Source organism: Pelophylax lessonae, assembly GCF_965119305.1.
Source record: "Pelophylax lessonae genome assembly, chromosome: 11".
Classification (NCBI taxonomy): Eukaryota; Metazoa; Chordata; class Amphibia; order Anura; family Ranidae; genus Pelophylax; species Pelophylax lessonae.
The window spans coordinates 235,605,314-235,676,825 of record NC_138778.1 but is presented as its reverse complement, the minus strand read 5'-3'; the positions used below and the strand labels follow the sequence as shown (position 1 = coordinate 235,676,825).

Below are 71,512 nucleotides of genomic sequence, written 5' to 3'. Positions count from 1 at the left end.
TGTAGGTAAACTGGGCATCTGAGACCTAACCTATTTATAACCATTTTGAAGAGAATAATATGCATGTTAGCCAACTGTAAATGGTGGGTATTCAGAGATATGAATACCTATAGAAAACGGTTTCTTTGACTTGGTCATAACATAGTGACATCCCAGCAACCCTTCTCAGACGCTTAATTGGTCAGATGGCCTCTGTCAATGCCCCTTTGATACTAAAGAAAAGGGGAAGGCCAACACTATTTGAGAGCTCTCATTAACATCAAACAACTGAAGACTGTCCAGTTATGAGAGCCAATTTGCCACCATACTTATTGACTGACTGAAATCTGATGAAACCAAAAGATTGCAAGTATTGTTCATTTTCAACTCCTTTTTGTTTCTTCTCTGTTGCTTCATCTACTTGTGAAACTTCCTTTTTTCCCGTAAATATTTTATTTGCACCATTCTGACCTTTTCATTATTAACCATTTGCCGCCTGGGCCATAGCCAAATGATGGCTACAGTGCGGTCGGCTCATTCTGGGAGGGCGTACAATGACGTACTCCCAGAATCGCACATGGAAGTGTTCCTTCTGGACCCGACACATCACTGATCGTGGTAAAGGGCCAATGACAGTGGCCCTTTACCATGTAATCGCCCCGCCCATTGACGGAGCAATTAGTTGTCAACAAACTGGCACATTTCCAGTTCAGTTCTCTCCTACACAGCGATCGGCTCAGTGTGTGAGGAGAGGAGGGAGGCTGCAGCACCGCTTATCCCCTGCCTCCTCCATCCATGTCTCAGTCATGCCTCATCTGTGCCCACCCATGCCACCTCAGTGTTCATCCATGGCTCATCCATGCCATGTCAGTGCTCATCCATGCCACTACAGTGCCTCACAAAATTGTAATGGGTAGTCAGGAAATGACGGTGCTCCTTGTATGTTGGGCCTCTGTATGTGGACAGGCTGTGTAAAGGTCTCACACATGTGGTATCACCATAATCAGGAGTAGTAGTAGAATGTATTTTGGGGTGTCATTTTTACTATGCACATGCTTTGTGTTAGAAATATCTCATAAATGGACAACTTTGTGTACAAAAAAGTGCGTTTTAATTTTCTTTCCACATTTTCCAAAAACTTGTGGAAAAAATGACATGTTGAAAAGACTCATAATGCCTAATAGATTATGTGTTGGGGTGTTTGCTTTCCAAAAAGGGGTAATTTTGTGGGTATTTCCATTGTTCTGGTGCTCCAGGGCCTTCAAAAGTGTGATAGGTTGTCAGGAAATGTGTAATTAATGCTCCTAGAACACCTGGAGGTGCTCCTTGGATGTTGGGCCGCTGGAGGTGGCCAGGCTGTGTAAAAGTCTTGCACGTGGTATCGCCATACTCAGGAGTAGCAGAATGTGTTTGGGGTGGAGTTGCAAGTATGCATATACTGTGTGTGAAAAATAACTTGGAGACCCGGGCAACCAGCCTGCATGGCCACTAAAGCCCCGATCAAAGCCGCATTCGGCTCTGATCGGGCCTCCATGTAAAAAACCCGGAAGTGATTTCATAACACCACTTCCGGGTACTTGGCGCCAGATAAAAAAAAGACAGCATTCAAAACAGCCAAACTTGGCGTTTTGAATGCTTTTAGGTGCAGAGGAGGGGTTTGGGGTCTTTTAGACCCCCCAGATCCCTCCACAAGAGTACCTTTCAATTAAATAAAAAAAAAAAATTTAAATGTAGGAAAATATCGGCTGATACCGATACACATTGACCAAAATAATCGGCGACGAAAAACCGATATCAGTCAATCACTAATATATAGACGTGATCTGGCGCATAGCTGCCGCCCTGTAGCAGTATATCTGCTATAGGGTGGCCGGCGATCAGTTAACATTGCTTATTATGTTATTTGTCAGCTACTATATTCTACATTGAAGACAAGAAGGTGGATCCTGAAGAAGCTCTTTCTAAGCAAAACGTGTTGATCACCTGTCTTCCATTCATTACGTTGTAAATGTACCTCTCTGATTGGAAGCTAGCTGATAAGTGGTTTTTATGTTGATTTTAATGTAATAAAATTGTATTTCTATTGTTCTTTTCCTTGTCTTGATATTTCGGCACCTATAAACCCCCATTTCCCACTGTTCCTGTTGTGGGGGATCTATTTTCTGACATTTTTATTATACTTTTTTTTTTTTTTTAATTTCTGTTTATTAAAGGTTTTCAATAAAAGACAACATATAACACATCACAGTGCCACACAGGGCAAACACATAAAAAGAAACAAGTCACCCACCCCAGGCTCCACCCAGTGGTCTCCTTATGCAGAAACAAAGCCCCCTAAGGAGGCAGGACAACCCCTTGAGGTCAGTTCAACACATCATCAAAAGGCCCTCAGTGCATATAAACATCGCATAACAAGCGAGCAGCAATTAGCAACAGCAGTCCTCAATTATAAAAGGAGAAGCAATTAAAAAGGTGGACAAGAAACGGACAATATCAGTGCATCAACAGGTGGCACAGGCATTCAATAACGCATCCCCCAGCCCTCTCATCTTATAAGTACTATAGGCCCCCTAAGACAGTCCAGCAGAGGTCGAGGCCTGGGAATCAATCCCCAGCTTCCATACCTTATCAAACTTGCGAGGGCACCCCCTGCTGAGATACGTGGCCTTATAGAGCGGAGTCACCTTATTCACCAGACTTTTCCAAAAGAGGACGGTGGGGGCCAACGGGCTCTTCCAGTGTAGGAGCAAGGCCTTACGGGCATAAAAGAGGAGCAAGCTGACTAGAGTCCAAAGGGCCATTGCAGGGGCCAAGCCATCAACCAATCTCAACAGAATTTTAACCACCTCTGTAATGCAGGCCAGCACAGCAGTCCAGTAATCCTGGACCACCGGGCAACGCCAGAAAATATGGTCAAAATACGCCAGAGAGTGGGAACAACGCCAGCACTCCGCAGAGGATGTTGGATAGATACGGGCCAGCCTTGCCGGCGTATAATAGATCCTATGCAGCAGCTTAAATGTATCAGGCGGTCCCTAGCAGAGACCAGGTAAGCGAAGGGAGCACACCACATATCATCCCAATCATCACCATCCAAGTCCAGTACCTCCTCCACCCATCGTGCACTACACCTACCCACCGCCAAAGGAGTAGTGACAAACAGTTCTTTATATAATGCAGAGAGGGGCTTCCGCAAATCCTCAAGTTGCACAACAGTCTCCAACGCAGAGTTTTTGACCTCCACCCGGGAAGTACCAAATTGCGCCAGAAAAGCATGACGGAGCTGAAGATAGTGGAATAGATATTGATTCAGCAGATCAAGTCGGCACCTCAGGGCATCAAAGGGACAAAGTTCTCCACCGGAGGTAACATCCCCCAGCGTCTTGATCCCCCTAGACGCCCAGAGAGTAGGATCCGGAATCTAGGTAAAATGAGGAAACTTAGAATTCCGCCACAGTGGGGAGGCCGGGGACACACCAGTCGCTCCAGGCTCCATCATTGCCCGCATGTAATCCCAGGCCTTGATGGTGGAGCGCATCGTACCCGTCAGAGGAAAGTCAGCCCCCGAACCGCGATGCAGAAGAAGGCGAAGGCTCTCATAGGAACCCAAAACAGCCGCCTACAGTACTGTGGCAGAATCCCCATCATCCCCACAAAGCCATCTCCTCGCAAATACTCCCTGCCCAGCCAGAAAATATTTAAAAAGATCCGGTAATGCAAGTCCTCCCTGACCCCAGGGCTCCTGGAGCACCTGCAGGCCAATCCTAGGAGGGGAGTTACCCCAGACAAAGGACCCAATTAGGCCATGGACTCGAGGGAAAAACGAGCGGGGGACCCATACCGGGGTGTTCCTAAGAAAGTACAGAAAGACAGGGAGGAGTTTCATCTTTACCAAATTGATGCGTCCCAGAACGGATAACGGCAAGTCCCTCCACACCTCCGCCCTGCGTTTAAAGACATCTAACAGAGGTAGCAAATTAAGAGGAAGATAATCTGCCACCCTAGCCAACACCCTGACCCTCAAATAGGTGAATTCAGTAACCCATTTCAGTGGCAACGTACCATCGGCCGCAGCAAGAGCACCCGGATCTATTGGCAGCATGGTAGATTTATCCCAATTAACCCTGAGGCCCGAGCACTTGGCAAAGGTGTCCAAAATATTGAAAACCGCACGCAGGGAGCCATTAGGGTCCCTCAAAAATAGCAGCATGTCGTCCGCATAGAGAGCAAGACATTCCTTAATCGAGCCAACCTCCAACGCACCAACCTCCGGGGACGCACGCAGCGCTATGGCCAAAGGTTCTATCAGGGAGAACAGAAAGGGCGAAAGAGGACAATCCTGCCTGGTCCCCCGACCCACCGCAAAAAAGGGGGACAGAGACAACCCAATTTTCAATGCCATGCAAGGGTTAGAATACAACATGCGACACCTGCAGATGGGTAAACAGGCGGCGCAAGTTGGTGTGCGTGGACTTGCCCGGCATAAAGCCCGTTTGATCTATGTCCACCAAAGAGGGCAAGACCCTAGCCAGTTTAGTAGCCAAGACCTTCGTAAGGATTTTGAGACAGACATTGAGCAGAGCAATGGGGCGGTATGAGGAGCAGAGGGTGTGGTCCTTACCCGGCTTAGGGAAGAGAACAACATAGGCCTCCAGCATGGAGCCCGGGAGAGCCCCCTCGTCAAAACAAGCAGCGTATAAAGCCTGAAAGTCTGGGGGCCAGGGAGTCTGAAAACTGTCTATACCATTCCATCCGGGCCAGGTGATTTATTAGGAGGGAAGGAAAGAATGGCTTTCTCTATCTCCTGCAAGGTGATATCATTATCCAACCAGGCACTATCATCGTCCTCTAGAACCGGTATCAGCAGAGCAGACAGGAGGCACTCCAGGTCCCCCAGGTCATAAGCAGGCAAGGGCGAGTATGTGTCAGTATAGTAGTTTACGAAGACCCGAGTAATCTCCCCAGGATCCCTAACCAGTTCCCCAGTGCCGGACCGGATGCAGGGTATACTCACCGAAGTCCTCTGATCCGCCACCAGATAAGCCAGCAGCTTGCCATTCTTGTCCCCCTTCTCAAAAAGTGACTCCGCTCTATGTCTCAAATTGGCATGGGCAAAGTCTGTATCCAGCAGAGCCAAGCGTCTCCTGGCCTCCTCCAGGGCTGCATAAGTAGCAGGCCCCGGCGTAGCCGAGTAGTCAGCCTCCAGCCTATGGACCTCTAACAGGACAGCCTCCCTATCAGCATTAGCATCCTTTTGAGATGCCTTAATTGCAAAGATATAGTGCCCCCGCATGACAGCCTTAAAAGCATCCCACAACACTACCCCAGCGGTGGAAGAGGCATTCTCCTCCCAGTATGCAGGCATATGGGGTTGCACCACCTGCTCCACCTGCAACCATTCGGGCGACAGGCGCCATGCACCCCTCCCACCCCCAGCTGCCATCCTCAACGTCAGCAGTAGAGGGTTATGATCAGATAACCCTCCCGCCAAATAGGTGGCATCATGTACAAACGAGAGACAATGTACATTGGCAAAGGCCAAATCAATCCTGGATGCCGTTCTGTGAACCCCGGACCAGCAGGAATAACCCCGCACCCCAGGATTCTTCCAGCGCCACAGTTCAGTAAGCTGAGCTGCGGAAGCCCAGGACAGCAATTTGGGGGCCGACGCCCTCCTTGGGTTAGAGGTGTCCAGTCCGCCATCCAGGATAGCATTAAAATCTCCCGCCAGCAGAAGAGGAAGGTGCATGTAAGAGGCCAAGGTCACCAGGAGGTCCACGAGGAGCTGAGAGTGAAATGGCAGAGGCAGGTAGACACTGACTAGTACTTTCGTTTGCTGATGCAAATCCAAAAGAACAATAACATATCGTCCTCCGGGATCTGTAATCACTTTCTGAACCGAACAGGGTGCGCTCTTACCAAGCAAAATATAAACCCCATGGGCATACGTGGCATTAAAGATCCCTTGGATCCAAGGCCGCTTTAGAGAGAGCACCCTGCCCCCATCCAAATGTGTCTCCTGGAGGAGGATAATATGAGGCTGAACAGTTTTAATATAGTTAAACACTGCCGTTCGCTTCACCTTATCATTAAGACCCCGTACATTCCAGGACATAATCTTAATTAACCCAGCCATGGTGCATTAGTGAGGCAAACAGAGCGGGTGAGACGGAAGACCAGGAACACCTTGAAGAACCATCCCCAGCTCCCAGCCCCACCCACACAACCTGCAAAAAAATACATGCATGCAATATAGAAAATGAACGTAGAGAGCAAATAACAGAGTCGTGTAATAAAAATATTTGACCACTAGATGAAGCCCAGAGCCTAGAAAAAAACATCCCTGCTGTAATACCCAAAACTTGAGAAACAAAAGGTGGTATTCAGCTTAATCCCAGAACCCAAAACTGTAATTAAAGGCATGGCTGTGTCATAGAACAACAGCCGGCAAAACCCATGTCCACAAAAGACTGCCCAACAAGCAGGCTGTCAGTCCAAGTTCACCTCCAAAAAAAAGGGAGGAAAATGCAGCAACACCCCACGAGAGCAGGGAAAACAAGGGAAAGCAGACAAAATTTGAAAAAATTAAGTTCAGTGATGTGCATAAAAAGGTAGAACAGAGCTCCCATGTGTAGAAGTCCATTCCATGACCCCACTTGAAGATGTCAGATGGGCACAATGTAGAGCCAAGGGCAACCAGGTAAGCAGCTGGAACATAAAGTTGAAGCAGGAGAAACCCTCCCCCCAGGAACAAAATCTGTAAGGTAAAGCAGCAGGAGTAGAAGCCAGGGGGCAGAACAGGTCACCCCACAACAGGATGGAAACTGTAGGCATCAAGAGAACAGGTACAGGAGAGCAAATTAGATGGATACCAGCCAGTCTGCAGCTTCCCCCGCTGAATTGAAAAAAAGTGCAGAGCCCTTGTAATCCACCCACAGCCGACTCGGATACATCATGCCATATTTCAGTCCTTTGGCCCGCAAACCTTTACGCACCTCGGTATATGACCTGCGCTTCTTCTGTGTCTCCACCGAAAAGTCAGGAAACAACATGATTTTGCTGTTATCAAACTGCAGCTCCTCCCGCTTACGGGCCTCAGAGAGAATTCGGTCCCTATCACAGAAGTTCAGAAACCGGACCAGAAACGGACGGGGGGGGGGGGGGTGCCCCAGGCGGGCGAGCTCCGATGGGCCCTCTCCACCACATAGGTAGGTGGGAGGGCAGGCAGGTGAAGCAGATCACAAGAATTGTTCAGCAAACTGAGTGGGATTAGATCCTTCAGCCTTCTCTGGGAGGCCCACCACTCTGACATTATTGCGACGCTGCCTATTTTCAGCATCTTCCATCTCATCAGCTATGGCACTCACTTGGGCCTGCATAGCAATAATTTGAGCTGAATGAGAAGCTGTAACATCCTCCACCTCAGAAATGCGACCCTCCGTTTCAGTCAGGCGCCCCCTTATCTTGTCCAGATCATGACGGATAAGGGTGCACTCTGAAGCCAAGTTATCAATTCTGAGCATTAAAGCAGTCTTGCACCCATCAATGGCAGCTAAGATAGGAGCTGTTATGTCCTCACCTCCAGGGGTCCCTCCGGCCGGTCATCAGTCCCTAGCAACGATCCCGAAGTGCCTGGCTCCCCCATCTGTTCTTTAGGCGGGGTCCCAGCCGAGAAGGACATCTTCCCCGCCTGTAAGGGGGCCGGAGATGAAAGGAGAGGAGAAGCAGCCTGTGCAGGCAAGATGGCGGCCGCACACGCGACTCGCGGCTGGGCCGTCCGCTGTGACCACGGGGTAGGTGCAGAAACCCCGGATTTTTTAGCTGGCATCAGTCCTCAGCAGGTCCCCGAGGTGGATGAGGGCAAAACCGCTGTGTTACGGGGTCCAGGGGCCGCAGATGGAGGCAGATAGGAGCTGTTATGTCCTCACCTCCAGGGGTCCCTCCGGCCGGTCAGCAGTCCCTAGCAACGATCCCGAAGTGCCTGGCTCCCCCATCTGTTCTTTAGGCGGGGTCCCAGCCGAGATGGACATCTTCCCCGCCTGTAAGGGGGCCGGAGATGAAAGGAGAGAAGCAGCCTGTGCAGGCAAGATGGCGGCCGCACACGCGACTCGCGGCTGGGCCGTCCGCTGTGACCACGGGGTAGGTGCAGAAACCCCAGATTTTTTAGCTGGCATCAGTCCTCAGCAGGTCCCCGAGGTGGATGAGGGCAAAACCGCTGTGTTACGGGGTCCAGGGGCCGCGGATGGAGGCAGATATTCTCAGGATGGGGCGGAGCTCTGTAGAAGCACGTCCAGCGCCGTCTACATCCCGGCCACGCCCCCATTTTTATTATACTTAAAGTGAAATTCCAGTCCAAACTAACGCTATTCCTACTCGCAGCCACATTCTAAGCCTAATTTATTTATCCTTGTAAAGTGAAAATCACTGTACTTACCTGTTCTGAAGCCTTTCTGGTCCGGTGTCCTGCAGCGGTTGCTGTGTGCAAGAGAGAACCGACAACGGCTAAGGAGTGACGTCACCCCCCCAAATGGGTTACTATGGGGCTTCCATTGGCAGCTGCGCCATTCGCACATAGGAGCCGCCACTGACAGCTCATCTTGGGAACGGAGCGGCTTCAGAAAAGGTAAATTCAGGGTTAGATAGATTAGGATTAGAGTAGGTTTAGCATTCGGTTCTGACTGGAATTACACTTAGAGAAGGTGCCTGGCTATGATCATGCCAAGGTCTCCCCCCTGTACATTCTCTGAAAAATTGTTTTTTGGGGGTTATACTTACCTGCTTTGTGTAACAATATTGCACAGAGCGGTCCCTTACCGGCTCTTCTGGAGTCCCCTGTCAGCCCTGTCCACTCCTCCCGCCGGCAGGTGCTAAGGGGCATGCACTTCCCCTGCCGGGCTGTGTATGTCCATAGCTACACAGAGCGCTGGTAAACCACACCCCAATTCCCTCCTTGCAGGAGTTTGATAGCAGGAGCCCATGGCTTTGTGGCACTCAGTGTCTCCTGTGGGACCAGGAAGGGAGAGGAGCAGTGACAGGACAGGAGTCAGGTAAGTGTTTAGGGATTGGGGCAGGGGAGAGGGTAGGGCAACATTTGATTTTTAAATCAATTTAAACAAGCAGCCTTCTGTGGCCAGAAATCCCAGTTTTCATTATTAAGAAGACATAACTGGGCAAATTCTGAATAGTCAGACTGCAAGCTGAACTCCAGGCAGATATAAAAGTATGATAAGAGATGTAGAAATGTGCAGCTATAATGTGTCCTGATGGAGGTGTTGGGTGCTGAACTTTCAGGGCCTCCTAAATTTACACGTTGACCAGCCCTGGTTTACACCATTCAACTCTCCTTCAGCTCTTCCAGGTCCAGCCCAGTACCTTCGCTCATCCAGGCCCTCTACTGCAGACACTCCAGACTTTGTGTCCGGGTTTACCCGTTTCCTCATGGATAAGAATAGCTGAGCCTTTAAGGGCACTCCAGTGCCTGACATTCCCTCCGCCTTACAACAGTCCCAACAGTTTACCTTCTGGAGAGACGTCATCTTTACAAGGAGTGATTTCCTCCCCATTGATGCCACCATGTCTAACCCTAACCCTGGAGGTTTACCCTTTGGTCCTACAGGCGCCACCCCCAAGTGTGTGTTGGAACTGTTCTCCTTACAGAGGGCATTTGTTAGAGTGCTCTATACCTCCTGTACATCCACCAGTGACACCTATCTTAGCAGGAAAATACTAGATGGGTACCAGTTCTCAGCTTTGGGGTTCTGCTGCCCTGCAGTTGGATTGCTTCTTTAAATCTGTTGGCTCCTCCAATCTGTACTGGTTGTGACCCTAATCTGTGGTAGAATAGGTCTCTCTGCTGGTGGAGTAGACCTCTTATTAATTTGGTGTGAGATAATCACTTCACTTATGAAGGCTTTTTACAAGAATCTCAACTTAAGTCCTACATCTCCATACAAACAGGCTGGGTGCTCTGGGTGAAGGGCTGGGACACTCATGTCCGATCCATGTCCTATGTCTTTCCTTTGCACCTACACTCAGTACCTCCATGGGAAGCCACAGTAAGATCCTGCCCCAGTGTAAGGTCCTTTGAATTCCTCCCGTAATCTACTTCTGCAACAAGAGCCTTCAAAGACTGACTCTCATAGGACGTGAAATCAGACCAGCTAAGTCCTGAAAAGCCTGGTGTATGAAGTTATGTCCCTAATTCTATAAGTAAGGACTGACTATGATGCCCAGAAGGTCTCTGGGTAGTTTTTCTGGGGTACGCAGGTGTAGTGCCCCTATAGGCTCAGAGGCTGTGCCTTTTCCCTCTTGCCAACCTCAGCTGCTTCTTCTTACCTTCTCTGATCTCCTGGGTTTTCTCTCAACCCTGCATCCATTGCCTCCGTTCATGCGTCAATGTGGATCTGTCCTGTGCCCCATCCAGCCACCACTCTTTCCCCTCAGGACAGTTCCTGTCAGCACTCATGTGAACCCTCCTTTCCTGCATGACATCCCCCTATCTATCAATGTGTACCTGGTACTCAGAACCCCTCCTTTCCAGAGTGACCCCCCTGTCCCCATCAGTCAGTGGTTACCAGGCACATGGTACCCCCTCCTTCCCCGAATGACCCCCTGCTCTCATCAGTTAATGGGACCCATACTTTCCAGAATGACTCCCCCCCACCCACTCTTATCAGTCAATAGGTACATCCGACCCCCCTGCACTTATCAGTCAATGGGTACCAGGTATATCAGACCCCTCCTTTCCAGAGTGACCCCTGCTCTCATCAGTCAATGGGTACAAAGGACCCCTCCTTTCCAGAGCGATCTGCCCCCTTATCAGTCAATGGGTACCAGGTACATCAGACCCCTCCTTTCCAGAGTGACCCCCTGCTCTCATCAGTCAATGGGTACAAAGGACCCCTCCTTTCCAGAGCGATCTGCCCCCTTATCAGTCAATGGGTAGCAGGTACATCTGACCCCTCCTTTCCAGAGTGACCCCCTGCTCTCATCAGTCAATGGGTACAAAGGACCCCTCCTTTCCAGAGCGATCTGCCCCCTTATCAGTCAATGGGTAGCAGGTACATCAGACCCCTCCTTTCCAGAGTGACTCCCCTGCTATCATCAGTCAATGGGTACAAAGGGCTCCTCCTTTCCAGAGTGATCTGCCCCCCTTATCAGTCAATGGGTACCAGCTACATCAGACCCCTCCTTTCCAGAGAAACCCCCCCCCCCCCCTGCTCTCATCAGTCAATGGGTACAAAGGACCCCTCCTTTCCAGAGCGCCCCCCCCCCTGCTCTCATCAGTCAATGGGTACAAACGACCCCTCCTTTCCAGAGCGACCCCCCCCCCCCTGCTCTCATCAGTCAATGGGTACAAAGTACTCCGCATTTCCAGAGTGATCTGCCCCCTTATCAGTCAATATCAAATAAAATGGCCCCTGCCCCCACCTGTAACTGGCCTTCACAGCAAGGAGCACATGGAAGGGCAACTCATGCAATACAAAACCAAAAAAATTTCCGGGTCAACTCACCATCCGAATTAACTTGTCTAACAGTATGCGTTAAAAACGGGTTTAGTTAGCACACATTTACAAACGCTGCAGGGGCACTTCACTGCACCCTGTATTACCTGCAGTCCTAACTCCTGTAAAACTATGAGAGTCTCCACAGTGGAAGCACATGCATTCTAATGGATAGATATGGGGCAGGTGGGCCTGGAGGTGGCCCAACCCTCCTTAAAGGCACAGGGGCACAATGGCATCCAGTGTTTCTCCTCACCAGTATACATCAATAAACAAAATGGGTGGGGGCAGGGGCCATTTTGTTTTTGTTATTGATGTCTGGTGAGGGGACACACTGGATGCCATTGTGCCCCTGTGCCTTTAAGGAGGGTTGGGCCACCTCCAGGCCCACCTACCACCTGACTCCCATAGATTTACAGGAGTTAGGAGTGCAGGTAATACAGAGTGCCGTGAAGTGGCCCTGCAGCTTACACACGCGTTTGCAAATGTGTGCTAACTAAACCGGTTTTTAATGCACATTGTTAGACAGGTGAATTTGGTTGGTGAGTTGAGCTCTTATCACTCAATGGGTATATGGGACCCCTCCCCTGCTGTTATCACTCAATGGGTATACATGGGACCCCTCCCCTGCTCTTATCAGTCAATGGGTACATGGGACCCCCTCCTGTCCAAAGTGACCCCCTCTCCTGCTCGCATCAGTCAATGGGTATATAGGACCCTTTCTTTCCAGAGTTGACCCCCTGCTCTCATCAGTCAATGGGTACATGGGACCCCTTCTTTCCAGAGTGACCCCCCTGCTCTCATCAGTCAATGGGTACATGGGACCCCTTCTTTCCAGAGTGACCCCCCTGCTCTCATCAGTCAATGGGTACAAAGGGCCCCTTCTTTCTGCAGTGTTGGCCATGTGCAAAAAAAAAAAAAAAAAAAAAAAAAGAAAGAAACTGGCACTTCAGACAGGACACAACGTGCTATAAGAAATGTTAAACTTTTTATTGAAATGAGAAATAGAAAGCCTTGGCTGTACAGTGCATGGAATGCCGGTACTCCCAACAGACAGCAATATAAAAAACACAGTATAAGGCACCAGAACAGAATTGTCCAATCAGAGTACAGCGTTACCCTGAATACGCGATAGACACGTACCTCTTATCAGCTGACATGAAATGATTGCAGCAGCGATAAAGCGATCATCTGCTTTGTATGGTCAGAGCTGACAAATATCAATCACACGAAGGGGGAGGTAAGGCCGTGTACAGAGACAGGAAATCAGGGGGACTTATGGCACAAGATGGCAAATAACACCGGTTTCAAATATATAAAAGTAATAAAATAAAGCTATCGCCTCTCTTTAAAAATAGTTATAAAAATACAATTGATATTACTCTAGTAACAGTTAGAAAACACCCCGATCTGCAGTTTGCTGACAGACCACCAGGGTGCGCCCTGAGAGCTTGTAATACTGGAGGTAAAGGTGGCCCATCGGTGCCGGTAGCACACTATGTTCACTATGGCTCTTCTATACATTGGAAGGGGTGGAGATGGACTAGAATGCCGAGAACTGCCAGGTACAATCGATGGGCTCTTTCTGGATTCAGAAAAGGGGTAAAAGATCGGCCCAAAATACCCATCCAGAAGCATGAAGAGAGGAGGCCCCTGCCAGGTCCGTTCTGCTCTTCACCAGGAGTCCAGTGTGGAGTCTGAGAGCCTCCCGTCTTCCTGCAGCTTGTCCAATACACAGAATACAGAGAGACTGTCTTATGTCCGTACTCTGCTAAGATCACACCAATCCAGAGAAATCTCCCCCCTCCGATCGACCGCCCCGAGCCAGGGAAATCTCCCCCCCTCCAATCGACCGCCCCGAGCCAGGGAAGTCTCCCCTGTGACTGCCCAAGTCAGGGAAATGTCCCCCTCCGATCGGCCGCCCCGAGTCAGGGAAATCTCCCCCCTCCGATCGGCCGCCCTGACCCAGGGAAATCTACCCCCTACGATCGGCTGCCCAGAGCCAGGGAAATGTCCCCCCCTCCGATCGGCCGCCCCAAGCCAGGGAAATCTCCCCTCTGATTGCCCGCTTTAAACCAGAGAAATCTTCCCTGGCCTTCAGCTTGTATGGGAGCAATGTGTACTGGAAGTTGAGGCTTTTGACGAACCCTTCAGTTCCAGTGCAGGGAGAGTAAACACAGATCATGAGAGTGCCACCTTTCACTGTAAACATGCTGCCTGCTCCATCCAGCAAGCTTCTCCTTTCATTTACTAGCATCTGATTTTGGGGCGGAGTCAGTGGACTAAGGATGGGGTCTGGGATCAGACCAAGTAGGACCTGACCTTCTGAAGACATACATGGAGGTATAACACCCATCTGACCCCAACTAAAGCCTATCCATACAAGTCCTTAAAGTGACAGCACTCCCATTACCCCCCCCCCCCCCCCCCGCCCCAGCTATTTGCATACATATGGCAGCAGAACCGCAGGCATTATTCTGTGCTGCCGGATCTTTGCATGTGGTCAATCGGTGTCCTCAGCACTGTCACAATTGGGTGCTGGTAGGAAGGGCTCCCAATCACATGATCAGATCCCCTCCTACCAGCATTAAGATTCCCTTAAAGGGCGTCTCCTGGTGGAAGAAAGGGGGGGGGGGTGATCTGTGTTTACCTTCACTAAAATAGAGCTGAATAGTACATCTCCCTGACAGGCGTCTGCACTGCTCTGATAGAAGCTGCCAGGCGTGGGTACCAAGCCATGGAACCATGTTCTGGGAGGGGCATATCTTGTATATTTGGACATAGAACAGGGGGGGTATTTTGTGTAGTGGAACAAGGAATGGCTTCTTGGGGGGGGGTAATTTTGCATTGTCACGCGTACTGTGCTTCTGGTCTACAGACCACATCGCTGGGCTCTTCTGCTTTTCAGCCAATCATTGATCATCATGACTGGGGAGATCAGACTCAGCAGAATGGGGGTGGGGTCATGGAGTGTTTAAGAAAAGCATTAAAGGGTTAATTCACAGTTACCCTGGGGGAGTCCGGATCTATGACCCATTGAGAGCCCAGGCTGAATACACCCCCACCTAAGTCTGAGTTCTCACGGTCAGGTAGACCTGTGCTTTCAGGAGGTGGGAAATGCGGATCACAGTGAATGCTACAGAACATTCTAGAAAACCTTTCTATGCAGAAGAGCCAGGACTGAACGAACCGTTTATCTATCCAGCTTGGAAGTTTAAAAAAAATACAGCCAGGAGTGTCTCCACCAAAAAAGCGCAAATACATCGGATATGTCTCCTCCCACCATTTCTTTCATCATTACACCCACAATTCTCAGGATAGGACCCCAACATCAGCCGGCTAAAACACCAGAACCTTCCAGCTGGGCTGTACAAAGGAACATCCAAAATACAGAGCGTCACATGACTGCTCCAGCAGCCAATCAAACACCACTTCCCGGTTTCCAGAGCTTATAGTCACCCTGCGCCGGTGGTGCGGGCCCTCGTTGATGTTGTTGGGCCCCAAACTCACAATCTGCATGTCGAAAGTGATGGTGGAACCGGGGGAGACTGGAGGCAGCTGATTGGTCATCTCTTTCCCATTCACGTACACAGCACCTAGAGGAGACACAAGGATAGGTCAGACCCCTTTAAGGGAGAGAGGGAACACGGCGCTATGTCAGGCCCTCATTGGGGGTGGTTACACAGTGCTATGTCAGGCCTTTAAAAGAGAGGGACATGTGGCACTATATCAGGTTCTCATAGGGAAGGGGGGCTCTATATCAGGCCCTCGTTGTAGGAGGGGGGGTAGGCAGCACTTTGTCAGGGAAGATGTGGGGGTGACATGGTGCTGTCAGGGGGAAATGGCTCGATGTCAGGCCCTCGTTGTAGGGGGGGGGGGGTAGGCAGCGCTTTGTCAGGGAAGATGGGGGGGGGGTGACATGGTGCTGTCAGGGGGAAATGGCTCGATGTCAGGCCCTCGTTGTAGGGGGGGTAGGCAGCACTTTGTCAGGGAAGATGGGGGGGGGGGGTGACATGGTGCTGTCAGGGGAATATGGATCGATGTCAGGCCCTCGTTTGGGGCAATTTTTACATGGCGTTATGTCAGACCTCCATTTGGAGGGTGTGGGGTGGGGGGGGGGGGGGGGGGGATTGTTACACGGCGTTATGTCAGGCCGTCATTGGGGAGGGGGGGGTGATGTGGCACTGTCAGAGGAGACCCAGCCATGTCAGACCCTCGTTTGGGGGGGAATTGTTACACGGCGCTATGTCAGGCCTCCAGTTGGGAGAGTGGGGTGGGGGGATTGTTACTTGGTGCTATGTCAGCCCCTCATTGGGGGTGACTGTGGCACCCTGTAAGGCCCTCCGTGAGGATTGTGGCAGGGGAGCTTGTGCGGGTTGAATACAGTGCTATGTCAGGTCACGACTTAGGAGTTGTGCAATAAGGGGATAAAGGCAGTAAAATTCGGATAAGAGATGAAGAATTGGACTTACCGCTTGGACTGACACACACAGCCTTGTCTCCCTGCAGCGAGTCACATCCGCCGTCCTTCTCCACACAAACTCCAATACTGTCCCTCTTATCTGGCTGTCCAGTGGTCTCCACCCTGCAGGACACACACACAATGCTGAAGGAGTAGTCCAGACACTCCACCCTGAGAGCCGGCAAAGGGGCCCCATTCACAACCCACTCCAGATTACTACCCCACTCACACCAAGGCGGGGTCCTTCTCCAATCCATGGGAGTACCAGCACTTATGTAGTCTTTAACCCGTTGGCGTCAATGGCATGTAAACATTCAGCCTCTCAGCAGGTGGGCCTTGGCGTTGAGTAGGCGCATATTTGAGTGCAACATTGCAAAACAAGGGGCGGAAAGCTTTCTGATCACGTGCCAGCCAATCACGGAGGTCACATGATCAGGGACCCCGCCCCCCAGCATCTGAAAACCCTAAAGGACCGGGAGGCGCTGGCACCAAAGGGTTCGTAATTTGGGAATTGGCCCCATCCTACATAAAAGGAACACCAATTTTTTAACCAGCCCTGGGAGCATTTCACTACCAGTACACGGGACAAAGAGCGGGCATTCAGCCCATTCACACAACCCAACACACCATACAGAACTCAGAAATCCTCCCTCATCACCGGGGGCAGAATGTGCAGCGCCTCCCTCTGGTAATGCCGGGAACTGAAGACAATGGTCCCGACTTGCTCTCACCTGAAGGTCAGGGTCTGTCCCGGGAAGTAGGTGGCACTTTTGGAGTAAAGGACGGACTGACAGGGACTATCATTGCGGAGGGCGATGTTCCTGCGGCTGCTGAGGCTGTAACCTTCCAATCCCGGACTCCACTCTGCCGAGAGATGACAGACAAAAGCAAATCAGCCAAATCTGTGATTAAAAAAAAAAAAAAAAACCACAAGCAGCGCCACCCCCCAAATCCCAGACACCGCAAGCTGCGCGACACTAATGCCTTGTCCTTGTGCCACCAATATGGCTGCCATGCCAAGACCAGAATATCTCTCCTTGGAAGTGTCAGTCCATAACAGAAGGGACGAGGCTTACCGTGAGGGATGAGACAAGTGTGGCCAATCTGTGCAACGCTCCAAGGACTCCACTCCTGGCGCCCATCCCCCCGGGCACACACACGGAACTGATAATCCACATTGGGGTCAATCTGCAGGACTATGAATTCACACTCAGGACCCACGTACACATCTTCAAAATGGCCGGAGTTTTGACGGCGGTACTGCAGCCGGTAATCCTGAACTGCAAAATCGTCGTCTACCTGAGAGAGAGAGAGAGAGAGAAAAAAAGAAGAGTGATTTCCCTATGAAAGGTGAATAATATACAAATCATCAGGGAGAAGGAGATACACAGCGCCACCCTTATCCCGCCATCAGGGAGGAGGATGGGACGCACGGCTCCACCCTTATCCCACCATCAGGGAGGAGGAGATACACAGCTCCACCCTTATCCTGCCATCAGGGAGGAGGAGATACACGGCTCAACCCTTATCCCGCCATCAGGGAGGAGGAGGAGATACACAGCTCCACCCTTATCCTGCCATCAGGGAGGAGGAGATACACGGCTCAACCCTTATCCCGCCATCAGGGAGGAAGAGATACACGGCTCCGCCTTTATCCCGCCATCAGGGAGGAAGAGATACACGGCTCTGCCCTTATCCCGCCATCAGGGAGGAGGAGATACACGGCTCTGCCCTTATCCAGCCATCAGGGAGGAGGAGATACACGGCTCCACCCTTATCCCGTCATCAGGGAGGATGAGATACACGGCTCCGCCCCTTATCCCGTCATCAGAGATGATGGGACGCACAGCTCCGCCCTTATGCCGCCATCAGGGAGGATTGGACGCACGGCTCCAACCTTATCCCGCAATAAGGGAGGAGGAGATAGATGGCTCCGCCCTTATCCCATCATCAGGGAGGATGGGACGCACGGCTCCGCCCTTATGCCACCATCAGGGAGGATGGGACACAGGGCTCCACCCTTATCCTGCCATCAGGGAGGAGGAGATATACGGCTCCACCCTTATCTCACCATCAGGGAGGGGGAGATATACAGCTCCACCCTTATCCTGCCATCAGGGAGGAGGAGATGCACAGCTCTCCCTTATCCCGCATGTTAGGAGTCGGATTCTGTGAGTTTTTTTGATATATAGTTAGTATGAAGGTTTTAGCACCGGGAATGTCAGAACCAGTCCCTGGTGGGGTGGTGCAGTGCAGTATGTATTCTCTCATCTTACTGACCTTACACCATTTCACCAGGATCCCTCCGGGCCGCTCAATCAGATCCTCGATTTGTACCGGAGGCCTGGAGGCCACTGTGCCGTGACTGAAGATCTGATCTCTGGCCACAGACAAGAGAGAGTCATCCAGCTGAGCTGACAGACAAGGAACTTCCACCAGTGACGGCACCTCCGGCAAGCTGAACACAGAGAGGACACAGTGATGTCATCATCCTGACCAACCAATCTCTACACACTACACCTATCATATAACCCAACTCTATGCCCACCTCTATCCTGCTTCCAGATCACTTCCATTGCCCATATGTCCCACTATCTCGCTGTCCACCATCTGTCCCACCTTCTCACTTTCCTCCATGGCCCGTCTGTCCCACCTTCTCACTCTCCGTCATAACCCGTCTGTCCCACCTTCTCGCTCTCCATCGTAGCCCATCTGTCCCACCTTCTCACTCTCCGTCCTAGCCTGTCTGTCCCACCTTCTCCCTTTCTGTCATAGCCCGTCTGTCCCACCTTCTCTCAATCTCCGTCATGGCCCATCTGTTCCCCCTTCTCAAACACTCTCTGTTATACCCCATCTGTCCCACCATCCTGAACATGGATACTCCACCCATCCCACTGATCCCCATACTCCACAATCCTGAATCTGTCCCACTCTTCTCACTCTCTGTCATAGCCCGTCTGCCCCTCCTTCTCACTCTTCATTGTGGACAACTGTCCCAGCTTCTCACTCTCCGTCACAGCCCGTGTGTCCCACCTTCTCACTTTCATTCATAACCCATATGTCCCACCATCCTGAACATGGATACTCCACCCATCCCACTGACCCTACCATACTCCTCCCGTCCCAATGATCCCCCCCATACTCCTCCCATCCCACTGATCCCCCCCCTACTCCTCCCATCCCACTGATCCCCCCCTATACTCCTCCCATCCAACTGATTCCCCCCATACTCCTCCCATCCCACTGATCCCCCCTATATTCAAACCATCCCACTGATCCCCCCTTATACTCTCCATCATAGTCCATGTGTTGCACTGCTGCCATCCTGGACTGCTCATCCACAGTGCCAACAGGCTTCAACCCACCGCCAGTCTATTCTGTGAGAACCTCGGCTTCAGTGCTGCAGATTCCAACCCAACATCTTCAGCATCTCACCTGTCCAGCTGGATGTGAAGAGCCTTGTTGGTGAAATTACACAAGTTCTGATGGTCCTTCCCAGTTTTGTCCGACACGACCACCTGACCTGAAAAGTGAGAATTTCAAAACAGCATTGTACAGAGGGGCACACAAGTTACATGTACCTTTATACGGGCCTCAACTAAGCAATGCGACCCATAATAATGGCCCCTACTAAACACTGCACCCCACTTATATTGTCCCTGTGGACAGTGCACCCCATGATAGCCTCCCTGGACAATGCACCCCTTATGTTGTCCCTATGCACAATGCTCCCCATGATATTCTCCCCTCGACAATGCTCTTCTTATGTTGTCCCTGTGCACAATGCTCCCCATGATAGTGTCCCCTGGACAATGCACCCCTTATATTGTCCCTGCATACAATGCCCCCCCCCCATGATAGTCTCCTCTGCACAATGCACCCTTTATATTGTCCCTGTGCACAATGCTTCCCATCATAGTCTCATCTGAACAATACACCCCCCCTTATATTGTCCCTGTGCACATCGCACCCCATAATTTAGCCTCCCCCGGACAATGCACCCCTTAGATCAGCCACCTTCTCGGAGTAGGTCCTCGGCTGTGCTGACCCCGTGTTCCAGCAGCTTCTGACAGTCATCCAGCGGTTTAATGTTCTCGTGTTCCACGGCATCCACTTGTTGCAGGAGAATGGCCAGCCTTTCATCCAGCATCTTGGAGACGGCGTTCTTCATGTCCTGGAAATGTTGGCGCAGCGTCTCCCGGGTCAGAGCCGCGCTCTCCTTGATCTAGATAAAGACAAGAATAGACATTGGTAGATGGCGCCCACCAATCCCCATCAGATCCCATAGACCAGCGAACAGTCACCTTCCTCTGTATACGAGGATCACACCTTCTGTAGACACCGGGTATATACAGCGCCTTGAAAAAGTATTCATACCCCTTACAATTTTCCACATTTCGTCATGTTACAACCAAAAACATAAAAGTATTTTATTGGGATTTTATGTGATAGACCGACACAAAGTGGCCATAATTGTGAAGTGGAAGGGAAATGATAAATGATACAAATAAATCTGTGAAAAGTGTGGCTGCATTTGTATTCACCCCCCTTTACTCTGATACCCCTAACTAGAATCTAGAGGAACCAATTACCTTCAGAAGACACCTATTTAGTAAATAGAAACCCCCTGTGTGTCATTTAATCTCAGTATAAATACAGCTGTTCTGTGAAGCCCTCAGAGGTTTGTTAGAGAACCTTAGTGAACAAACAGCATCATGAAGGCCAAGGAACACAGCAGAAAGGTCAGGGATAAAGTTGTGGAGAAGTGTAAAGCAGGGTTAGGTTATAAAAAATCTCCCAAGCTTTGACCATCTCACGGAGCGCTGTTCAATCCATCATGGGAAAATGGAAAGAGTATGGCACAACTGCAACCCTACCAAGACATGGCCGTCCACCTAAACTGACCAGCCGGGCCCCTACCAAGACATGGCCGTCCACCTAAACTGACCAGCCGGGCAACCCTACCAAGACATGGCCGTCCACCTAAACTGACCAGCCGGGCAACCCTACCAAGACATGGCCGTCCACCTAAACTGACCAGCCGGGCCCCTACCAAGACATGGCCATCCACCTAAACTGACCGGCCGGGCCCCTACCAAGACATGGCCGTCCACCTAAACTGACCGGCCGGGCCCCTACCAAGGCATGGCCGTCCACCTAAACTGACCGGCTGGGCTAGGAAAGCATTCATCAGAGAAGCAGCCAAGAGGCCCATGGGAACTCTGGAGGTTCTGCAGAGATCCACAGCTCAGGTGGGAGAATCTGTCCACAGGACAACTATTAGTCGTGCGCTCCACAAATCTGCCCTTTATGGAAGAGTGAGAAGAAGAAAGCCATTGGTGGAAGAAAGCCATAAGAAGTCCTGTTTGCAGTTTGGGAGAAGCCATGTGGGGGACACAGCAAACATGTGGGGGGAGGAGCTCTGCTCAGAGGAGACCAAAATTCAACTTTTTGGCCTAAAAGCAAAACGCTATGTGTGGGGGAAAACTAACACTGCACATCACCCTGAACACACCATCCCCACTGTGAAACATGGTGGTGGCAGCCTCATGGTGTGGGGATGCTTTTCTTCAGCAGGGACAGGGAAGCTGGTCAGAGTTGATGGGAAGATGAATGGAGCCAAATACAGGACAATCTTAGAAGAAAAGCCTTGAGACCGGGGCGGAGGTTCCCCTTCCAGCAGGACAACGACCCAAAACATCCAGCCAGAGCTACAATGGAATGGTTTCATGTGTTAGAATGGCCCAGTCACAGTCCAGACCTAAATCACATTGAGAATCTGTGGCAAGACTTGAAAATTGCTGTTCACAGAGGCTCTCCATCCAATCTGACAGAGATGAGATATTCTGCAAAGAAGAATGGGCAGAAATGTCCTCTCTAGATGGGCAAAGCTGGTAGAGACATCCCCAAAAAGACTTGCAGCTGTAATTGCAGGGAAAGGCGGAGCTACAAAGTATTGACTCCGGGGGGTGAATACAAATGCAGCCACACTTTTCACAGATTTATTTGTATCATTTATCATTTTCCTTCCACTTCACAATTATGGCCACTTTGTGTCGTCTATCACATAAAATCCCAATAAAATACTTTTACGTTCTTTGGGTGTAACATGAAAAAATGTGTGAAATTTCAAGGGGTGTGAATACTTTTACAAGGTGCTGTATATGAGGGTGACACCTGTATACAGCGGGTATATATAGTGGTGGGTGAGCAGAGCGGAACGCTCGGTGCCAGGCTGCACACAGGAAATGAGGCCGGTGTTGGGGTAAGCCGTGTTTCCTGCCCGGCGGGGGAAGGGGGGGAGGGGGAGAACGTAGAAGGAGGAAGCAGATAGGACAGGCAGGTGTCATCACACAGCCATACATGGAAGGACAAAACAAACTGACACTCTTCCCCTCCCCCTCACTGCCATGTTAGAGGAGGAGCCAGCAGAGTGACGCTGTGAGCCTGTTCTCATGAAAGGAATCCCTGCAATCACAGACAGCAGGGGGCCACCCCTCTGACATATACAGGGGGGGGGGGGGGCAGGGGGCCAATCCTCTGACATATACAGGGGGGGGGGTCACATGTAGCCAGCAGATATGGGGGAAGGAGAACATGAGAGGAGGCGCTGTGACCTCACACCCAGCACTGCCTCTACCACTGTGCCTGACTGGTCTGCTGGGGGGGGGGGGGGGGACATTTGGGACACATTGATAGGTGAGGCCGGGGATGTGGTTGGTGGAATCCTGGAGGGGGCAGCACTATGACTCACCAAGGAGACCAATCACAGTGGTGAGGAGGTCAGGGGGGTGGTGCAGTCTGGTGAGGAGGTCAGTGGGGTGGTGCAGTCTCTGGTGAGGAGGTCAGGGGGGTGGTGCAGTCTCTGGTGAGGAGGTCAGTGGGGTGGTGCAGTCTCTGGTGAGGAGGTCAGGGGGGTGGTGCAGTCTCTGGTGAGGAGGTCACTGGGGTGGTGCAGTCTCTGGTGAGGAGGTCACTGGGGTGGTGCAGTCTCTGGTGAGGAGGTCACTGGGGTGGTGCAGTCTCTGGTGAGGAGGTCAGGGGGGTGGTGCAGTCTCTGGTGAGGAGGTCAGTGGGGTGGTGCAGTCTCTGGTGAGGAGGTCAGGGGGGTGGTGCAGTCTCTGGTGAGGAGGTCAGTGGGGTGGTGCAGTCTCTGGTGAGGAGGTCAGGGGGGTGGTGCAGTCTCTGGTGAGGAGGTCAGTGGGGTGGTGCAGTCTCTGGTGAGGAGGTCAGGGGGGTGGTGCAGTCTCTGGTGAGGAGGTCAGTGGGGTGGTGCAGTCTCTGGTGAAGAGGTCAGGGGGGTGGTGCAGTCTCTGGTGAGGAGGTCAGGGGGGTGGTGCAGTCTGGTCAGGAGGTCAGTGGGGTGGTGCAGTCTCCGGTGAGGAGGTCAGTGGGGTGGTGCAGTCTCTAGTGATTTCACTCTGGGGGGGGAAGCAGTCTGGTGATGTCACTCTGGGGGGGGGGCTGATAAAGTCATGGGGCGCAGTCTGGTGATGTCACTCTGTGTGGGGGGGGGGGGTACAGCCTGGTGATGTCACTCTGGGGGGGGGGGGGGGTGATGATGTCATGGGGTGCAGTCTGGTGATGTCACTGTGTGTGTGGGGGGGTGCAGTCTGGTGATGTCACTGTGTGTGGGGGGGGGTGAAGTCTGGTGATGTCACTCTGGGGGGGGGAGGTGCAGTCTGGTGATGTCACTGTGTGTGGGGGGGGTGAAGTCTGGTGATGTCACTCTGGGGGGGGGGGTGTAGTCTGGTGATGTCACTCTGGGGGGGGGGGTGCAGTCTGGTGATGTCACTCTGGGGGGGGGGGGGTGATGATGTCATGGGGTGCAGTCTGGTGATGTCACTGTGTGTGTGGGGGGTGCAGTCTGGTGATGTCACTCTGGGGGGGGGGGGGTGATGATGTCATGGGGTGCAGTCTGGTGATGTCACTGTGTGTGTGGGGGGGTGCAGTCTGGTGATGTCACTGTGTGTGGGGGGGGTGAAGTCTGGTGATGTCACTCGGGGGGGGGGGGGTGATGATGTCATGGGGTGCAGTCTGGTGATGTCACTCTGGGGGGGGGGGGGTGATGATGTCATGGGGTGCAGTCTGGTGATGTCACTGTGTGTGGGGGGGGGGGGTGCAGTCTGGTGATGTCACTCTGGGGGGGGGGGTGCAGTCTGGTGATGTCACTCTGGGGGGGGTGCAGTCTGGTGATGTCAGTGTGTGTGGGGGGTGCAGTCTGGTGATGTCACTCGGGGGGGGGGGGGGTGATGATGTCATGGGGTGCAGTCTGGTGATGTCACTCTGGGGGGGGGGGGGGTGATGATGTCATGGGGTGCAGTCTGGTGATGTCACTGTGTGTGGGGGGGGGGGGGGTGCAGTCTGGTGATGTCACTCTGGGGGGGGGGGGTGCAGTCTGGTGATGTCACTCTGGGGGGGGTGCAGTCTGGTGATGTCAGTGTGTGTGGGGGGTGCAGTCTGGTGATGTCACTCTGGGGGGGGTGCAGTCTGGTGATGTCACTCTGGGGGGGGGTGCAGTCTGGTGATGTCACTCTGGGGGGGGTGCAGTCTGGTGATGTCACTCGGGGGGGGGTGCAGTCTGGTGATGTCACTCTGGGGGGGGGGGTGCAGTCTGGTGATGTCACTCTGGGGGGGGGTGCAGTCTGGTGATGTCAGTGTGTGTGGGGGGTGCAGTCTGGTGATGTCACTCTGGGGGGGGGGGTGCAGTCTGGTGATGTCACTCTGTGGGGGGGGGGGTGCAGTCTGGTGATGTCACTCTGGGGGGGGGGGGTGCAGTCTAGTGATGTCACTCTGGGGGGGGATGCAGTCTAGTGATGTCACTCTGGGGGGGGGGTGCAGTCTGGTGATGTCACTCTGGGGGGGGGGTGCAGTCTGGTGATGTCACTCTGGGGGGGGGGTGCAGTCTGGTGATGTCACTCTGGGGGGGGGGGGGTGCAGTCTGGTGATGTCACTCTGGGGGGGGGGTGCAGTCTGGTGATGTCACTCTGGGGGGGGGTGCAGTCTAGTGATGTCACTCTGGGGGGGGGGTGCAGTCTGGTGATGTCACTCTGGGGGGGGGGTGCAGTCTGGTGATGTCACTCGGGGGGGGGGGTGCAGTCTGGTGATGTCACTCTGGGGGGGGGGGTGCAGTCTGGTGATGTCACTCTGGGGGGGGGTGCAGTCTGGTGATGTCACTGTGTGTGGGGGGGGGGTGCAGTCTGGTGATGTCACTCTGGGGGGGGTGCAGTCTGGTGATGTCACTCTGGGGGGGGGTGCATTCTGGTGATGTCACTCTGGGGGGGGGGTGCATTCTGGTGATGTCACTCTGGGGGGGGGTGCAGTCTGGTGATGTCACTCTGGGTGGGGGGGGGTGCAGTCTGGTGATGTCACTCTGGGGGGGGGGGGGGTGCAGTCTGGTGATGTCACTCTGGGGGGGGGGGGTGCAGTCTGGTGATGTCACTCTGGGGGGGGGTGCAGTCTGGTGATGTCACTCTGGGGGGGGGTGCAGTCTGGTGATGTCACTCTGGGGGGGGGGGTGCAGTCTGGTGATGTCACTCTGGGGGGGGGGGTGCAGTCTGGTGATGTCACTCTGGGGGGGGGGGGTGCAGTCTTGTGATGTCACTCTGGGGGGGGGGGTGCAGTCTTGCGATGTCACTCTGGGGGGGGGGTGCAGTCTAGTGATGTCACTCTGGGGGGGGGGGGTGCAGTCTAGTGATGTCACTCTGGGGGGGGGGGTGCAGTCTAGTGATGTCACTCTGGGGGGGGGGGTGCAGTCTAGTGATGTCACTCTGGGGGGGGGTGCAGTCTGGTGATGTCACTCTGGGGGGGGGTGCAGTCTGGTGATGTCACTGTGTGTGGGGGGGGGGGTGCAGTCTGGTGATGTCACTCTGGGGGGGGGTGCAGTCTGGTGATGTCACTCTGGGGGGGGGTGCATTCTGGTGATGTCACTCTGGGGGGGGGGGGGGTGCATTCTGGTGATGTCACTCTGGGGGGGGGGTGCAGTCTGGTGATGTCACTCTGGGGGGGGGGGGTGCAGTCTGGTGATGTCACTCTGGGGGGGGGTGCAGTCTGGTGATGTCACTCTGGGGGGGGAGTGCAGTCTGGTGATGTCACTCTGGGGGGGGTGCAGTCTGGTGATGTCACTCTGGGGGGGGGGGGTGCAGTCTGGTGATGTCAGTCTGGGGGGGGGGTGCAGTCTGGTGATGTCACTCAGGGGGGGGGGTGCAGTCTGGTGATGTCACTCTGGGGGGGGGTGCAGTCTGGTGATGTCACTCTGGGGGGGGGTGCAGTCTGGTGATGTCACTCTGGGGGGGTGCAGTCTGGTGATGTCACTCTGGGGGGGGGGGTGCAGTCTGGTGATGTCACTCTGGGGGGGGTGCAGTCTGGTGAGGTCACTGTGTGTGGGGGGGGGGGTGCAGTCTGGTGATGTCACTCTGGGGGGGGGGTGCAGTCTGGTGATGTCACTCTGGGGGGGGGGTGCATTCTGGTGATGTCACTCTGGGGGGGGGGTGCAGTCTGGTGATGTCACTCTGGGGGGGGGTGCAGTCTGGTGATGTCACTCTGGGGGGGGGGGTGCAGTCTGGTGATGTCACTCTGGGGGGGGTGCAGTCTGGTGATGTCACTCTGGGGGGGGTGCAGTCTGGTGATGTCACTCTGGGGGGGGGGGTGCAGTCTGGTGATGTCAGTCTGGGGGGGGGTGCAGTCTGGTGATGTCACTCAGGGGGGGGGGTGCAGTCTGGTGATGTCAGTCTGGGGGGGGTGCAGTCTGGTGATGTCACTCTAGGGGGGGGTGCAGTCTGGTGATGTCACTGTGTGGGGGGGGGGTGCAGTCTGGTGATGTCACTCTGGGGGGGGGGTGCAGTCTAGTGATGTCACTCTGGGGGGGGATGCAGTCTAGTGATGTCACTCTGGGGGGGGGTGCAGTCTAGTGATGTCACTCTGGGGGGGGGGTGCAGTCTGGTGATGTCACTCTGGGGGGGGTGCAGTCTGGTGATGTCACTCTGGGGGGGGGTGCAGTCTGGTGATGTCACTCTGGGGGGGGGTGCAGTCTGGTGATGTCACTCTGGGGGGGGGGGGTGCAGTCTGGTGATGTCACTCTGGGGGGGGGGGTGCAGTCTGGTGATGTCACTGTGTGTGGGGGGGGTGCAGTCTGGTGATGTCACTCTGGGGGGGGGGTGCAGTCTGGTGATGTCACTCTGGGGGGGGGGTGCATTCTGGTGATGTCACTCTGGGGGGGGGGTGCATTCTGGTGATGTCACTCTGGGGGGGGGTGCAGTCTGGTGATGTCACTCTGGGGGGGGGGTGCAGTCTGGTGATGTCACTCTGGGGGGGGTGCAGTCTGGTGATGTCACTCTGGGGGGGGGGGGTGCAGTCTGGTGATGTCACTCTGGGGGGGGGGGGTGCAGTCTGGTGATGTCACTCTGGGGGGGTGCAGTCTTGTGATGTCACTCTGGGGGGGGGGTGCAGTCTTGTGATGTCACTCTGGTGGGGGGGTGCAGTCTTGTGATGTCACTCTGGGGGGGGGGTGCAGTCTAGTGATGTCACTCTGGGGGGGGGGGGGTGCAGTCTAGTGATGTCACTCTGGGGGGGGGTGCAGTCTAGTGATGTCACTCTGGGGGGGGGTGCAGTCTAGTGATGTCACTCTGGGGGGGGGTGCAGTCTAGTGATGTCACTCTGGGGGGGGGGGGTGCAGTCTAGTGATGTCACTCTGGGGGGGGGGGGGTGCAGTCTGGTGATGTCACTCTGGGGGGGGGGGTGCAGTCTGGTGATGTCACTCTGGGGGGGGGGGGTGCAGTCTGGTGATGTCACTCTGGGGGGGGGTGCAGTCTGGTGATGTCACTCTGGGGGGGGGGGTGCATTCTGGTGATGTCACTCTGGGGGGGGGGTGCATTCTGGTGATGTCAATCTGGGGGGGTGCAGTCTGGTGATGTCACTCTGGGGGGGGGTGCAGTCTGGTGATGTCACTCTGGGGGGGGGTGCAGTCTGGTGATGTCACTCTGGGGGGGGGGGTGCAGTCTGGTGATGTCACTCTGGGGGGGGGGGGGTGCAGTCTGGTGATGTCAGTCTGGGGGGGGGGAGGTGCAGTCTGGTGATGTCAGTCTGGGGGGGGGGAGGTGCAGTCTGGTGATGTCAGTCTGGGGGGGGGGGGTGCAGTCTGGTGATGTCACTCTGGGGGGGGGGTGCAGTCTAGTGATGTCACTCTGGGGGGGGGGTGCAGTCTAGTGATGTCACTCTGGGGGGGGGGTGCAGTCTGGTGATGTCACTCTGGGGGGGGTGCAGTCTGGTGATGTCACTCTGGAGGGGGTGCAGTCTGGTGATGTCACTCTGGAGGGGGGGGTGCAGTCTGGTGATGTCACTCTGGGGGGGGGGGGGTGCAGTCTGGTGATGTCACTCTGGGGGGGGGGTGCATTCTGGTGATGTCACTCTGGGGGGGGGTGCATTCTGGTGATGTCACTCTGGGGGGGGGGTGCATTCTGGTGATGTCACTCTGGGGGGGGGTGCAGTCTGGTGATGTCACTCTGGGGGGGGGGTGCAGTCTGGTGATGTCACTCTGGGGGGGGTGCAGTCTGGTGATGTCACTCTGGGGGGGGGGTGCAGTCTGGTGATGTCAGTCTGGGGGGGGGTGCAGTCTGGTGATGTCACTCAGGGGGGGGGGTGCAGTCTGGTGATGTCAGTCTGGGGGGGGGTGCAGTCTGGTGATGTCACTGTGTGGTGTGGGGGGGGGGGTGCAGTCTGGTGATGTCAGTCTGGGGGGGGGGGTGCAGTCTGGTGATGTCACTCTGGGGGGGGGGTGCAGTCTGGTGATGTCAGTCTGGGGGGGGGGAGTGCAGTCTGGTGATGTCAGTCTGGGGGGGGGGGGGAGTGCAGTCTGGTGATGTCACTGTGTGGGGGGGGGTGCAGTCTGGTGATGTCAGTCTGGGGGGGGGAGTGCAGTCTGGTGATGTCACTGTGTGGGGGGGGGGTGCAGTCTGGTGATGTCACTGTGTGGGGGGGGGGGTGCAGTCTGGTGATGTCACTCTGGGGGGGGGGGTGCAGTCTGGTGATGTCAGTCTGGGGGGGGGGAGTGCAGTCTGGTGATGTCAGTCTGGGGGGGGGGGGGAGTGCAGTCTGGTGATGTCACTGTGTGGGGGGGGGGGTGCAGTCTGGTGATGTCAGTCTGGGGGGGGGGAGTGCAGTCTGGTGATGTCACTGTGTGGGGGGGGGGGGTGCAGTCTGGTGATGTCAGTCTGGGGGGGGGGTGCAGTCTGGTGATGTCACTCTGGGGGGGGGGGTGCAGTCTGGTGATGTCACTCTGGGGGGGGGGGAGTGCAGTCTGGTGATGTCAGTCTGGGGGGGGGAGTGCAGTCTGGTGATGTCACTCTGGGGGGGGGGGGGTGCAGTCTGGTGATGTCAGTCTGGGGGGGGGGTGCAGTCTGGTGATGTCACTGTGTGGGGGGGGGGGGTGCAGTCTGGTGATGTCAGTCTGGGGGGGGGGTGCAGTCTGGTGATGTCAGTCTGGGGGGGGGGTGCAGTCTGGTGATGTCAGTCTGGGGGGGGGGGTGCAGTCTGGTGATGTCACTGTGTGGGGGGGGGGTGCAGTCTGGTGATGTCAGTCTGGGGGGGGGGTGCAGTCTGGTGATGTCACTCTAGGGGGGGGTGCAGTCTGGTGATGTCACTGTGTGGGGGGGGGGGGGTGCAGTCTGGTGATGTCACTCTGGGGGGGGGGTGCAGTCTAGTGATGTCACTCTGGGGGGGGATGCAGTCTAGTGATGTCACTCTGGGGGGGGGTGCAGTCTAGTGATGTCACTCTGGGGGGGGGGTGCAGTCTGGTGATGTCACTCTGGGGGGGGGTGCAGTCTGGTGATGTCACTCTGGGGGGGGGTGCAGTCTGGTGATGTCACTCTGGGGGGGGGGGGGGTGCAGTCTGGTGATGTCACTGTGTGTGGGGGGGGGTGCAGTCTGGTGATGTCACTCTGAGGGGGGGGTGCAGTCTGGTGATGTCACTCTGGGGGGGGGGGTGCATTCTGGTGATGTCACTCTGGGGGGGGGGGGTGCATTCTGGTGATGTCACTCTGGGGGGGGGTGCAGTCTGGTGATGTCACTCTGGGGGGGGGGGTGCAGTCTGGTGATGTCACTCTGGGGGGGGGGGGGTGCAGTCTGGTGATGTCACTCTGGGGGGGGGGGGGTGCAGTCTGGTGATGTCACTCTGGGGGGGGGTGCAGTCTGGTGATGTCACTCTGGGGGGGGGGGGTGCAGTCTGGTGATGTCACTCTGGGGGGGGGGTGCAGTCTGGTGATGTCACTCTGGGGGGGGGGGTGCAGTCTGGTGATGTCACTCTGGGGGGGGGGTGCAGTCTGGTGATGTCACTCTGGGGGGGGTGCAGTCTGGTGATGTCACTCTGGGGGGGGGGTGCAGTCTGGTGATGTCACTCTGGGGGGGGGGGGGTGCAGTCTTGTGATGTCACTCTGGGGGGGGGTGCAGTCTTGTGATGTCACTCTGGGGGGGGGGGGGGTGCAGTCTTGTGATGTCACTCTGGGGGGGGGGGGGGTGCAGTCTAGTGATGTCACTCTGGGGGGGGGGGTGCAGTCTAGTGATGTCACTCTGGGGGGGGGGTGCAGTCTAGTGATGTCACTCTGGGGGGGGGGTGCAGTCTAGTGATGTCACTCTGGGGGGGGGGGGGTGCAGTCTGGTGATGTCACTCTGGGGGGGGTGCAGTCTGGTGATGTCACTCTGGGGGGGGGTGCAGTCTGGTGATGTCACTCTGGGGGGGGGGGGGTGCATTCTGGTGATGTCACTCTGGGGGGGGGTGCATTCTGGTGATGTCAATCTGGGGGGGTGCAGTCTGGTGATGTCACTCTGGGGGGGGGGGTGCAGTCTGGTGATGTCACTCTGGGGGGGGGGGGGGTGCAGTCTGGTGATGTCACTCGGGGGGGGGGGGTGCAGTCTGGTGATGTCACTCTGGGGGGGGGGTGCAGTCTGGTGATGTCACTCTGGGGGGGGGGGTGCAGTCTGGTGATGTCAGTCTGGGGGGGGGGGTGCAGTCTGGTGATGTCACTCTGGGGGGGGGGTGCAGTCTAGTGATGTCACTCTAGGGGGGGGTGCAGTCTGGTGATGTCACTCTGGGGGGGGTGCAGTCTGGTGATGTCACTCTGGGGGGGGTGCAGTCTGGTGATGTCACTCTGGGGGGGGTGCAGTCTGGTGATGTCACTCTGGGGGGGGGGGGGTGCAGTCTGGTGATGTCACTGTGTGTGGGGGGGGGTGCAGTCTGGTGATGTCACTCTGGGGGGGGGGGTGCAGTCTGGTGATGTCACTCTGGGGGGGGGGGTGCATTCTGGTGATGTCACTCTGGGGGGGGGTGCAGTCTGGTGATGTCACTCTGGGGGGGGGGGTGCAGTCTGGTGATGTCACTCTGGGGGGGGGGTGCAGTCTGGTGATGTCAGTCTGGGGGGGGGGGTGCAGTCTGGTGATGTCACTCAGGGGGGGGGGGGGTGCAGTCTGGTGATGTCAGTCTGGGGGGGGGTGCAGTCTGGTGATGTCAGTCTGGGGGGGGGAGTGCAGTCTGGTGATGTCAGTCTGGGGGGGGGGGGAGTGCAGTCTGGTGATGTCACTGTGTGGGGGGGGGGTGCAGTCTGGTGATGTCAGTCTGGGGGGGGGAGTGCAGTCTGGTGATGTCACTGTGTGGGGGGGGGTGCAGTCTGGTGATGTCACTGTGTGGGGGGGGGGGGGTGCAGTCTGGTGATGTCACTCTGGGGGGGGGTGCAGTCTGGTGATGTCAGTCTGGGGGGGGGGGTGCAGTCTGGTGATGTCACTCAGGGGGGGGGGGTGCAGTCTGGTGATGTCAGTCTGGGGGGGGGTGCAGTCTGGTGATGTCAGTCTGGGGGGGGGAGTGCAGTCTGGTGATGTCAGTCTGGGGGGGGGGGGAGTGCAGTCTGGTGATGTCACTGTGTGGGGGGGGGGTGCAGTCTGGTGATGTCAGTCTGGGGGGGGGAGTGCAGTCTGGTGATGTCACTGTGTGGGGGGGGGTGCAGTCTGGTGATGTCACTGTGTGGGGGGGGGGGGGTGCAGTCTGGTGATGTCACTCTGGGGGGGGGGTGCAGTCTGGTGATGTCAGTCTGGGGGGGGGGAGTGCAGTCTGGTGATGTCACTCTGGAGGGGGAGGTGCAGTCTGGTGATGTCAGTCTGGGGGGGGGGGGTGCAGTCTGGTGATGTCACTGTGTGGGGGGGGGGTGCAGTCTGGTGATGTCAGTCTGGGGGGGGGGGTGCAGTCTGGTGATGTCACTCTGGGGGGGGGTGCAGTCTGGTGATGTCAGTCTGGGGGGGGGAGTGCAGTCTGGTGATGTCAGTCTGGGGGGGGGGGAGTGCAGTCTGGTGATGTCACTGTGTGGGGGGGGGGGGTGCAGTCTGGTGATGTCAGTCTGGGGGGGGGGGAGTGCAGTCTGGTGATGTCACTGTGTGGGGGGGGGGGGTGCAGTCTGGTGATGTCAGTCTGGGGGGGGGGGGGTGCAGTCTGGTGATGTCACTCTGGGGGGGGGTGCAGTCTGGTGATGTCACTCTGGGGGGGGGGAGTGCAGTCTGGTGATGTCACTCTGGGGGGGGGGTGCAGTCTGGTGATGTCAGTCTGGGGGGGGGTGCAGTCTGGTGATGTCAGTGTGTGGTGGGGGGGTGCAGTCTGGTGATGTCAGTCTGGGGGGGGGGGTGCAGTCTGGTGATGTCACTCTGGGGGGGGTGCAGTCTGGTGATGTCAGTCTGGGGGGGGGGGGGGGGAGTGCGGTCTGGTGATGTCAGTCTGGGGGGGGGAGTGCAGTCTGGTGATGTCACTCTGGGGGGGGGGGGGTTCAGTCTGGTGATGTCAGTCTGGGGGGGGGTGCAGTCTGGTGATGTCACTGTGTGGGGGGGGGGGGTGCAGTCTGGTGATGTCAGTCTGGGGGGGGGGGGTGCAGTCTGGTGATGTCACTCTGGGGGGGGTGCAGTCTGGTGATGTCAGTCTGGGGGGGGGGGGGGGGGAGTGCAGTCTGGTGATGTCAGTCTGGGGGGGGGAGTGCAGTCTGGTGATGTCACTGTGTGGGGGGGGGTGCAGTCTGGTGATGTCACTGTGTGGGGGGGGGGGGTGCAGTCTGGTGATGTCACTCTGGGGGGGGGGGCAGTCTGGTGATGTCAGTCTGGGGGGGGGGGCAGTCTGGTGATGTCAGTCTGGGGGGGGGTGCAGTCTGGTGATGTCAGTCTGGGGGGGGGAGTGCAGTCTGGTGATGTCAGTCTGGGGGGGGGGGTGCAGTCTGGTGATGTCACTCTGGGGGGGGGGTGCAGTCTGGTGATGTCAGTCTGGGGGGGGGAGTGCAGTCTGGTGATGTCAGTCTGGGGGGGGGGGAGTGCAGTCTGGTGATGTCAGTCTGGGGGGGGGAGTGCAGTCTGGTGATGTCACTGTGTGGGGGGGGGGGGGTGCAGTCTGGTGATGTCACTGTGTGGGGGGGGGGTGCAGTCTGGTGATGTCAGTCTGGGGGGGGGGGGTGCAGTCTGGTGATGTCACTCTGGGGGGGGTGCAGTCTGGTGATGTCAGTCTGGGGGGGGGGAGTGCAGTCTGGTGATGTCAGTCTGGGGGGGGGAGTGCAGTCTGGTGATGTCACTCTGGGGGGGGGTGCAGTCTGGTGATGTCAGTCTGGGGGGGGGGGGTGCAGTCTGGTGATGTCACTGTGTGGGGGGGGGGGGTGCAGTCTGGTGATGTCAGTCTGGGGGGGGGGGGTGCAGTCTGGTGATGTCACTCTGGGGGGGGGTGCAGTCTGGTGATGTCAGTCTGGGGGGGGGGGGGAGTGCAGTCTGGTGATGTCAGTCTGGGGGGGGGGGAGTGCAGTCTGGTGATGTCACTCTGGGGGGGGGTGCAGTCTGGTGATGTCACTCTGGGGGGGGGGGGGGTGCAGTCTGGTGATGTCACTGTGTGGGGGGGGGTGCAGTCTGGTGATGTCAGTCTGGGGGGGGGTGCAGTCTGGTGATGTCACTCTGGGGGGGGGTGCAGTCTGGTGATGTCAGTCTGGGGGGGGAGTGCAGTCTGGTGATGTCAGTCTGGGGGGGGGGAGTGCAGTCTGGTGATGTCACTGTGTGGGGGGGGGTGCAGTCTGGTGATGTCAGTCTGGGGGGGGGGGTGCAGTCTGGTGATGTCACTGTGTGGGGGGGGGGTGCAGTCTGCTGATGTCAGTCTGGGGGGGGGTGCAGTCTGGTGATGTCACTCTGGGGGGGAGGGGGTGCAGTCTGGTGATGTCACTCTGGGGGGGAGGGGGTGCAGTCTGGTGATGTCACTCTGGGGGGGGGGGTGCAGTCTGGTGATGTCACTCTGGGGGGGAGGGGGTGCAGTCTGGTGATGTCACTCTGGGGGGGGGGGTGCAGTCTGGTGATGTCAGTCTGGGGGGGGGGTGCAGTCTGGTGATGTCACTCTGGGGGGGGGGGTGCAGTCTGGTGATGTCACTCTGGGGGGGGGGTGCAGTCTGGTGATGTCAGTCTGGGGGGGGAGTGCAGTCTGGTGATGTCACTGTGTGGGGGGGGGGGGTGCAGTCTGGTGATGTCACTGTGTGGGGGGGGGGGGTGCAGTCTGGTGATGTCAGTCTGGGGGGGGGGGGGTGCAGTCTGGTGATGTCACTGTGTGGGGGGGGGGTGCAGTCTGGTGATGTCACTCTGGGGGGGGGTGCAGTCTGGTGATGTCACTCTGGGGGGGGGGGGGGTGCAGTCTGGTGATGTCACTCTGGGGGGGGGGTGCAGTCTGGTGATGTCAGTCTGGGGGGGGGGTGCAGTCTGGTGATGTCAGTCTGGGGGGGGGGGGGTGCAGTCTGGTGATGTCACTGTGTGGGGGGGGGTGCAGTCTGGTGATGTCACTCTGGGGGGGGGTGCAGTCTGGTGATGTCACTCTGGGGGGGGGTGCAGTCTGGTGATGTCACTCTGGGGGGGGGGGGTGCAGTCTGGTGATGTCACTCTGGGGGGGGGGTGCAGTCTGGTGATGTCACTCTGGGGGGGGGGTGCAGTCTGGTGATGTCACTCTGGGGGGGAGGGGGTGCAGTCTGGTGATGTCACTCTGGGGGGGAGGGGGTGCAGTCTGGTGATGTCACTCTGGGGGGGGGGGTGCAGTCTGGTGATGTCAGTCTGGGGGGGGGGTGCAGTCTGGTGATGTCACTCTGGGGGGGGGTGCAGTCTGGTGATGTCACTCTGGGGGGGGGGTGCAGTCTGGTGATGTCACTCTGGGGGGGGGTGCAGTCTGGTGATGTCAGTCTGGGGGGGGGAGTGCAGTCTGGTGATGTCACTGTGTGGGGGGGGGGTGCAGTCTGGTGATGTCACTCTGGGGGGGGTGCAGTCTGGTGATGTCACTCTGGGGGGGGGTGCAGTCTGGTGATGTCAGTCTGGGGGGGGAGTGCAGTCTGGTGATGTCACTGTGTGGGGGGGGGTGCAGTCTGGTGATGTCACTGTGTGGGGGGGGGGGTGCAGTCTGGTGATGTCACTCTGGGGGGGGGGGCAGTCTGGTGATGTCAGTCTGGGGGGGGGGTGCAGTCTGGTGATGTCACTCTGGGGGGGGGTGCAGTCTGGTGATGTCAGTCTGGGGGGGGGAGTGCAGTCTGGTGATGTCAGTCTGGGGGGGGGAGTGCAGTCTGGTGATGTCAGTCTGGGGGGGGGGTGCAGTCTGGTGATGTCACTCTGGGGGGGGGGGTGCAGTCTGGTGATGTCAGTCTGGGGGGGGGAGTGCAGTCTGGTGATGTCAGTCTGGGGGGGGGAGTGCAGTCTGGTGATGTCAGTCTGGGGGGGGGAGTGCAGTCTGGTGATGTCACTGTGTGGGGGGGGGGGGTGCAGTCTGGTGATGTCACTGTGTGGGGGGGGAGTGCAGTCTGGTGATGTCACTGTGTGGGGGGGGGGTGCAGTCTGGTGATGTCAGTCTGGGGGGGGGGGTGCAGTCTGGTGATGTCACTCTGGGGGGGGGGGTGCAGTCTGGTGATGTCAGTCTGGGGGGGGGAGTGCAGTCTGGTGATGTCAGTCTGGGGGGGGGGAGTGCAGTCTGGTGATGTCACTCTGGGGGGGGGTGCAGTCTGGTGATGTCAGTCTGGGGGGGGGGGTGCAGTCTGGTGATGTCACTGTGTGGGGGGGGGGGGTGCAGTCTGGTGATGTCAGTCTGGGGGGGGGGGTGCAGTCTGGTGATGTCACTCTGGGGGGGGGTGCAGTCTGGTGATGTCAGTCTGGGGGGGGGGAGTGCAGTCTGGTGATGTCAGTCTGGGGGGGGGAGTGCAGTCTGGTGATGTCACTCGGGGGGGGGGTGCAGTCTGGTGATGTCAGTCTGGGGGGGGGGGGGGTGCAGTCTGGGATGTCACTGTGTGGGGGGGGGTGCAGTCTGGTGATGTCAGTCTGGGGGGGGGGGTGCAGTCTGGTGATGTCACTCTGGGGGGGGGTGCAGTCTGGTGATGTCAGTCTGGGGGGGGGAGTGCAGTCTGGTGATGTCAGTCTGGGGGGGGAGTGCAGTCTGGTGATGTCACTGTGTGGGGGGGGGGGTGCAGTCTGGTGATGTCAGTCTGGGGGGGGGGTGCAGTCTGGTGATGTCAGTCTGGGGGGGGGGGGGTGCAGTCTGGTGATGTCACTCTGGGGGGGGGGGGGTGCAGTCTGGTGATGTCACTGTGTGGGGGGGGGGTGCAGTCTGGTGATGTCAGTCTGGGGGGGGGGGGTGCAGTCTGGTGATGTCACTCTGGGGGGGGGGTGCAGTCTGGTGATGTCACTCTGGGGGGGGAGGGGGTGCAGTCTGGTGATGTCACTCTGGGGGGGAGGGGGTGCAGTCTGGTGATGTCACTCTGGGGGGGGGGGTGCAGTCTGGTGATGTCACTCTGGGGGGGAGGGGGTGCAGTCTGGTGATGTCACTCTGGGGGGGGGGGTGCAGTCTGGTGATGTCAGTCTGGGGGGGGGGGTGCAGTCTGGTGATGTCACTCTGGGGGGGGGGGGTGCAGTCTGGTGATGTCACTCTGGGGGGGGGTGCAGTCTGGTGATGTCAGTCTGGGGGGGGGGGAGTGCAGTCTGGTGATGTCACTGTGTGGGGGGGGGGGTGCAGTCTGGTGATGTCACTGTGTGGGGGGGGGGGGTGCAGTCTGGTGATGTCAGTCTGGGGGGGGGGTGCAGTCTGGTGATGTCACTGTGTGGGGGGGGGGTGCAGTCTGGTGATGTCACTCTGGGGGGGGGGTGCAGTCTGGTGATGTCACTCTGGGGGGGGGGGGGGTGCAGTCTGGTGATGTCACTCTGGGGGGGGGGGGTGCAGTCTGGTGATGTCACTCTGGGGGGGGGTGCAGTCTGGTGATGTCACTGTGTGGGGGGGGGGGTGCAGTCTGGTGATGTCACTCTGGGGGGGGGTGCAGTCTGGTGATGTCAGTCTGGGGGGGGGGAGTGCAGTCTGGTGATGTCACTGTGTGGGGGGGGGTGCAGTCTGGTGATGTCACTCTGGGGGGGGGGGGGTGCAGTCTGGTGATGTCACTCTGGGGGGGGGGTGCAGTCTGGTGATGTCAGTCTGGGGGGGGGGTGCAGTCTGGTGATGTCACTCTGGGGGGGGGGGTGCAGTCTGGTGATGTCACTCTGGGGGGGGGGGTGCAGTCTGGTGATGTCACTCTGGGGGGGGGGTGCAGTCTGGTGATGTCACTCTGGGGGGGAGGGGGTGCAGTCTGGTGATGTCACTCTGGGGGGGGGTGCAGTCTGGTGATGTCACTCTGGGGGGGGGGGTGCAGTCTGGTGATGTCAGTCTGGGGGGGGGGGAGTGCAGTCTGGTGATGTCACTGTGTGGGGGGGGGTGCAGTCTGGTGATGTCACTGTGTGGGGGGGGGTGCAGTCTGGTGATGTCACTCTGGGGGGGGGGGGCAGTCTGGTGATGTCAGTCTGGGGGGGGGGGGTGCAGTCTGGTGATGTCACTCTGGGGGGGGGGGTGCAGTCTGGTGATGTCAGTCTGGGGGGGGGGAGTGCAGTCTGGTGATGTCAGTCTGGGGGGGGGAGTGCAGTCTGGTGATGTCAGTCTGGGGGGGGGGGGGTGCAGTCTGGTGATGTCACTCTGGGGGGGGGGGGGTGCAGTCTGGTGATGTCAGTCTGGGGGGGGGAGTGCAGTCTGGTGATGTCAGTCTGGGGGGGGGAGTGCAGTCTGGTGATGTCAGTCTGGGGGGGGGGGGGTGCAGTCTGGTGATGTCACTGTGTGGGGGGGGGGTGCAGTCTGGTGATGTCAGTCTGGGGGGGGGTGCAGTCTGGTGATGTCACTCTGGGGGGGGGGGTGCAGTCTGGTGATGTCAGTCTGGGGGGGGGGAGTGCAGTCTGGTGATGTCAGTCTGGGGGGGGGGTGCAGTCTGGTGATGTCAGTCTGGGGGGGGGGAGTGCAGTCTGGTGATGTCAGTCTGGGGGGGGAGTGCAGTCTGGTGATGTCACTGTGTGGGGGGGGGGGGGTGCAGTCTGGTGATGTCAGTCTGGGGGGGGGGTGCAGTCTGGTGATGTCAGTCTGGGGGGGGGGGGTGCAGTCTGGTGATGTCACTCTGGGGGGGGGTGCAGTCTGGTGATGTCACTCTGGGGGGGGGGTGCAGTCTGGTGATGTCACTCTGGGGGGGAGGGGGTGCAGTCTGGTGATGTCACTCTGGGGGGGAGGGGTGCAGTCTGGTGATGTCACTCTGGGGGGGGGGGGTGCAGTCTGGTGATGTCACTCTGGGGGGGAGGGGGTGCAGTCTGGTGATGTCACTCTGGGGGGGGGGGGGGTGCAGTCTGGTGATGTCAGTCTGGGGGGGGGGTGCAGTCTGGTGATGTCACTCTGGGGGGGGGGGGGTGCAGTCTGGTGATGTCACTCTGGGGGGGGGTGCAGTCTGGTGATGTCACTCTGGGGGGGGGAGTGCAGTCTGGTGATGTCACTGTGTGGGGGGGGGGGGTGCAGTCTGGTGATGTCACTGTGTGGGGGGGGGGGGGGTGCAGTCTGGTGATGTCAGTCTGGGGGGGGGGGGTGCAGTCTGGTGATGTCACTGTGTGGGGGGGGGGTGCAGTCTGGTGATGTCACTCTGGGGGGGGGGTGCAGTCTGGTGATGTCACTCTGGGGGGGGGGTGCAGTCTGGTGATGTCAGTCTGGGGGGGGGGGGTGCAGTCTGGTGATGTCACTGTGTGGGGGGGGGGTGCAGTCTGGTGATGTCACTCTGGGGGGGGTGCAGTCTGGTGATGTCACTCTGGGGGGGGGGGGTGCAGTCTGGTGATGTCACTCTGGGGGGGGGGGGTGCAGTCTGGTGATGTCACTCTGGGGGGGGGGGGTGCAGTCTGGTGATGTCACTGTGTGGGGGGGGGGTGCAGTCTGGTGATGTCACTCTGGGGGGGGGTGCAGTCTGGTGATGTCACTCTGGGGGGGGGGTGCAGTCTGGTGATGTCAGTCTGGGGGGGGGGGGTGCAGTCTGGTGATGTCACTGTGTGGGGGGGGGGGGTGCAGTCTGGTGATGTCACTCTGGGGGGGGTGCAGTCTGGTGATGTCACTCTGGGGGGGGTGCAGTCTGGTGATGTCACTCTGGGGGGGGGGGGTGCAGTCTGGTGATGTCACTCTGGGGGGGGTGCAGTCTGGTGATGTCACTCTGGGGGGGGGGGTGCAGTCTGGTGATGTCACTCTGGGGGGGGTGCAGTCTGGTGATGTCACTCTGGGGGGGGGGGTGCAGTCTGGTGATGTCACTCTGGGGGGGGGGGGTGCAGTCTGGTGATGTCACTCTGGGGGGGGGTGCAGTCTGGTGATGTCAGTCAGGGGGGGAGGGGGTGCAGTCTGGTGATGTCACTCTGGGGGGGGGGGGGGTGCAGTCTGGTGATGTCAGTCTGGGGGGGGGGGTGCAGTCTGGTGATGTCACTGTGTGGGGGGGGGGGTGCAGTCTGGTGATGTCACTCTGGGGGGGGGGTGCAGTCTGGTGATGTCACTCTGGGGGGGGGGGGGGTGCAGTCTGGTGATGTCAGTCTGGGGGGGGGGGGGGTGCAGTCTGGTGATGTCAGTCTGGGGGGGGGGGTGCAGTCTGGTGATGTCACTGTGTGGGGGGGGGGGGTGCAGTCTGGTGATGTCACTCTGGGGGGGGTGCAGTCTGGTGATGTCACTCTGGGGGGGGGGGTGCAGTCTGGTGATGTCACTCTGGGGGGGGTGCAGTCTGGTGATGTCACTCTGGGGGGGGGGGTGCAGTCTGGTGATGTCACTCTGGGGGGGGGGGTGCAGTCTGGTGATGTCACTCTGGGGGGGGGTGCAGTCTGGTGATGTCAGTCAGGGGGGGAGGGGGTGCAGTCTGGTGATGTCACTCTGGGGGGGGGGGGTGCAGTCTGGTGATGTCAGTCTGGGGGGGGGGGTGCAGTCTGGTGATGTCACTGTGTGGGGGGGGGGGTGCAGTCTGGTGATGTCACTCTGGGGGGGGGTGCAGTCTGGTGATGTCACTCTGGGGGGGGGGGGGTGCAGTCTGGTGATGTCAGTCTGGGGGGGGGGGGGTGCAGTCTGGTGATGTCAGTCTGTGGGGGGGGGTGCAGTCTGGTGATGTCACTGTGTGGAGGTGATGACGTCACTCTCACCTGGTCTCGGGCCTGGCTCAGCCCCCTCAGGCGGGTTTGTAGTTCTCTCCGGTAGGTGATGGCGGCCTCTATACTCTCTTTGGCCTCTTCTATCAGACGCTCCACCTCGGCCTCCTCCATCTCCGCTCTGCGGAAGGGACCGGCCCGACTACAACTCCCAGCATCCCTTGCGGCCCCGCCCATCCGGCCAGACTACCAATCCTGGCATTCCTTGCGGCTCCCCTCTGACTTCAACTCCCGGCATCCTTTGCGGCCCCGCCCACCAATCCCTGGGCGGCTGTGAGCGCGCGACCCTTTGACGTCACAATATAGAGACGGCGCTATGAGGCGGGGCGGAGGGAAGCCGAATGCCAATCAGGAAAGAGTGAAAGGTGGGCGGAGCTCTGAGCATTTCACTGCTGAATAGAATAGAGCGCCCTCTATAATCCGAGAGACGAACTGCATAGTGACTACAATATATACCCGGGTCCTGTCCTGTATACAGCGAGTATAATATATACCCAGGTTCTGTCCTATATACAGTGAGTACAATATATACCGGGGTCCTGTCCTGTATACAGTGAGTATAATATATACCCGGGTCCTGTCCTGTATACAGTGAGTATAATATATACCCAGGTCCTGTATACAGTGAGTATAATATATACCCGGGTCCTGTCCTATATACAGTGAGTATAATATATACCCGGGTCCTGTCCTGTATACAGTGAGTATAATATATACCCGGGTCCTGTATACAGTGAGTATAATATACAGTGGGTACGGAAAGTATTCAGACCCCCTTACATTTTTCACTCTTTTTTATATTGCAGCCATTTGCTAAAATCATTTAAGTTCATTCTTCTTCCTCATGAATGTACACATAGCACCCCATACTGACAGAAAAACACAGAATTGTTGACATTGTTGCAGATTTATTAAAAAAGAAAAACTGAAATATCACATGGTCCTAAGTATTCAGACCCTTTGCTGTGACACTCATATATTTAACTCAGGTGCTTTCCATTTCTTCTGATCATCCTTGAGATGGTTCTACACCTTCATTTGAGTCCAGCTGTGTTTGATTATACTGATTGGACTTGATTAGGAAAGCCACACACCTGTCTATATAAGACCTTCCAGATCACAATGCATGTCAGAGCAAATAAGAATCATGAGGTCAAAGGAACTGCCTGAAGAGCTCAGAGACAGAATTGTGGCAAGGCACAGATCTGGCCAAGGTTACAAAAAGATTTCTGCTGCACTTAAGGTTCCTAAGAGCACAGTGGCCTCCATAATCCTCAAATGGAAGACATTTGGGACGACCAGAACCCTTCCTAGAGCTGGCCGTCCGGCCAAACTGAGCTATCGGGGGAGAAGAGCCTTGGTGAGAGAGGTAAAGAAGAACCCAAAGATCACTGTGGCTGAGCTCCAGAGATGCAGTCAGGAGATGGGAGAAAGTTGTAGAAAGTCAACCATCACTGCAGCCCTCCACCAGTCGGGGCTTTATGGCAGAGTGGCCCGACGGAAGCCTCTCCTCAGTGTAAGACACATGAAAGCCCGCATGGAGTTTGCTAAAAAACACCTGAAGGACTCCAAGATGGTGAGAAATAAGATTCTCTGGTCTGATGAGACCAAAATAGAACTTTTTGGCCTTAATTCTAAGCGGTGTGTGTGGAGAAAACCAGGCACTGCTCATCACCTGTCCAATACAGTCCCAACAGTGAAGCATGGTGGTGGCAGCATCATGCTGTGGGGGTGTTTTTCAGCTGCAGGGACAGGACGACTGGTTGCAATTGAGGGAAAGATGAATGCGGCCAAGTACAGGGATATCCTGGACAAAAACCTTCTCCAGAGTGCTCTGGACCTCAGACTGGGCCGAAGGTTTACCTTCCAACAAGACAATGACCCTAAGCACACAGCTAAAATAACGAAGGAGTGGCTTCACAACAACTCCGTGACTGTTCTTGAATGGCCCAGCCAGAGCCCTGACTTAAACCCAATTGAGCATCTCTGGAGAGACCTAAAAATGGCTGTCCACCAACGTTTACCATCCAACCTGACAGAACTGGAGAGGATCTGCAAGGAGGAATGGCAGAGGATCCCCAAATCCAGGTGTGAAAGACTTGTTGCATCTTTCCCAAAAAGACTCCTGGCTGTATTAGATCAAAAGGGGGCTTCTACTAAATACTGAGCAAAGCGTCTGAATACTTAGGACCATGTGATATTTCAGTTTTTCTTTTTTAATAAATCTGCAACAATGTCAACAATTCTGTGTTTTTCTGTCAGTATGGGGTGCTATGTGTACATTCATGAGGAAGAAGAATCAACTTAAATGATTTTAGCAAATGGCTGCAATATAACAAAGAGTGAAAAATTTAAGGGGGTCTGAATACTTTCCGTACCCACTGTATACCCAGGTCCTGTCCTGTATACAGTGAGTATAATATATACCCGGGTCCTGTCCTGTATACAGTGAGTATAATATATACCTAGGTCCTGTCCTGTATACAGTGAGTATAATATATACCCGGGTCCTGTCCTGTATACAGTGAGTATAATATATACCCGGGTCCTGTCCTGTATACAGTGAGTATAATATATACCCGGGTCCTGTCCTGTATACAGTGAGTACAATATATACCCAGGTCCTGTCCTGTATACAGTGAGTATAATATATACCCGGGTCCTGTATACAGTGAGTATAATATATACCCGGGTCCTGTCCTGTATACAGTGAGTATAATATATACCCAGGTCCTGTCCTGTATACAGTGAGTATAATATATACCCAGGTCCTGTCCTGTATACAGTGAGTATAATATATACCCAGGTCCTGTCCTGTATACAGTGAGTATAATATATACCCGGGTCCTGTCCTGTATACAGTGAGTACAATATATACCCGGGTCCTGTCCTGTATACAGCGAGTATAATATATACCCGGGTTCTGTCCTGTATACAGCGAGTATAATATATACCCAGGTCCTGTCCTGTATACAGTGAGTATAATATATACCCGGGTCCTGTCCTGTATACAGTGAGTATAATATATACCCAGGTCCTGTCCTGTATACAGTGAGTACAATATATACCCAGGTCCTGTATACAGTGAGAATAATATATACCCAGGTCCCGTCCTGTATACAGTGAGTATAATATATACCCGGGTCCTGTCCTGTATACAGTGAGTATAATATATACCCGGGTCCTGTCCTGTATACAGTGAGTATAATATATACCCAGGTCCTGTCCTGTATACAGTGAGTATAATATATACCCGGGTCCTGTATACAGTGAGTATAATATATACCCGGGTCCTGTCCTGTATACAGTGAGTATAATATATACCCGGGTCCTGTCCTGTATACAGTGAGTATAATATATACCCGGGTCCTGTATACAGTGAGAATAATATATACCCAGGTCCCGTCCTGTATACAGTGAGTATAATATATACCCAGGTCCTGTCCTGTATACAGTGAGTATAATATATACCCGGGTCCTGTCCTGTATACAGTGAGTATAATATATACCCGGGTCCTGTCCTGTATACAGTGAGTATAATATATACCCGGGTCCTGTCCTGTATACAGTGAGTATAATATATACCCGGGTCCTGTCCTGTATACAGTGAGTATAATATATACCCGGGTCCTGTCCTGTATACAGTGAGTATAATATATACCCAGGTCCTGTCCTGTATACAGTGAGTACAATATATACCCAGGTCCTGTGCTGTATACAGTGAGTATAATATATACCCGGGTCCTGTCCTGTATACAGTGAGTACAATATATACCCAGGTCCTGTCCTGTATACAGTGAGTACAATATATACCCGGGTCCTGTATACAGTGAGTATAATATATACCCAGGTCCTGTCCTGTATACAGTGAGTATAATATATACCCAGGTCCTGTCCTGTATACAGTGAGTATAATATATACCCGGGTCCTGTCCTGTATACAGTGAGTATAATATATACCCGGGTCCTGTCCTGCATACAGAGAGTATAATATATACCCGGGTCCTGTCCTGTATACAGTGAGTACAATATATACCCAGGTCCTGTCCTGTATACAGTGAGTATAATATATACCCGGGTCCTGTATACAGTGAGTATAATATATACCCGGGTCCTGTCCTGTATACAGTGAGTACAATATATACCCAGGTCCTGTCCTGTATACAGTGAGTATAATATATACCCGGGTCCTGTATACAGTGAGTATAATATATACCCGGGTCCTGTCCTGTATACAGTGAGTATAATATATACCCAGGTCCTGTCCTGTATACAGTGAGTATAATATATACCCAGGTCCTGTCCTGTATACAGTGAGTATAATATATACCCAGGTCCTATCCTGTATACAGTGAGTATAATATATACCCAGGTCCTGTCCTGTATACAGTGAGTATAATATATACCCAGGTCCTGTCCTGTATACAGTGAGTACAATATATACCCGGGTCCTGTATACAGTGAGTATAATATATACCCAGGTCCTGTCCTGTATACAGTGAGTATAATATATACCCAGGTCCTGTCCTGTATACAGTGAGTATAATATATACCCGGGTCCTGTCCTGTATACAGTGAGTACAATATATACCCAGGTCCTGTCCTGTATACAGTGAGTATAATATATACCCGGGTCCTGTATACAGTGAGTATAATATATACCCGGGTCCTGTCCTGTATACAGTGAGTATAATATATACCCAGGTCCTGTCCTGTATACAGTGAGTATAATATATACCCAGGTCCTGTCCTGTATACAGTGAGTATAATATATACCCGGGTCCTGTCCTGTATACAGTGAGTACAATATATACCCGGGTCCTGTCCTGTATACAGCGAGTATAATATATACCCGGGTTCTGTCCTGTATACAGCGAGTATAATATATACCCAGGTCCTGTCCTGTATACAGTGAGTATAATATATACCCGGGTCCCATCCTGTATACAGTGAGTATAATATATACCCAGGTCCTGTCCTGTATACAGTGAGTATAATATATACCCAGGTCCTGTCCTGTATACAGTGAGTATAATATATACCCAGGTCCTGTCCTGTATACAGTGAGTATAATATATACCCAGGTCCTGTCCTGTATACAGTGAGTATAATATATACCCGGTCCTGTCCTGTATACAGTGAGTATAATATATACCCGGGTCCTGTATACAGTGAGTATAATATATACCCGGGTCCTGTCCTGTATACAGTGAGTATAATATATACCCGGATCCTGTCCTGTATACAGTGAGTATAATATATACCCGGGTCCTGTGCTGTATACAGTGAGTATAATATATACCCAGGTCCTGTCCTGTATACAGTGAGTATAATATATACCCGGGTCCTGTCCTGTATACAGTGAGTATAATATATACCCAGGTCCTGTCCTGTATACAGTGAGTACAATATATACCCAGGTCCTGTATACAGTGAGAATAATATATACCCAGGTCCCGTCCTGTATACAGTGAGTATAATATATACCCGGGTCCTGTCCTGTATACAGTGAGTATAATATATACCCGGGTCCTGTCCTGTATACAGTGAGTATAATATATACCCAGGTCCTGTCCTGTATACAGTGAGTATAATATATACCCGGGTCCTGTATACAGTGAGTATAATATATACCCGGGTCCTGTCCTGTATACAGTGAGTATAATATATACCCGGGTCCTGTATACAGTGAGAATAATATATACCCAGGTCCCGTCCTGTATACAGTGAGTATAATATATACCCAGGTCCTGTCCTGTATACAGTGAGTATAATATATACCCGGGTCCTGTCCTGTATACAGTGAGTATAATATATACCCGGGTCCTGTCCTGTATACAGTGAGTATAATATATACCCGGGTCCTGTCCTGTATACAGTGAGTATAATATATACCCAGGTCCTGTCCTGTATACAGTGAGTACAATATATACCCAGGTCCTGTGCTGTATACAGTGAGTATAATATATACCCAGGTCCTGTCCTGTATACAGTGAGTATAATATATACCCGGGTCCTGTCCTGTATACAGTGAGTATAATATATACCCGGGTCCTGTCCTATATACAGTGAGTATAATATATACCCGGGTCCTGTCCTGTATACAGTGAGTACAATATATACCCAGGTCCTGTCCTGTATACAGTGAGTATAATATATACCCGGGTCCTGTCCTGTATACAGTGAGTATAATATATACCCGGGTCCTGTCCTGTATACAGTGAGTATAATATATACCCAGGTCCTGTCCTGTATACAGTGAGTATAATATATACCCGGGTCCTGTATACAGTGAGTATAATATATACCCGGGTCCTGTCCTGTATACAGTGAGTATAATATATACCCAGGTCCTGTCCTGTATACAGTGAGAATAATATATACCCGGGTCCTGTCCTGTATACAGTGAGTATAATATATACCCAGGTCCCGTCCTGTATACAGTGAGTATAATATATACCCGGGTCCTGTCCTGAATACAGTGAGTATAATATATACCCAGGTCCTGTATACAGTGATTATAATATATACCCGGGTCCTGTGCTGTATACAGTGAGTATAATATATACCCGGGTCCTGTCCTGTATACAGTGAGTATAATATATACCCGGGTCCTGTCCTGAATACAGTGAGTATAATATATACCCAGGTCCTGTCCTGTATACAGTGAGTATAATATATACCCGGGTCCTGTCCTGTATACAGTGAGTACAATATATACCCAGGTCCTGTCCTGTATACAGTGAGTATACTATATACCCGGGTCCTGTCCTGTATACAGTGAGTATAATATATACCCGGGTCCTGTCCTGTATACAGCGAGTATAATATATACTCGGGTCCTGTCCTGTATACAGTGAGTATAATATATACCCGGGTTCTGTCCTGTATACAGTGAGTATAATATATACCCAGGTCCTGTCCTGTATACAGTGAGTATAATATATACCCGGGTCCTGTGCTGTATACAGTGAGTATACTATATACCCGGGTCCTGTCCTGTATACAGTGAGTATAATATATACCCAGGTCCTGTCCTGTATACAGTGAGTATAATATATACCCGGGTCCTGTCCTGTATACAGTGAGTATACTATATACCCGGGTCCTGTCCTGTATACAGTGAGTATAATATATACCCGGGTCCTGTCCTGTATACAGTGAGTATAATATATACCCGGGTCCTGTATACAGTGAGTATAATATATACCCGGGTCCTGTCCTGTATACAGTGAGTATAATATATACCCAGGTACTGTATACAGTGAGTATAATATATACCCGGGTCCTGTATACAGTGAGTATAATATATACCCAGGTCCTGTCCTGTATACAGTGAGTATAATATATACCCAGGTTCTGTCCTGTATACAGTGAGTATAATATATACCCGGATCCTGTCCTGTATACAGTGAGTATAATATATACCCAGGTCCTGTATACAGTGAGTATAATATATACCCGGATCCTGTCCTGTATACAGTGAGTATAATATATACCCAGGTCCTGTCCTGTATACAGTGAGTATAATATATACCCAGGTTCTGTCCTGTATACAGTGAGTATAATATATACCCGGGTCCTGTCCTGTATGCAGTGAGTATAATATATACCCGGGTCCTGTCCTGTATACAGTGAGTATAATATATACCCGGGTCCTGTATACAGTGAGTATAATATATACCCGGGTCCTGTCCTGTATACAGTGAGTATAATATATACCCAGGTTCTGTCCTGTATACAGTGAGTATAATATATACCCGGGTCCTGTCCTGTATACAGTGAGTATAATATATACCCGGGTCCTGTATACAGTGAGTATAATATATACCCGGGTCCTGTCCTGTATACAGTGAGTATAATATATACCCAGGTCCTGTCCTGTATACAGTGAGTATAATATATACCCAGGTCCCGTCCTGTATACAGTGAGTATAATATATACCCGGATCCTGTCCTGTATACAGTGAGTATAATATATACCCGGGTCCTGTCCTGTATACAGTGAATATAATATATACCCAGGTCCTGTCCTGTATACAGTGAGTATAATATATACCCGGGTCCTGTATACAGTGAGTATAATATATACCCAGGTCCTGTATACAGTGAGTATAATATATACCCGGGTCCTGTATACAGTGAGTATAATATATACCCAGGTCCTGTATACAGTGAGTATAATATATACCCGGGTCCTGTGCTGTATACAGTGAGTATAATATATACTCGGGTCCTGTCCTGTATACAGTGAGTATAATATATACCCGGGTCCTGTCCTGAATCCAGTGAGTATAATATATACCCAGGTCCTGTCCTGTATACAGTGAGTATAATATATACCCAGGTCCTGTCCTGTATACAGTGAGTATAATATATACCCAGGTCCTGTCCTGTATACAGTGAGTATAATATATACCCAGGTCCCGTCCTGTATACAGTGAGTATAATATATACTCGGGTCCTGTCCTGTATACAGTGAGTATAATATATACCCGGGTCCTGTATACAGTGAGTATAATATATACCCGGGTCCTGTGCTGTATACAGTGAGTATAATATATACCCGGGTCCTGTCCTGTATACAGTGAGTATAATATATACCCAGGTCCCGTCCTGTATACAGTGAGTATAATATATACTCGGGTCCTGTCCTGTATACAGTGAGTATAATATATACCCGGGTCCTGTATACAGTGAGTATAATATATACCCGGGTCCTGTGCTGTATACAGTGAGTATAATATATACCCGGGTCCTGTCCTGTATACAGCTTTGTTGGGTCTGGTGTCTCATCTTTCTCCTGACAATTCCTAACAGATTCTCTATGGGGTTTAGGTCAGGCCAGTTTATTGGCCAATCAAGCACAGTGATCCCATGATCATGTGACTAGGTATTGGTAGATTTGGCAGTGTGGGCGGAGCCAAGTCCTGCTGGAAAATAAAGCTGGTCAGCAGAGGGAAGCATGAAGTGCTGTAGAATTTCCTGCTAGAGGGCGGAGCTGACTTTGGATAAAACACAGGGGACCAACACCAGCAGATGACACGGCTCCCCAAATCATCACTGACTGTGGAAACTTCACACTGGACCTCATGCAGCTTGGATTCTGTGTCTCTCCACTCCTCCTCCAGACTCTGGGACCTTGAGTTCCAAATGAAATGCAAAATTTTCCACAGTCAGTGATGAATGAAAGCAGAAAATCACGTTTAGGATTGGAACGTTTTGGTCATCCGAAAGCACAAAATTGCAGGCGCAGTTTTCCCGCAGCCCGCGGTCAGTCTGGTCCCGTGTTTCTCAAGCTTTCCTTTAAAATGATGGACAGTCCTGAGGCACCCCATTCTAAAATGTAGAAAACTGTTCTAATGAAGCGCGTACAGTGCCTTGAAAAAGTATTCATACCCCTTGAGATTTTCCACATTTTCTCAGGTTACAACCAAAGACTAAAAATGTATTTTGTTGGGATTTTATGTGATAGACCGACACAAAGTGCCAGGAAGTTGGCTTTGTGTAACTAAAAGGCAGCTTTCATCCACCCACCGCCTTGTATACAATTTTGGGGCAATTTTTAGACAATTTGTCAAGGCCCCCCTGAAGAAACCTCAAGGCACCCCTGAAGAAACCTCAAGGCCCCCTGAAGAAACCTCAAGGCCCCCTGAAGAAACCTCAAGGCACCCCTGAAGAAACCTCAAGGCACCTCTGAAGAAACCTCAAGGCATCCCTGAAGAAACCTCAACGCCCCCTGAAGAAACCTCAAGGCCCCCTGAAGAAACCTTAAGGCACCTCTGAAGAAACCTCAAGGCACCCCTGAAGAAACGTTAAGGCACCCCTGAAGAAACCTCAAGGCCCCCTAAAGAAACCTCAAGGCCCCCTGAAGAAACCTTAAGGCACCTCTGAAGAAACCTCAAGGCACCCCTGAAGAAACCTCAAGGCCCCCTGAGGAAACCTCAAGGCCCCCTGAAGAAACCTCAAGGCCCCCTGAAGAAACCTTAAGGCACCCCTGAAGAAACCTCAAGGCACCCCTGAAGAAACCTCAAGGCACCCCTGAAGAAACCTCAAGGCCCCCCTGAAGAAACCTCAAGGCATCCCTGAAGAAACCTCAAGGCACCCCTGAAGAAACCTCAAGGCACCCCAGGATGCCTGGGCACCCCTGAAGATACCTCAAGGCATCCCTGAAGAAACCTCAAGGCATCCCTGAAGAAACCTCAAGGCATCCCTGAGGAAACCTCAAGGCACCTCTGAAGAAACCTTAAGGCCCCCTGAAGAAACCTCAAGGCCCCCTGAAGAAACCTCAAGGCCCCCTGAAGAAACCTCAAGGCCCCCTGAAGAAACCTTAAGGCACCCCTGAAGAAACCTCAAGGCACCCCTGAAGAAACCTCAAGGCACCCCTGAAGAAACCTTAAGGCACCCCTGAAGAAACCCTTTAAGGCATCCCTGAAGAAACCTCAAGGCCCCCTGAAGAAACCTCAAGGCCCCCTGAAGAAACCTTAAGGCACCCCTGAAGAAACCTCAAGGCACCCCTGAAGAAACCTCAAGGCACCCCTGAAGAAACCTCAAGGCCCCCCTGAAGAAACCTCAAGGCATCCCTGAAGAAACCTCAAGGCACCCCTGAAGAAACCTCAAGGCACCCCAGGATGCCTGGGCACCCCTGAAGATACCTCAAGGCATCCCTGAAGAAACCTCAAGGCCCCCCTGAAGAAACCTCAAGGCATCACTGAAGAAACCTCAAGGCACCCCTGAAGAAACCTCAAGGCACCCCTGAAGAAACCTCAAGGCACCCCTGAAGAAACCTCAAGGCACCCCAGGATGCCTGGGCACCCCTGAAGATACCTCAAGGCATCCCTGAAGAAACCTCAAGGCCCCCCTGAAGAAACCTCAAGGCCCCCCTAAAGAAACCTCAAGGCACCCCTGAAGAAACCTCAAGGCCCCCCTGAAGAAACCTCAAGGCCCCCCTGAAGAAACCTCAAGGCACCCCTGAAGAAAACTCAAGGCACCCCAGGATGCCTGGGCACCCCTGAAGAAACCTCAAAGCACCCCAGGATGCCTGGGCACCCCTGAAGAAACCTCAAGGCACCCCTGAAGAAACCTCAAGGCACCCCTGAAGAAACCTCAAGGCCCCCCTGAAGAAACCTCAAGGCACCCCTGAAGAAACCTCAAGGCCCCCCTGAAGAAATCTCAAGGCACCCCTGAAGAAACCTCAAGGCACCCCTGAAGAAACCTCAAGGCACCCCTGAAGAAACCTCAAGGCACCCCTGAAGAAACCTCAAGGCCCCCCTGAAGAAACCTCAAGGCACCCCTGAAGAAACCTCAAGGCACCCCTGAAGAAACCTCAAGGCACCCCTGAAGAAAACTCAAGGCACCCCAGGATGCTTGGGCACCCCTGAAGAAACCTCAAGGCACCCCAGGATGCCTGGGCACCCTGGTTGAAAAAGGCTGATCTAGGCTGTGTGTGTGAAGCCTTAACCGATTAAAATGGTTGTAAAGACAGAAGGTGCATTCCATGCATTAAGATAAAAAGCCTTCTGTGTGCCCCTCCCCCCTGATACTTATCTATGCCCCATCTAGATCCATCAATGTCGCAGGAGCGTCTTCACTACCCAGGACTCCCCTCCTTATTGGCTGAGACAGCAGTGCTGCGCCATTGGCTCCCGCTGCAGTCAATCAAAGTTAGTCAGCCAATGAGGAGAGAAAGGGGCGGGGTCACAGCTCTATGTCTAAATAGAAACGGGGCTGTGGCTCAGCTTGGGTGCACCCATAGCATTCTGCTTGCTGTGGGGGCGGGCACTTGACAGGAGGGAGGAGCCAGGAGCACCGGTTGAGGTCCCAAGAATAGGAAGACCTGGGCTGCTCTGTGCAAATCCATTACAGAGCCGGTAAGTAGAACATGTTTATTATAAAAAATATGAAACTTTTGTATCACTTTCAGTGCCGGTTCACATTTGTGCGATGACAGAGATCGCATGTAATTCGCAGCCCACTGCTCCTAAAATTACATGCGATGTCTGTGCGGTGCATACAGTTTGTATGGCTGAATTCGCACCGCAATCGCAGTAAACACGCACAGGACCCTTTTTTTTAATCCGCAGCAGAATCGCATCGCATGGTGGGTCACACTAGTGCGATCCGATTCTGTGCAAACTTGCAGATCGCACTGCGATATGCGATCTCAACTGGGGGTGTCGTTAACTGTTAATTGACACCCTCCTGCGTATCGAATATGGCAGTGTGAACTGCCAGGGGTGCAGATGCGATGCGGGAACACGCTGTATATTTGCAGTGTTCCCTCATTGCACAAATGTGAACCGGGACTAAGGTCCGCTCTATAGCATTTTTACTATATGCGTGTAAGTATACGCGATCCGGCTCCTCCAGGTAGCGGGTGTGAATGCGCGCCTGCGGCGGTTTGCTCCTGCTGTAATCACACACAGCGGGAGCTGATGAGTGAGCACCGCCCCCCATAGTGTCCGGTGCTCCGACCACCAGTAATGAAACTTGCAAAAGTCTTCACCCCCCCCCATAGTGTCCGGTGCTCCAACCACCAGGAATGAAACTTGCAAAAGTCTTCATCCCCCCATAGTGTCCGGTGCTCCAACCACCAGGAATGAAACTTGCAAAAGTCTTCATCCCCCCATAGTGTCCGGTGCTCCGACCACCAGTAATGAAACTTGCAAAAGTCTTCACCCCCCCCATAGTGTCCGGTGCTCCAACCACCAGGAATGAAACTTGCAAAAGTCTTCACCTCCCATAGAGTCCGGTGCTCCAACCACCAGGAATGAAACTTTCAAAAAGTCTTCACCCCCCCATAGTGTCCGCTGCTCCAACCACCGAAAATCAAACTTGCAAAAGTCTTCACCCCCCCCCCCCCCCCCCCACCATAGTGTCCGCTGCTCCAACCACCGGAAATCAAACTTGCAAAAGTCTTCATTTAAAATAAATATAAAGTGTCAATTTCACTCCTCTGTGCATCTCTCATCTTCCAATAGCAACAAATGAATCTACTTTCACACCACTCTGTATCAAAAAGTTTTAGTAAATTTCCCCCTTAGTGCTGACATGCCCCCCCCCCCCCCATCCTACCATAGATGCTGGAGGAATGTGAGCGATGGTTAGAGTAGAGGGAGACTCTCATACATAGCCGAGGGCTGGACTATATTAGACTTCCACAGAGACAAACAGATATAGAACTGACTCGATCTCCTGTGTGGGGACTGATTGCAAGCTTCCAGGTCTCAGGAGAGACGTGCAGCCGAAGATGAGAGGACAGAGCTGATACTACTGAGTACTAAGAGTACAGGGATACCACATGTGTGAGACTTGTAGGGAGCCTAGCTGTGTACGGGACCCCAAAAACCAATCACCGCCTTCAAGCTTTCTAAGGGCGTAAATTGCATATTTTACTTCTTCTCCGCCTATCACGGTTTCGGAAGCTCTGAAATTTCAAGATAGCACAAAACCCCCCCTCAAATGACCCAATTTTGCAAAGTAGACACTACAATCTATTTGCTGAGAGGCATGGTGAGTCCATGGAATATTTTATATTTTGCCACATGTTTTGGAAAAATTATTTGTTTTTGTTTTTTTTTTCCACAAAGTTGTCATTAAATGATATATTGCTCACACATGCCATGGGTATATGTGAAATGACACCCCAAAATACATTCTGCTGCTTCTCCTGAGTATGGGGATACCCCATGTGTGAGACCTTTTGGCAGCCTAGCCGCGTACAGGACCCCGAAAACCAATCACCGTAGATACCCTAAGCTATTTGCTGAGAGGCATGTTGAGTGTTTTGCAGATCTCACTTTTTGTCACAAAGTTTTGAAATTTGAAAAAAGAGGGGAAAAAAATGCATTTTCCTATTTGTTCTTCATATTCCAAAATAAATGAGAGCTGCAAAATACTCACCATGCCTCTCAGCAAATACCCTGAGGTGTCTACTTTTCGAAAAGGGGTCATTTGGGGGGAAGGAGGGGGGGGGGGGTTGGGCTATCTTCCAAAACTGTGATAGGTAGTGAGGAGTGAAATCAACAATTTACGCCCTTAGAAAGCCTGAAGGCGGTGTATGCGGCTAGACTGCCAAAAAGTCTCACACATGGGGTATCCCCATACTCAGGAGAAGCAGCAGAATGTATTTTGGGGTGTCATTTCAAGTATATTCATGGCATGTGTGAGCAATATATCACTTAGTGACAACTAAGGCCCTAAAAGGCCTTTGCAAAGTCCAGATACACCACATCCACAGGCTTTCCTTTATCTAGGTGGCAGCTCACTTCATCGTAGAAGGTTAATAGATTGGTTTGGCACGAACGATTTTTCATGAATCCATGCTGATTACTACTTATAATACCGTTTTCATTACTAAAGTCTTGTATGTGGTCCCTTAACATCCCCTCCAAAATTTTGCAGACTACTGATGTTAGGCTGACCGGCCTATAGTTACCCGGGATATATCTCGGCCCCTTTTTAAATATTGGTACCACGTTGGCTTTTTTCCAATCAGCTGGCACCATACCCGTCTGTAAACTACCCTTAAAGATCAAGAATAATGGTCTGGCAATCACCTGGCTGAGCTCATTAAGAACCCTCGGGTGCAAGCCATCCGGTCCCAGGGATTTATTTATGTTAAGTTTCTCTAGTTTAGCTCTAAGTCTATCCTCTGTTAGCCATGGCGGCACTTCCTGAGGTGTATTATTTAGTTCGGCCTTAGGCTCCATGTACACGGGACGCTGGAAATGGTCGTTTAGGAGCAGTTGGGCGTTTTTTTCAGAAGCCCCTGAACCCATCTACATTTTATCTTATCTGTCCATGTACACCAGGTCGTTTACAGTCATTTGCAGGCAGTTGCGTTCAGGGACTGTTTTTAGAACGCAATTATTTGCGTTCGAACGTGTGTTTCCCGGCGTTTCAAACGCGTCCGAACGCATCCGAACGCGATGACCCGCATTTAGCATTCGCGTTTTTCCATTTTAAAGGGGAATCATTTTTTTGACCTCTAGGAACGCTTCTAAACGCAAACGCCTGCAAACGCTGCTAAACGCGGGTACAAACGCGACCGAACGGACGTTTCAAACGTCCTAAAAAATCCAGCATTCAAAGGGACTTTTAACAACGTCCCGTGTACATGGAGCCTTACAAGCAAGGTTCGTGTAGCCCCCCGATTCCTTTGTGAAGACTGAAGAAAAGGGAGCATTGATAGTTTCAAAAAACTATTGGATGGACACCTTAAAGACCACAACATACAGGGGTATACAATGTACAACATACAGGGGTATACAATGTACAACATACAGGGGTATACAATGTACAACATACAGGGGTATACAATGTACGGTTAAAAGCAAACACACACACACATCATAGGTTGAACTGGATGGACTGATGTCTTTTTTCAACCTCACTAACTATGTAACTATGTAACTTTGTGTAAAAAAAAAAATAAATAAATAATAAAATAAATAAAATAATTTTCCCGAAACTTGTGGCAAAATATAAAATATTCCATGGACTCACCATGCCTCTCAGTAAATAGCTTGGAGTGTATACTTTGCAAAATTGGGTAATTTGGGGGGGTTTTGTGCTCTATTGAAATTTCAGAGCTTCCGAAACTGTGACAAGGTGAAGGTGATGATTGGTTTTTGGGGTCCCGTACACAGCTAGTCTCCCAAAAAGTCTCACACGTGGGGTATCCCTGTACTCAGGAGAAGCAGCAGAATGTATTTTGGGGTGTCATTTCACATATACTTATGGCATGCGTGAGCAATATATCATTTAGTGACAACTTTGTGTAAAATAAAAAATCAAATTGTCATCTTAACAAAACCTAGGGCAAAATATAAAATACTCCATGGACTCACCATGCCTCTCAGGAAATAGCTTTGGGTGTCTACTTTCCAAAAAGGGGTCATTTGGAGGGCTGTTTGAACTGTCCCGGCATTTTATGCTCAATTTTATCCACACATCACCCACTCTTCTAACCCCTTGAAAACCAAGCCTTTTCTGTGACTTTTTGTTTACATAAAAAAATATATTTTTTTTACTAGAAAATTACTTTGAACCCCCAAACATTATATATTTTTTTTAAAGCAGAGGCCCTACAGAACAAAATGGTGGATGTTGCAATGTTTTTTGTCACACGGTATTTGCGCACAGATTTTACGAACTCAATTTTTGCGAAAAAAAATATACATATTTTTTAAATTTAATGCACAAATACATTATATAATTCCAAATTGTTTGGTAAAGTTTAAAAGATAAAGGAAAAGGAATTGGCAGCACTCCAGGTTGAGTTAAAATCCAGATTTATTGACTGGACATCCAAATTATGACAATCGTGACAAGGTCATTAGGTAATGATTAAGCACACAGTCAGTGTGTGAAACGCGTCTACCTTGTCACGATTGTCATAATTTGGATGTCCAGTCAATAAATCTGGATTTTGACTCAACCTGGAGTGCTGCCAATTCCTTTTCTTTTATCAAGTTTTCACGGAGGCGAGCCGGGGCATGCACCTGTGTGAGTCATCAGGCAATTACACCACCTTGAGCAGTGAGTCCTTGTCTCTTCAAAAGTTTAAAAGATGATCTTATGCCGAGTACATAGATACCAAACATGACATGCTTTAAAATTGCGCACGCCCGTGCAGCGGCAAAAAACTACATACATTTTTAAAAGCCGTTAAAAGTCTTTACAGGTTACCACTTTAGACTTACAGAGGAGGTCTACTGCAAGAATTACTGCCCTCGACCTGGCGTTTGCGGCGATACCTCACATGCATGCTGCAATTGCGGTTTACATATGACACTAGACCAACGCTTGCGTGCGCCTTTGCGCGCAAGCACAGGGGGGCATGAATTTATTTTTTTAAATTTATTTTGCTTTTTTAGGTTATTTTGACACCTTCCCTTTCATCTTTTGTTTGTTTTTTTTTTTCATTTTTATTGTTATCACAGTGAATTTAAATATCCCCTATGATAGCAATCTGTAGTGACATGTACCCTTTTTAAAAAAAAAAAAAAAATGGTGTCTATTAGACTCTAGATCTCTCCTCTGATCTTAAAGCATCTGACCTCACCATGATTGGTGTGATAAGATGCTTTCCCAATTTCCCAAAGGCGCTGTTTATTTCTGGTGAAACCGAGGTTATGAAAAGCTCGTAGCTTCCAGTATCTTAGGCCATAGAGATGATTGAAGCCATTCCCGTCTCCAATCAGCTCTATGGTCAGATAATGGAACCACTGGCAGCACTCTCGGGTTACCCGGTGGGACAAGAGAGCCCGAGAAAAACCGCGGAAGGAGTCCCCTCCCACTGCTTGTAAAAGCAATCTAGGGGCCAATTATCCGCTAGGATTGCTTTTACATGTAAGCCGATCGCTGGCTGTAAAAAACGATACCAAGGTGATGCCTAAATCTGCAGGCATCATCCTGGTATAACCACTTTTTTTCTTCAACTGTAAGAGTTAACTGTGTTCCAGCTTAGGGTCTCTCAAAATGACGATAGCCATCGAACATCTTTCGAGACCCTGTGTAAGTGTGCCCTAGACTGTGCCATGCTGTACCCTATGCTAATACTCCATTAGTGTGTGGTAGCGTTCAAAACATTCCCCAATGCAGAGACCAGGTTGGTCAGGACAGGAGGGACAATAAGTGCAGGTGTCACGCCTAAATCTGCGCTTCCTACAGACACAACATCTTTTTTGGGGGTATCTTTGGGTAGGGGTACTCGGGAGGGCATACGGAAAATGCCTCTCATGCAGCCGGCTCACTGCATCTGGTAGGGGAAGTTGGGCAGGAGCACCTCCTGGATACAGGTAGGCACTGATGATCTCAATCTGGAAATGTAGGAAGGATCCACTTCGTCCTGATGCTTTGTATAGCACAAAAGCGTTCAGCAAAGCCAATTGGAATAAATAAACAGACACTTTTTTTACCAGCATCTGGCTTTAGGGGCAACTAAGTACGGAGACAAAAGATGGTCGTTGAGGTCCACCCCTCCCATATTAAGGTTATAGTCGTGGACACAGAAGGGCTTCTCCAAAACACTAGCTGCCGTATGAATTTGGACCGTCATCTCTGCGTGAAGGGAGGACAGAACGAAAACATTCCGTGTATCCCTCCACTTCACTGCAAGCAATTTGTCAGATTTCAAGCAGGCTTTCTCTCCCAGACTAAGACGGGAATCTACAAGCTTTTGGGGTAAGCCCCAGCGATTAGGTCGCACGGTGCCACATGCGCCAATTTGAAATTCGAGCAGGTGACTAAAAAGTGGCACGCTTGAATAAAAATTGTCCACGTACAAATGGTACCTCTTTCCGAATAAGGGTGACACCAAGTCCCACACAATCTTGCCGCTGCTCCCTATGTAGTCTGGGCAGTTGGGGGGCTCCACCGTGCTATCTTTACCCTCATAAACACGAAAACTAACTGTATAGCCTGTGGCCCTGTCACAGAGCTTATACAGCTTGAACCCCGTATCTGGCACGCTTGCTGGGGAGAAACTGCTTGAAAGCAAGGCGACCTAATCAGGGAACTCATCAACGCAGACAACTTGTTGGGGGGTAAAGAGGCTACAAACCGCTGATTGAAGTGGTTTACGAGGGTTTGAATTTTGTGGAGCCGGTCATATCTAGGGTCTCCCTTAGGACGACAGAGTTCATTGTCACTAAAGTGCATGAACCGCAGAATTTGCTTGTATTTCCCCCTAGTCATGTCAGCAGAGAACACGCGCATATGGAGGACTGGGTTAATGGACCAATATGACCACAGTTCACTCCTTTTAGTTATGCCTATGTTGAGGGATAGGCCCAGAAAAGTTTTAAACTCGGAAACTGTTATAGGTTTCCAGTCGAATGGTCTGGCAAGGGACGAATTCGGATTGGCAGCGATGAAATGACCAGCATATAAATTGCTTTGGTCCACAATAGATCTGTAAAGATCTTCCGTGAAAAACAGCTCGTAAAAGTCTAGGGAATTAAAATTGGCTGTTTCCACCTGAATTCCGGGTTGGGCAGTGAATGGGGGAAGTACGGGCGCTGTAGAATCTGTGGGCTGCCAATTAAGATATGCCAGCGCATGAGGGAGGACACTATGGGCTCTACGGCCTGTGTTTGAATACTCGGTGGCTGCGGGCCACTACTTGTGCTAGCCACCGCAGCAGCTTGAACTGCACTTATGGGACTCGCCACGTCACCAAGTGTTTCTGCAGTGCTGGTTTGTCTACGACCAGGGTGTACTAGGCCGCTGGTGCTTGCCAGTTCACCTGACGTTTGAGCGGCACTAGTACCAACACTCTGCTGCATTAAGCACCCTGCAATCTCTGCACCTCAGCAACTCCAGAACGGGGTCAGGTACATCTGACCTTAGCAGGGACCCCTCCGTCGTCGGAGCTATCTGTCAGGGAGCCACTGCTCTCTACAGGTTCGTATACTGACCCTGATTCTGCCAGTGAGGCTTCCCCATCGCTCTCATCTGACATGGACGGTATCCTGTAGGCCTCTTCACTAGTGTACCTCCGTTTGGTCATTTTAGCCACAAAATTTATAGGTACCTAGTGTGACTCACAGGTAAAAAAGCACCTGGTTGTCCAGGACTATTTGAAACGCTACAAAAAAAAAACTGCTAGTGCTAGCAGAGATCAGGCCTGACTCTGCTAATGCTGCGGTTTTGTGTCTTTTGTGTTTTTGGAAGTGACAGTAATCTATTGATTATTGCACTTGCCAGGGTGGGGTGGGCTGGGCGGAGGGGCTAAGCGCAGGTGCTGGCGGGTGTCGCAGCGTTTTGGGAACCCTAAAACTATTGGGGACGCTAGTATAGTTCTGATCAGATAAAATATATTGATCCGTTCAAATACTATAATAGTAATGGAGGTGTTTAGTGTGTGTATGTGTGTGTTACTGGTAATCAAAGTGTTAAATTATATTTCTAACTATGTGGCGGGGATCTGCGCTGTCCTAGACTGACGCTAACTAGCGTTAACGCTAACTAATGTCACCTGTGACACTAATAATAGTGATCAGAAAAAAAACTACACTATAAAAGTGACACTGTGACAGGGCAATTAAGGGGTTAACTAGGGTTGATCAGGGGGTTAAATCTTTATTGGGGGAGATGGCGGATACCCTAAACTTATTTGGGACAGAAACGAAGTGTCGCTAATGCTAAATGAAGTCACAAGGCACACTATTACAGAAATCAGCAAAACCGCTATATACTGTATATAGTGTGCAATGTGACAGGGGGTGATCGGGGGGTTAAATGTGCCTAGCTAGGTGTGTATATATGTGCTGTTGGTGTACTCACAGTTTGATCCTCTCTTTTCTCATGCTGGAATCCAAAAAGACTCCAGGAGGGAAGGGAGGACCTTTTCCTGTGCCTGTGTTTACATTACACAGGCACAGGTCAGTCTGTCATTGGTCAGAACTGATCACCAAGTCCAGGCCAAAAAATTATTGGCCTGGACCTGATGACTGATCGGTTCTGTACCAAATCATACCATCGCGGGGACCAAGTGCACGCAGGAGCGTGCCCCTAAGTCCCGAGAGCGAGCGACGTAGACCTACGTCGCTTTTCCTGCCCGAGCCACCCTGCCGCAGTAAAAAGGCGGCGGGTGGTCGGGAACTGGTTAAAGTAAGGTGCGCATGGGCAGCCAGTCAGCAAAATAAGAAAAAATCTACGTTTCAGCAATTTGTATTGGATTTATGTTGGATACATTTTCAAATATATGTGAAGCCGCACTGCCACGTCAAGGCCCCTCTGCAAAGTGCGGTCCCTAACTCTACTCTACTGTCATTTCCAAATTGTGACATACAAAGTAAAAAAAACATTCCGAGTCTAAACTAGTTGAATAATTTCATTCAAAACAGAGGTTTTGGTTACATATATTTGCAATCATATGTGAAATTACCTTCCATTACAGGCTGTTCAAAACCTGTCTGAGAAAAATACCAGCCTCCAACCTCCCCTTATAGCTGGTCCAACACACACCTGAGAAAATACCGGCCTCCAACCTCCCCTCATAGCCGGTCCAACACACACCTGAAAAAAAAATACTGTCCTCCAACCTCCCCTCATAGCCAGTCCAACACGCACCTAAAAAAAACACTGGCCTCCATCCTCCCCTCATAGCCAGTCCAACACACGCCTGAAAAATACTGGCCGCCAACCTCTCCTCATAGCCGGTCCACAACACCCCTGAAAAAATACTAGTCTCCAACCTCCCCTCATAGCTGGTCAAACACACCTGAAAAAAATAACGGCCTCCAACCTCCCCTCATAGCCGGTCCAACATACATATGGAAAAAAAAAGTTCCGGCCTCCAACCTCCCCTATAACCAGTCCAACACACGCCTGAAAAAATACCGGCCTCCAACCTCCCCTCATAGCCGGTCCAACACACACCTGGAAAAAAGTACCGGACTCCAACCTCCCCTATAGCCAGTCCAACACACGCTGAAAAAAATACCGGCCTCCAACCTCCCCTCATAGCCGGTCCAACACACACCTGTAAAAAAGAAGTACCGGCCTCCAATCTCCCCTTATAGCCGGTCCAACACACACATGAAAAGAAAAAGTACCGGCCTCCAACCTCCCCTCCCCTCGTAGCTGGTCCAACACATGCCTGAAAAATACCGGCCTTTTCTGACAATTTTCTGTTTTTGCAGCATGCTGCTCTTTCACATTATAAAAATGCTGTTCTGGACTTGTTTTTTCGGCAGTAACCTCCTGCATCTCCTGTTGAATATCTTCCGTCAGCCATTGTTTTGCCTTAGCCAATACATCATCAGAAGAGAAAGCATGGTTTTTGTATCGAGGATTCAAAAAACTTGCAAACACAACATTTTTAATCTCTTCATGCTTCTCAAAACATATATCAACCAAAGCTCTTTGGCTTGACAGACCATCATTTAAAAGTTGGAGGGTGTTGTGTGCCATGACACTGAAGTCTGACATATCAGCAAGCCTAATTCCTTTCCGCATGTTTGCACTCTGTCTCGAAGTAGCACAAGCATCACTCAGTCTTTGTTGATTCTCCAGTCTTCAAGCATGCCTAGAAACATTTCTCTACTGTATTCAGTGTGGGATCCTTGCATCACTTTTGTATTCAACACAAATTGCCTTTTTTGTCCATCCGCTGTCAATGAAGTGGCATGTAAGAATCATTAGTGACTCTGTTTGTCCTGACCAGCAGTCAGTCATGAATGAGAATGAGTTGCCAGCATTCTCTGGTTGCAGCATAGCCTTTACTTTCTCGACGACCTTTTGGTGAATCTTTCCTAGCATTTTGGTTCGATAATACTTCTCACACTTCAGTATGTAGCTTGGCTCAAGTATGGACATCAACCGCTTAAATCCTGAGTCAGACACCATTGTAAATGGCTGGTTATCAGTGACAATCATCTCTGTGATTACTCTGTCCAGCAGTTGGGATCTTCCATCTGAATCTAGACAGTGACACCTGTTTTTTTTTTCATAAACATGTCTGTTATTGACGCCTGGCAGTGTGGGCCGCTTGCTGTCACCCTGTTGTGGGGTGGCTGGCTGCTGTCACCCTGTTGCGGGTCGGTGGCTGACGCCTGGCAGTGTGGGTGGCTTGCTGGCACCCTGTTGCGGGTCAGTGGCTGGCGCCTGGCAGTGTGGGTGGCTTGCTGGCACCCTGTTGTGGGGTGGCTGCCTGTTGTCACCCTGTTGTGGGTCGGTGGCTGACACCTGGCAATTTGGGTGGCTTGCTGGCAGCCTGTTGTGGGTCGGTGGCTGACGCCTAGCAGTGTGGGTGGCTTGTTGGCACCCTGTTGTGGGTTGGTGGCTGACGCCTAGCAGTGTGGGTGGCTTTCTGTCACCCTGTTGTGGGGTGGCTGGCTGCTGTCACCCTGTTGTGGGTCGGTGGCTGAGGCCTGGCAGTGTGGGTGGCTTCCTTGGTGTCACCCTGTTGTGGGTGGCTGACTTGCTGGAACACTGTCGTGGGTGGCTGGCTTGGTGTCACCCTGTTGTGTGTTGCTGGCTTGCTGGAACACTGTGGTGGATGGCTGGCTGGCTTGCTGGATCAATGTGGTGGGTGACTGGTTTAGTGTCACCCTTTTGTGAGTTTCTGGCTTGCTGGAACACTGTGGTGGGTGGCTGACTTGGGGTCACCCTGTTGTGGGTGGCTTGCTTGCTGGAACACTGTGGTGGGTGGCTGGCTTGGTGTCACCCTGTTGTGGGTGGCTTGCTTGCTGGCACACTGTGGAGGGTGGCAGGCTTAGGGTCACCCTGTTGTGGCTGGCTTGCTTGCTGGAACACTGTGGTGGTGGCTGGCTTGGTGTCACCCTGTTGTGGGTGGCTTGCTTTCTGGAACACTGGTGGGTGGCTGGCTTAGAGTCACCCTGTTGTGGGTGGCTGGCTTGCTGGAACACTGTGGTGGGTGGATGGCTGGCTTGCTGGAACACTGTGGTGGGTGGCTGGCTTGGTGTCACCCTGTTATGGTTGGCTGGCTTGCTGGAACACTGTGGTGGGTGGCTGGCTGGCTTGCTGGAACACTGTGGTGGGTGGCTGGCTGGCTTGCTGGAACACTGTGGTGGGTGGCTGGCTTGCTGGAACACTGTGGTGGCTTGTTGGCTGGCTTGCTGGAACACTGTGGTGGATGGCTGGCTTTCTGGAACACTGTGGTGGTTGGCTTGCTTGCTGGAACATTGTGGTGGATGGCTGGCTTGGTGTCACCCTGTTGTGGGTGGCTTGCTTGCTGGAACACCGTGGTGGGTGGGTGGCTGGCTTGGTGTCACTCTGTTGTGGGTGGCTGGCTTGGTGTCATCCTGTTGTGGGTTGCTGGCTTTCTGGAAAACTGGTGGGTGGCTGGCTGGCTTGCTGGAACACTTTAGTGGGTGACTGGCTTGGTGTCACCCTGTTGTAGGGGGCTTGCTTGTTGGAACACTGTGGTGGGTGGCTGGCTTGTTGTCACCCTGTTGTGGGTGGCTTGCTTGCTGGGACACTGGTGGTTGGCTGGCTTGGTGTCACCCTGTTATGGGTGGCTGGCTTGCTGGATCACTGTGGTGGGTGGCTGGCTTGTTGTCACCCGGTTGTGGGTGGTTTGCTTGCTGGAACACTGTGGTAGGTGGCTGGCTTTGTGTCACCCTGTTGTGGGTGGCTGGCTTGTTGTCACCCTGTTGTGGGTGGCTTGCTTGCTGGAACACTGTGGTGGGTGGCTGGCTTGTTGTCACCCTGTTGTCGGTGGCCTGCTTGCTGGGACACTGTGGTGGGTGGCTGGCTTGTTGTCACCCTGTTGTGGGTGGCTTGCTTGCTGGAACACCGTGGTGGGTGGCTGGCTTGTTGTCACCCTGTTGTGGGTGGCTTGCTTTCTGGAACACTGTGGTGGGTGGCTGGCTTGTTGTCGCCCTGTTGCGGGTGGCTTGCTTGCTGGAACACTGTGGTGGGTGGCTGGCTTGTTGTCGCCCTGTTGTGGGTGGCTTGCTTGTTGGAACACTGTGGTGGGTGGCTGGCTTGTTGTCACCCTGTTGTGGGTGGGTGGCTTGCTTTCTGGAACACCATGGTGGGTGGCTGGTTTGTTGTCACCCTGTTGTGGGTGGCTTGCTTGCTGGAACACTGTGGTGGGTGGCTTGCTTGCTGGAACACTGTGGTGGGTGGCTGGCTTGTTGTCGCCCTGTTGTGGGTGGCTTGCTTGTTGGAACACTGTGGTGGGTGGCTGGCTTGTTGTCACCCTGTTGTGGGTGGGTGGCTTGCTTTCTGGAACACCATGGTGGGTGGCTGGTTTGTTGTCACCCTGTTGTGGGTTTGTTGTGGTTTTCAGTAATGCGATATATCGCGGTATTGCATACACACAGTATTGTTATTGTGGTTATTTTTAAAATACTGTGTTTTTCTGCTATAGAGAGATAGAGATATAGATAGAGATATAGATAGATAGATAGATAGATAGATAGATAGATAGATAGATAGATAGATAGATAGATAGATAGATAGATAGATAGATAGATAGAGAGATTAGCTAGAATAGATAGATTAGATAGATAGATAGATAGATAGATAGATAGATAGATAGATAGATAGATAGATAGATAGATAGATAGATAGATAGATAGAGAGAGATTAGAGAGATTGATAGATAGAGAGATAGATTAGAGAGGTAGATAGAGAGATAGATAGAGAGATAGATAGATAAATAGATAAATAGATAGATAGATAGATAGATAGATAGATAGATAGATAGATAGATAGATAGATAGATAGATAGATAGATAGATAGATAGATAGATAGATAGATAGATAGATAGAGCTATAGATATGGAATAGATAGATAGATATATAGTTAGATAGATAGAGCTATAGATAGATAGATATTGCGATATATGGGGGAAAGTACATATCGACCCCCCATTATGGGTGTTGCCGATAATCGGTCGATCCCTACACACCACACACACATTTGCTATAGCGGTCTCCATGTTTTGAGTCGGATTATTCGGTCACAATCAGGGGTCCGGCTCTGAGACCAGTAGCTATAGCAGTAGTTGGTCTCCCACCCACCAGCAGGATAGGTATAGAAGCAGGTCACCCTGGCAGATGACATGGGTTCACCTGAGGGGCGGAGTCTAAGTACTAACTGGTGTTCACCAGAGCTCCTGATGGCGGAGATGGGTTCTGCTGCGTGTTAGTACCAGGTCGCTGTCCTCGGGATTGCCCCCCCCCACTAGGAGGTAAGCAAGCCAGGGTCCAGTAGCATATATAGCATATATAGAAGGTGTAAACAGAGCTGTAGTTGGTAAACAAGCTCAGTGAGAATAGTATTTGATAGACACAGCAAAGATCCCAGGTTCAAGTTCAAACCCTGACACCTAGTTTAAAATTTCTTCCAACATTTTGGCCATCTTCACTCCCAAAAAAGCTGCACCTGTCCCATTTAAGTGCATTCCATCGATGCCATAGTGATGGTAGTTCACTGAAAAGTCATCCCAGTTCTCCATGAAGCCAAACCCCTCCTCCCTGCACCAGTTTCTCAGCCACTTATTAAGCTCTCTAAGCTCCTGCTGCCTCTCTGGTGTGGCTCGAGGTACAGGCAGTATTTCTGAAAATACTGCCTTGGAGATCCTTTTCTTCAATATAGCTCCTAAGGCCCTGAAATCACTTTTTACGGCGTTCCATCTTCCTCTAACTTTGTCGTTAGTACCAATATGTACCATGACAGCTGGGTCCTCCCCAGCGCCATCCAACAATCTGTCCATGCAGTCTACAATGTCCCGAACTCGAGAGCCCGGTAAACAACATACTGTTCGGCGAGAACGATCTTTGTGACAGATTGCTCTCTCTGTTCCTCTAATAATAGTATCCCCTACCACAAGTATCTGCCTCTTCTTTCCTGTATCCTTGCCCCCGTCTTCACTGGAGGAGTTGTTCCCAAGGTTCCTCTGGTATTTTGGTGGAGCCTCAACTTGAATTTCTTCCAGCTTTTTGGTCATCTTCTCTCCCAATAGAGCAGCACCCTGCTCATTTAAGTGCAGCCCATCTCTGGTATAGAGCCAGTAACGGTATGAAAAGTCAGCCCAGTTTTCCAGAAACCCAAATCCTTCCTCCCTGCACCAGTTCCTCAGCCACTTGTTAAGTGCACCAAGCTCTTGCTGCCTCTCTGGTGTGGCTCCAGGTATGGGCAGAATTTCTGAAAATATGGCCTTGGAGGTCCTTTTCTTCAGTATAGTCCCTAAGTCTCTGAAATCATTTTGTAGGGCGTTCCATCTTCCTCTAACTTTGTCGTTAGTACCAATATGTACCATGACAGCTGGGTCCTCCCCAGCCCCATCCAACAATCTGTCCATGCAATTCACAATGTCCTGAACATGAGCGCCTGTTAAACAACATACTGTTCGGCGATAACGATCTTTGTGACAGATTGCCCTCTCTATCCTTCTAATGATTTCGTCCCCTACCACAAGTATCTGCCGATCCTTTCTTGTAACCGTGGTTCCGACTTCACTGAAGAAGATGTTCCCCTGGCATTTTGGTGGAGTCTCAACATGAACATCACATTCTGGTGGAGTCGCAATGTGAATGTCGCATGCAGGTGAAGTCGCAATGTGAACATCACATTGTGGTAGAGCTTCGATGGGAATGTCACATTCTGCCGGAGTCTCATTGGGAATGTCGCATTCTGCCGGAGTCTCATTGGGAATGTCGCATTTTGCTGGAGTCTCATTGGGAATGTCGCATTTTGCTGGAGTCTCATTGGGAATGTCGCATTCTGCTGGGGTCTCATTGGGAATGTTGCATTCAGCTGGAGTCTCATTGGGAATGTCGCATTCATCTGGAGTCTCATTGGGAATGTCGCATTCAGCTGGAGTCTCATTGGGAATGTCGCATTCAGCTGGAGTCTCATTGGGAATGTCGCATTCTGCTGGGGTCTCATTGGGAATGTCGCATTCAGCTGGAGTCTCATTGGGAATGTCGCATTCAGCTGGAGTCTCATTGGGAATGTCGCATTCTGCTGGGGTCTCAACACAAACCTCACATTCTGTCGGCGTCTCAAAAGGAACATCACAATTTGTCGGAGTCTCAGTGGGAACGTCACAATCTGCTGGAGTGTCAGCGGAAACGTCACAATCTGCTGTAGTCTTAGCCGGAACGTCACATTCTGCCAGTGTCTCGGCGGGAATGTTACATTGTGGCGAATTCTCAACGTGAACAACACATTTTGGTGAATTCAACATTTTTTCCAACTTTTTGGCCATTTTCTTTCCTAACAGAGTTGCACCCTGCTCATTTAAGTGAAATCCGTCCCTGCTGTAGAGCAGGTAATTAATTGAAAAGTCAGTCCAGTTCTCCATGAAGCCAAAACCCTCCTTCTTGCACCAGTTCTTCAGCCACCTGTTAAGCTCCTTAAGCTCCTGCTGTCTCCTTGTTGTGGCTCGAGGTACAGGCAGTATTTCTGAAAATACTACCTTGGAGGTCCTTTTCTTCAATATAGCCCCTAAGGCCCTGAAATCATTTAGTAGAATGTTCCATCTTCTTCTGATGTTGTCGTTGGTGCCAATATGTACCATGACAGCTGGGTCCTCCCCAGCCTCATCCAACAATTTGTCCATCTGTTCTGCAATGTCCCGAACCCGTGCATTCGGGAAAAAACATACTCTTCGTTGATCACAGTCTTTCTGACAGATTGCTCTCTCTGTCCCTTTAATAACTGAATCCCCTACCACCAGTATCTGCCTCTCTATTTTTGTAAGCTTGCTCCCATCTTCACTGGAGGAGCTGATCCCATGGCTCCCCTGGTATTTTGGTGCATTCTCAACATGAACGTCACATTGTGCTGTAGTCTCAACATGAACATCACATTGTGCTACAGTCTTAACGTGAACATCACATTCTGGTGGTGTTTCAAAGGGAATGTCACATTCTGGTAAAATCTCAATGTGAATGTGACATTCTGGTGGATTCTTTTCGTGAACCTCATATTCAGGAGAAGTTTCAGTGTGAACCTCACATTCTGGAGGTGTCTCAGTGTAAATGTCACATTGTTTTGTAGTTTCAATGTGAACATCACATTCTTCCGGAGTGTCAGCGAGAACATCACATTCTTCCGAAGTATATGAGGGAACATCACATTCTGTTGGAGTCTCAGCGGGAGCCTCACATTCTGGAGGAGACTCATTGTGATGATGAAATTCGGGAGACGTCTCATTGTGAACTTCACAATCTGGAGGAGTACCATTGTGAACATCACATTCTGGAGGAGTACCATTGTGAACTTCACATTCTGGAGCAGTCTCAATGTCAACGTCATATTGTGATGAAGTTTCAACATAAACGTCTCTTTCTACTGTAGTCTCAACGTGAACGTAACATTCTGGTGATGTCACAACAGGAATGTCACATTCAGCCTGAGTCTCAGTAGGACTATCACATTCTTCCTGAGTCTCAGCAGGAACATCACATTCTGGAGGAGACTCATTGTGATGATGAATTTCTGGAGAGGTCTTAATGTGAAAGTCACATTCTTGATTAGTCTCATTGTGAACATCACATTCTGGAGGAGTACCATTGTGAATGTCACATTCTGGAGCAGTCTCATTGTGAACATCACTTTCTGGAGGAGTACCATTGGGAATGTCACATTCTGGAGCAGTCTCAAGGTGAACTTCATATTGTGATGAAATTTCAACATGAAAGTCTCTTTCTTCTGCAGTCTCATGGGGAACGTCACATTCTGGTGATGTCACAACAGGAATGTCACATTCTGGTGATGTCACAACAGGAACGTCACATTCTGCCTGAGTCTCAGTGGGAATGCCACATTCTGCTGAAGTCACAACAGGAACGTCACATTCTTGTGGAGTCTCAATGTGTACATCACATTTTGGTTGGCCCTCAATGTGGATGTCACGTTGTTGCTCACTGGGGCAGGCCTGCTGTGTGGGATCCGTCTGCAATAAAATTCGGCCTTCATCTGCAATAGAAAAGAAGAATTAGATTTAGCACCTTCATCTACATTTCATATATATTTTCTTCATAAAACATCAAATTATACAGAGAAAAATTCAGTGCAAGGAACAATAAACACAACATGACAGGGACACAGGGATGACTACTGTTGGCCTTCGTATAAAAATTCTGGTTGCCTGGCAGTTATGCCAATCCACTAAATTTCATTGACTCAGGAAGTTGGTAACAAGTATTTTTAGTGGTGTGATGATGCGCTTTCATGTTTAAATGAGTTGGTGCAGTGAAGTATTTTGGTTTTGTGCTGCCCTAGGCAAGACTAAAATTGGGCGCCCCCCTCCACCTCCTATGTAAATTTGCCCCACTCCTTTTTTAACTGATGTGACTCCCTCCAAAATTGAAGGGCTATAAGTCCCAGCATGAACCCCTGAGATCTCCTAAGAGGTGGGGTGGGTGAGGGAGAGAGAGGGGTGGGATGAGAGAGGGAGAGGGGATGAGAGAGAGAGAGGGGGGATGAGAGAGAAGGGGGGGATGAGAGGGAGGGGGGATGAGAGAGAGAGAGAGGGGGGATGAGAGAGGGGGATGAGAGAGAGGGGGGGATAAGAGAGAGAGAGGGGGGGTGAGAGAGAGAGAGAGAGGGGGGGGATGAGAGAGAGGGGGATAAGAGAGGGGGATAAGAGAGAGAGAGGGATGGTTGAGAGGGGGTGAGAGAGAGGGGGATAAGAGAGGTGGCTCTAGCAACCAGTGGCCAATAGAGTCTCAGGTGGAGGGGTTGGCTTTTTTGCTGCCCCCCTACAAAGTGCCGCCCTAGGCCTGGGCCTTGTTGGCCTAGGCCAAAATAAAGCACTGAGTGGGTGGGTCACAAAAGAAGTTGCAACAGGAGGTATTGGTGTCACTTGCTTGGCTTTGCATTGTGGCAGGGGCTTGTGAATCATCAGACCAGCTAAGCAGATGCTTTAACTGTCAGTTTTGCCCAGAAAGCTTGTCATTTCTCAGCCCTGAGATCCGACAGGAGAGGGGTCACTCGCTATGGGGGTCATACACCAGCCTGGCACCAGCTGATAGGTTTGCATTGGCCGGGAGAGAAAACAAGTGACTAATGTAGTAGGAATAGTAATGTATGGTTTCCTATATTCTTATCATTGTTTTATAGATATTCATGCTGTTCCTTCAATTGCTATATATTAGTTATGCTTAACCCCCCAGTAGGGGGAGGGCAGGAGGGACCAGCCAAACACAGGACTGATTCTGTCATATGAGGGGCGTTTTATGAAATCGGTGGGCCTGTGTGCAAAATCATAAGTTGGGCTCGGCTGCTTAATTAAAAATTAAAAAAAGTGGTGTACTTAGTGTGGCACAGTGAAGGGTAAGCATGGCGTTCATTGTGCCAGGGGTGGTGCTAGGATTGTAAGAGACCTGGGGCACCTTTGGGCACACCAAGTAGAAGAATAATGCGGTTCACATAGCATGCCGTGGTGAACAGTGGGTGTGGCCAAATTATGTTAATGGTAGGAGGGGTTTGAAGGGGTGGTTACATAAAACAGAACATGCAAGAGTCCCACAGACATGTATAAACCTCAGCACAATTATTTAAAAATAAAACTCTTCCATTGTGTCTGATTTTGTGTACATTGAAAATAAATGGAGAGCTGACACTTCA

At 52.3% G+C, this 71,512-nt stretch overlaps 1 protein-coding gene across 1 annotated transcript; it reads right to left on the bottom strand.

The window, feature by feature from the left end:
* Positions 1-14,533: 14,533 nt before the first annotated feature.
* On the bottom strand, positions 14,534-40,611 carry CRLF3 (cytokine receptor like factor 3). The gene is made up of 8 exons (XM_082272656.1): positions 40,441-40,611; positions 19,963-20,170; positions 19,381-19,468; positions 18,226-18,403; positions 17,022-17,244; positions 16,677-16,809; positions 15,956-16,068; positions 14,534-15,079 (listed from the first exon to the last, which is right to left on the bottom strand). Exons 1-8 carry the CDS (start codon positions 40,558-40,560, stop codon positions 14,823-14,825), a joined length of 1,320 nt encoding a protein of 439 aa, XP_082128782.1. The 5' UTR covers positions 40,561-40,611; the 3' UTR covers positions 14,534-14,822.
* Between the last annotated feature and the right edge of the window lie 30,901 nt (positions 40,612-71,512).

Excerpts from the sequence above, each read along its gene's own strand:
- CRLF3 (XM_082272656.1), bottom strand. The coding sequence starts at position 40,560 with ATGGAGGAGGCCGAGGTGGAGCGTCTGATAGAAGAGGCCAAAGAGAGT. Across the intron at positions 18,404-19,380 it reads CTTCACATCCAGCTGGACAG|CTTGCCGGAGGTGCCGTCAC; the intron begins GTGAGATGCTGA and ends CTCTGTGTTCAG. Across the intron at positions 15,080-15,955 it reads TGTGTGTGTCAGTCCAAGCG|GTGCTGTGTACGTGAATGGG; the intron begins GTAAGTCCAATT and ends TGTCTCCTCTAG.